The 71,037-nt window shown below is 33.7% G+C and overlaps 6 protein-coding genes and 1 long non-coding RNA gene across 17 annotated transcripts; 2 read left to right on the plus strand and 5 right to left on the minus strand.

Annotated features, from left to right (window-relative positions):
* The first annotated feature begins 6,433 nt into the window (after positions 1-6,433).
* LOC108476486 (uncharacterized protein OsI_027940) lies at positions 6,434-8,739 on the plus strand. Of its 2 annotated transcripts, none has more exons than XM_017778688.2 (6): positions 6,434-6,652; positions 6,979-7,165; positions 7,784-7,937; positions 8,026-8,063; positions 8,161-8,254; positions 8,358-8,739. In XM_017778688.2, exons 1-6 carry the CDS (start codon positions 6,648-6,650, stop codon positions 8,459-8,461), a joined length of 582 nt encoding a protein of 193 aa, XP_017634177.1. In that variant the 5' UTR covers positions 6,434-6,647; the 3' UTR covers positions 8,462-8,739. The 2 variants fall into 2 exon arrangements, with proteins under 2 accessions (XP_017634177.1, XP_017634176.1); XM_017778687.2 differs by having other exon boundaries at positions 6,497-6,652; positions 8,023-8,063.
* A 4,192-nt stretch (positions 8,740-12,931) lies between these two features.
* LOC128285300 (uncharacterized) lies at positions 12,932-16,346 on the minus strand. The gene is made up of 2 exons (XR_008275772.1): positions 14,964-16,346; positions 12,932-13,341 (listed from the first exon to the last, which is right to left on the minus strand). It is a non-coding gene; the product is annotated as an uncharacterized LOC128285300 (long non-coding RNA).
* An 11,936-nt stretch (positions 16,347-28,282) lies between these two features.
* Positions 28,283-31,341, plus strand: LOC108479756 (WD repeat-containing protein GTS1). The gene is made up of 8 exons (XM_017782530.2): positions 28,283-28,613; positions 28,722-28,929; positions 29,028-29,123; positions 29,263-29,337; positions 29,568-29,678; positions 30,253-30,344; positions 30,634-30,718; positions 30,845-31,341. Exons 1-8 carry the CDS (start codon positions 28,477-28,479, stop codon positions 31,211-31,213), a joined length of 1,173 nt encoding a protein of 390 aa, XP_017638019.1. The 5' UTR covers positions 28,283-28,476; the 3' UTR covers positions 31,214-31,341.
* A 115-nt stretch (positions 31,342-31,456) lies between these two features.
* Positions 31,457-34,059, minus strand: LOC108479757 (sm-like protein LSM4). Its single transcript, XM_017782531.2, has 8 exons — positions 33,907-34,059; positions 33,629-33,677; positions 33,404-33,445; positions 33,189-33,287; positions 32,972-33,049; positions 32,518-32,557; positions 31,933-32,094; positions 31,457-31,760 (listed from the first exon to the last, which is right to left on the minus strand). The coding sequence occupies exons 2-8, from the start codon at positions 33,629-33,631 to the stop codon at positions 31,738-31,740; spliced, it is 447 nt and encodes a 148-aa protein (XP_017638020.1). The 5' UTR covers positions 33,632-33,677; positions 33,907-34,059; the 3' UTR covers positions 31,457-31,737.
* Positions 34,060-35,552: 1,493 nt separating this feature from the next.
* LOC108479719 (DNA mismatch repair protein PMS1) lies at positions 35,553-42,384 on the minus strand. Of its 6 annotated transcripts, XM_017782466.2 has the most exons (11): positions 41,841-42,381; positions 41,438-41,761; positions 39,529-40,854; positions 38,814-39,091; positions 38,606-38,732; positions 38,143-38,211; positions 37,952-38,025; positions 37,112-37,177; positions 36,860-36,963; positions 36,249-36,430; positions 35,553-35,961 (listed from the first exon to the last, which is right to left on the minus strand). In XM_017782466.2, the coding sequence occupies exons 1-11, from the start codon at positions 42,072-42,074 to the stop codon at positions 35,836-35,838; spliced, it is 2,910 nt and encodes a 969-aa protein (XP_017637955.1). In that variant the 5' UTR covers positions 42,075-42,381; the 3' UTR covers positions 35,553-35,835. The 6 variants fall into 6 exon arrangements, 2 of the variants coding, with proteins under 2 accessions (XP_017637955.1, XP_017637954.1); XR_008275773.1 differs by having other exon boundaries at positions 36,249-36,396; positions 38,606-39,091; positions 41,841-42,384; XM_017782465.2 differs by having other exon boundaries at positions 38,606-39,091.
* A 1,353-nt stretch (positions 42,385-43,737) lies between these two features.
* LOC108478317 (thiamine pyrophosphokinase 1-like) lies at positions 43,738-46,490 on the minus strand. Of its 2 annotated transcripts, none has more exons than XM_017780765.2 (6): positions 46,244-46,490; positions 46,005-46,101; positions 45,307-45,379; positions 45,001-45,102; positions 44,467-44,716; positions 43,738-44,293 (listed from the first exon to the last, which is right to left on the minus strand). In XM_017780765.2, exons 1-6 carry the CDS (start codon positions 46,383-46,385, stop codon positions 44,175-44,177), a joined length of 783 nt encoding a protein of 260 aa, XP_017636254.1. In that variant the 5' UTR covers positions 46,386-46,490; the 3' UTR covers positions 43,738-44,174. The 2 variants fall into 2 exon arrangements, with proteins under 2 accessions (XP_017636254.1, XP_017636256.1); XM_017780767.2 differs by having other exon boundaries at positions 46,005-46,106; positions 46,244-46,373.
* Positions 46,491-47,824: 1,334 nt separating this feature from the next.
* Positions 47,825-58,090, minus strand: LOC108479246 (uncharacterized). 4 transcript variants are annotated; one of them, XM_017781723.2, is made up of 28 exons: positions 57,694-58,090; positions 57,344-57,551; positions 57,119-57,234; positions 56,441-56,557; positions 56,216-56,362; positions 55,409-56,037; positions 54,959-55,080; positions 54,761-54,852; positions 54,084-54,297; positions 53,892-53,958; positions 53,289-53,437; positions 53,131-53,195; positions 52,864-53,037; positions 52,699-52,770; positions 52,154-52,255; positions 51,937-52,026; positions 51,570-51,645; positions 51,181-51,277; positions 50,983-51,052; positions 50,671-50,850; positions 50,431-50,553; positions 50,269-50,352; positions 49,930-50,114; positions 49,709-49,847; positions 49,257-49,316; positions 49,058-49,162; positions 48,759-48,887; positions 47,825-48,507 (listed from the first exon to the last, which is right to left on the minus strand). In XM_017781723.2, the coding sequence occupies exons 1-27, from the start codon at positions 57,784-57,786 to the stop codon at positions 48,774-48,776; spliced, it is 3,690 nt and encodes a 1,229-aa protein (XP_017637212.1). In that variant the 5' UTR covers positions 57,787-58,090; the 3' UTR covers positions 47,825-48,507; positions 48,759-48,773. The 4 variants fall into 4 exon arrangements, with proteins under 4 accessions (XP_017637212.1, XP_017637211.1, XP_017637210.1 ...); XM_017781722.2 differs by having other exon boundaries at positions 47,825-48,543; XM_017781721.2 differs by having other exon boundaries at positions 47,825-48,887.
* Between the last annotated feature and the right edge of the window lie 12,947 nt (positions 58,091-71,037).

Raw genomic sequence — 71,037 nt, forward strand, 5'->3', positions numbered from 1 at the left:
AAATGGTGGTGGTCGATGGTGGTGGCACTACGACGGTGTGGCAGTAATGATAGCAGTGAAGGTCCAGCATTGGAGATGTGGTGGTGAGGTGGTGGTGCGATTGGCTAGGAATGGAAGAGATGTGGAAGAATTAAGGAAAAAGGCTTTGTTGATGAGGTGAAATGGAAGAAAAATGAAGAGGAAAACAATGAGAAAGGAGGAGCAAAAGAGGGGGTGGCAAAAATGGAGAGGAAAGAAAAAAAATGAACATAAAAAGGTGTAATTCACCTTGTCCAGGTTTAATGTATGTCACACAAGGTAAGGTTGAAGAAAATAAGCATGTTGAGGGGAAAAAGGAGCAAAAAAGGCATCGTGGGAGTGAAAAGGGGGGTTTAAGAGGAAAAGTTTCTTTCTTAATTAATTGTTTCTAATTCACCGGCTTTTATCTCTTTTGATTGAAAAGGAGCAATAAAAAAAATCGAGAGATTACAAAGTTAACTGGAATTTTCTATTCTTAATTTTTTAATCTTTTGCAACTATTTCAAAAATATTCAAATTTCGAAGTTAGAAGTAATCAAATGATCTCACCGAGTTACTATAATGAAAAACAAAAGAATTCTTTTTCATTATAGTAATATTTTCTGAAAATATCAATTATTATTTATTATTACATATTACAATAATTTCTATTTACAATAAGTTAGATACATCGATAAAAATACAAAGAATTCCCCCCAAAAAAGTATGATATAAATCATAGGATGTCCTAGAACTTAAAAGAAAAATGAATTATTTGAGTTTGTTTATTCGAACTTATTAACTAGTTCATTTTCATCGCGGAACTGATTGATTGTCTTCAACTACAATAAATGAACCTTTTCTTATAGGAAAGACTATCCGATATTTTCTTTATATTTACATATAATTAAAAGAAAAATGACTATTAATGTAATAAAATATTCTTTTTTTTTCAAAATTATGTATCCTTTAACAGATTAACTACGAGTCTCATTTGAATTTGGTTGAAAATGAAAATTGGGCATACCCTCTCTTCAAGCTTGACCAATTACCAACTTATGGAAAAAAAATCAAATTTAAGTTTGCATAGGCAGATAAAATGGGTTCTACACTTTTTATTTTGATGTAGTTTTCATGTAGAAATGGAGATGTATAAATTATAAATGTAAGACAACAAAAAACTAAGAGCACAGTAACTAGGAGTGGACAGTTATGGAAGCTTTTTTCCATGCAAAAGTTTCCAAAAAAATTTAAATAAAATATAAAGAGTGTAGAGACCTGAACCTAAAACCGTTGAGAAATTATTTAAGCTCTTAACCTCTAAGCCAACTTATTTCCTTATTCACAAACTACAACATTCATTTTAAAAACATGGTGTGACCTTTGCTAAGGTTTGAAGCAAAATTGCACCATATAAAAAATAATGTGAGGGAAGGGATTCGAACACAAATCATTAAGGACAACTCCACCACTACTCAATCACTATTCTTTATACTTTTTTATTATCAAATGAGTAAAAGATCATCTAAAAAAATTTGGGCATGACCACTCTCGGTTCATTAACCTAATTTCTAATAACTCAGTTTTTGGGATGTGACAATATTTGTTTGAGTAATCATTGTCTAAATTTTTCAATGTGAGTGTAGTCCGATTGAGACATGAAGTAAGCACTATTTTTCATGTTTAAGCCACTACCGTTTGCTTTTGATATGTATGAAATTATACAATATGATATGTGATGAAGGAGAAGTGGAGATATGTTTGTGTAGCCTTCAATAGGACAGGTATATTACAAACCGAATTGGCAGATTACGATAAAACATATTGTTCTGAATGAAACTGATATAAGGAGTTAATGGGAGAATGAATGCGAACAAGTTTGAAAGATATGTTTCTGATTCTGTATCCTGGGTACATGGTTGACATGAAGTTGGATTTGTATGAGTTATGTTAAGTTGGCGCACAGTATACGCCAAAGTAAGATGAGTTGGCGTACTGAGTCAGCCTTTGTTCTATATATGCCAGTAGGCGTACTCTGTGTAATACATGTGTGATCTTCATAAAGGTTCAATTAATGTTCTAAGTAATGTATTGTATGATTTCTCTTTGGAACTTACTAAATTCAAATGAACTTACTCTATTATTCCTTTTTCTTTTTCAAGATTTGCTTATAGAAGAAAGACTTTGTTCAGGACTACACCAAAGAACTGTTAAGATTGTGAGCTAACTGCTTTGTGTCTGTATTATGCATGTCTAATGGGGGCGGCGCTTAAGTGTATTTTGAAAATGATGTAGATAAAGAAATTATGCTTATTAAGACTCTACTAAACGAAAACTTTATGAAGTACTAAAATTTGGATTTAAACCAATACAATCTGTTGATAAAGTTACCATATTTGAGTTTATATACCATTTGACTTGTTTATTAATTTCAAAGTGATGATATTTCTTTCACCTTAGAAAAATAGCAGTAAAAATATGTTTTACATCTATAAATTGTAAGAATTATTCAAAGCTTCCGCCGAAATGTATTTTAAGTCAGTTTGTTTATAAGTAACGATACACCATCCTCTGATCCTGATATAAGGTTGGGCTTAGCGTGTTACATTAGATTTCAATTGTTGTGTTTATTGAATTGCATTATGTAAAAGATGTGGGTGTCTCATGCATCAATTACTTGATGAAAAAAATCAAATACTAGTTCATTATATGCATGACTTTTTAAGATGCGTGATTTGATTGGTATAAAATTATATATTATATATCTTGCAAGAAAAAAAGAAGAAGAAAGAAGATGGAATGAAAATGCACGTTTGAGAAAGGGTCTATTAATGGATCGAAAGTTACTTTCATTTTGAATGGTGAAGACATTGTTTAAAATTTAGTTGATACATGCTTCTATTCAATAAAAGTATTATGACCATTCGGGTGAGCCTTCTCAAATCGAAAAGTTGCGTCACTAGGTCCAACGAATACTTTTAAAAGGTTGGATGAATGGTTTCTTGAAACCAAAAGTGCAACTTAAAAAGTGATATCTTTTTAAAAAATCACTTAAGCACCTATCAATGCTTTATAAATAGAAAATAAGTTAGGAGAATCGAAATATAACTCGTTCCATCTAATTTGTGAGTGAAACTCTTATTCTTTCTTCTTCATGATATATATTTAACTTGAGATATGAAATTATTTGTTTATTCAAATCATGATATTATTCAAATATAACTAGTATTTGGATGATATTGATGAGACATTATTTTCATTGTTAAAATGAAAGTTTTGATCATAGTCGAAAATAATTGATAATATACATGGTGAAGGGTGAATAAATGTGTGATTTTATAGTCACTTGATTGGACAATTAATAATCCTCTAATGTGACTATATATGCTACACCCTTGTATATATATATATGGTGTGTTAAGAAAAAAAAATTATTATTTAGCTATGAATGAAAAAAAGAAATGTTTTAAATTCATGTACTAACTTTGAAAAGAAGTTATGACAAATAGCAAATATGTTGTCTAGTTCACCAAGGGATTCGAAGCCTCTTTACAACACCTTATCTGGTGAAAAAGACGTGATGTATGGTTTCATATATTTGGTGATTGTGAAATTAATTTCTTGGATATTAAGAAATAAATAAAGTAGCCAAAAATGAAATCGTCATGATAAAAAAAGATAAAGTGATCAATGTAATTTGACCATAATAGGAAGAATATCCTTGATAGCATTCTTTTGCGAAAGAATGAGTAATTGAACAAGGTAAGGATGTTGATCTTGCGAAATTTCAAGGAACAAATAAATATAAAGTTTCACCATATAGTATGGATAATTAACATAGCCATGTTGAAATTTTTGAAATTGAGGGATGAGGTACAAGCCTATAATATTTGAGTCACCCATGATGGAAACTCAACTCAACACTTAGTATAGTGTCAAGTTTTGAGTTCAATGAGGCAAATTATATCATTAATATGTGACCGTTAACATTATAAAATAATTTATCATCCCTAGGTAAAAAGTCTTAGGTACCCATCATGATAAGGGGAACGATGAATATTCTACTCTTAATAGATACATAACATAAATATGTTAGTGTTATAATTATGGGAACACTCTTGATGGGATCTACTTATGTGATTGGAACTATGATCACTTCTAGTAGCTCAAGGGCTTTGCTCTGACAACACTCATGAAAAGAGGTTACAAAACACATGGCTATAATTGTGTCCCTAGATGTTGTGCATTGACTGGTGCTGAAATTATTGTGTGAGATGTGTTCGATTAATCAAATGAAATAGCTGGTTCAAAACATAGTCTTTCATGCCATTTTGATTAACTTTAACTTGTTTTCACTAAATGAAGGTTTAATCGTAAGAAACCGTCATTTATGCTATTAATTTCCAAGATTATCAAAGTTTAGAATATTTTAAAAATAGAAGGAGATTGTTGGAACATTTTTAAAATATATGTAGTGTTCCAATACTTACAAATTAAAAGTTATAAGTTACCAAAAGTTATGTCACTTAATTAATAACAAATAGTCATAATTATTCAAGTAAATATCTATTGAATAATTATGTTTCTTCCTAAATTATGATTATCATTTGGGTAGTTATATCCTTATAAAGAGGCATAAGGCCTCTTATAAATAGGAGTGAAGTTTCATTTGCATGACAACCCAAAAACATGGAAAAAATTTTCTTTCTGATCTCCCATCATCTTTTATATTCCTAAATTATTTTATAAAAAATTACTGCAGAAATTAGTTATAAAAATTGATATCTTACTATGCTCTGCTCAGTACTTAGTGCTCAGTGGACTGTTTCTGTTAGTGTCAAATATAGATCCTTGAGATTCATTTGACAGTAACTTTTATGTACGCCTTTAAGTATTGTCCTATTTCCTGGTTTTTTGTTCGAGTTGTTATTCGTATTTCGTTCGTGTATTCGAGATTTTTCTAGCCGAAATTATTGTACTAACATAAGGTGACAGCCACATTACACTTGAAGATCTTTTGGATCCTATTCAAGGAAAACTGGGGTATAGCAGACTTAGAAAAAGAGTGCAACAGATCAACAGAAAGTCTACATCTGTTCAAGCACCATTGCCGAAGGTAGATAGAGAGAAATTGGAGAGGATAAACATAGCGTACATTGGTGTTTAATGTCTGAATGCAGATAGTATGTTTTCTGTGGATTTTGGGCTGATGTCATGTTTTTTTTTTCTAATGGAGAGTTTAAATGTCTTTCCAAGTTATTTGGTTCTGACAAGTGCAGACTAGATTGTTGAAATCAACTGAGAAGATAATGTTATATGAAGCAACGGGTCTGACAAGTGCAGACTAGATTGTTGAAATCAACTGAGACCATAATGTTATATGAAGCAACGGGATCATGTTACTCAAATGCGCAGCCTTCTTTTCCGCCATGTAATGAAGCAGAAGCGCATTAAAAAGATCCAAGTCCAAAACCTATCATCGCTTAAAGAATAAGGATAAACTGAAAGTGGAATCTGCAGAAATGCTGATGGATCCAAAGGCAGCCAAAGAGCAGGCTAGGAAGCAAGAGTTCAAACGGGCTGAGGTGATCAATCATTTTCCTTGATTGTCATAAATTCTATTCTCAAACAGTATTCTTTCATCTGTGGTTTACCAAAAATAATAAATAACAGATGTTGAATCTTGATTTTTCACTCTATTTCTTGATGATGCAGGAGCGAATGACTTTGAAGCACAAAAATAAGTCAAAGTGGGCAAGGCGTATTTTGGAACGAGGCTTGAATGCCCAGGATGAAGATTCTCGAGCGGCTATGGCTGAACAGCTACACCGACATGCTCTTTTGACAAGAAAAATTGACACTGTTAAGGACAGTAGTATTAGCAGTGATAGAAGTAGTGACGACAATGATGAGGGTTCAAACGAGGATAGGGCATCTGAGTTGCTAGGAAAAGCAAAAGACAAAACGATGAAAGTATTAGAAGACGATGAAGAATTGCCTAATTCTGGATTTTTACCTTATATGTTGTTCAGCGTTTAAACTCGTATATTCCTGTATATGGATATTAATAGAACTAAAATCCGATCCACAATTTTATGATGCGAATTTATATTTATATAAGTTAAATTAGTTTTTTGTTTTTTATTTGGTAACAACTAAATTAGTCTTGGAAGATTACGTTGGGAGCTTAATCAACGGTGGTCATAATTTTTAATATATAAAAAAAAAACCCTATTTCAAGGATAAATTTTCTCACTGAAATCTTGAACCCAAATCCAATAGGTCCAAAACGAGGTGGGGCGAGCTTAATTAAACCAGTGGACTAAGGAGCCCATTTATATAGTGCTGATTTGAATGTGAAGCGTCCGATCCATCAAAATCAAATCAAACGACACTGATGCAATAAAGGATAGTAATAGAACTTTCCACACAATACCATTAAAAATATCTAGACTTGAAAGTACGAGAACAGCCATGATTTTACCCACCATATTATGAACCCCCAAAGGGCAATTTTTGTCCACTTCGTTGTTAAGTGAACTCCTCCTCATTAAAATAAGCGTCGCCTATTCTTTTCTGCTTTCATTAGGGTTTTACATTTCTCTACTATCTTTCCTTCTCAAGAAACTCTCTACTACCCAGTATAAACCATGAGGTAAGCTTAACAATCTTTCTTGTTCTCTTTAACTTATTTCATGTTTCGAATCTTTCCCCTAAACTGATTTGATTGGTATCAAGTTTTTATCATTTGTGTTCCTTTTTTACTATATATTCTTTGGGTATTTTTGCGTTGTGCACTAATGGATGTTTTCTATCAGCATGGAACTTTCTTTGTATAGGATTTTTTTTTAAATTTATTAATAAGGTTATTTTATTGATTATTGGGGAGAAATGTTGTAGCGGGTTCTGATTAGGTTGTTTTCTTTTGGTATATTTTAGTTTGAATTTGTGCTTTCTTTAACTATGATTCTTTCTTGGTAGTCGTCATCCTGAGGTGAAATGGGCACAAAGAACCGATAAGGTTTTCATTACGGTGCTATTACCTGATTCAAAGAATGCAAAAGTTAACCTTGAGCCGGAAGGAGTGTTTAATTTCTCTGCTACTGCTGGAACTGACAATAACACATATGAGTTGAAGTTGGATCTTTTTGATAAGGTCAACGTGGAGGTAAGATTCTGGTCTAGTGTTCCATCTGTTTGGGGGTATTTGAGAATCTGTTGATGATGTTGGTCGGTTTATGATGGTATTATGCTGCTTTTTAAAGTAAATTCAACATATTTGATTGCTGCCTTTAGCTCCTTAGTGTATATGGCTCACTTCATTTTGATTGCATTAGCATAATTTCTGTTAGATCATGCTATATGTTTCAACTGTCTTTTTAACATCTTTGACACACATTCATGCTCTTGCATCATCTTTACTTTACGGGTGTGCTTGCTGGAACAGTAAAGCAGATGGATAAATTGAGAAGGGTGGAAAAGTGCAAGAAAATGAATTTTTGGTGTGTTTAGCAAGGGAACCATGAGAGGAAACATATAGTTATTTTACTATTCATATTCGACAATCAATGAATGAAACATTCTTTAAGCTTTTCTACAAAAACTAAATTGTGTTTCATCTTTTGTTTTCTCAATCGGCTTTACAGTGCTAAGTCTAAATTCTTGTTGGAGCTCGTTGTTAGTGTTGCATATTCATATGCCCTTGATGTGTTCATGTCTTTAGGATGAATATTCTTCAAATCACTTAATGTTTTGACATTGTGTTTTTTTTTTTTTTTGAAAAAAGGAAAGCAAAATTAATGTCGGAGTTAGGAGCATATTCTGCATCTTGGAGAAGGCTGAAAAAGTGTGGTGGAAAAAATTATTGCGCGGGGATGGCAAAGCCCCCCATTACGTTAAAGTGGACTGGGACAAATGGGTGGATGAAGATGAAGACAAGGGTATGTTTCTATATTCAGATTGAATTAATGCAAAAGCTGATGCATTCCAAACTGATAATCTATTGCTTTGCTTCTACATTTTAAGTAGGTCTTGGTGATCTCGACTTAGGAGGAATGGACTTCTCGGTATGGGATCAATATATAATGTTTTATGTACAATCTCTAATTTTAGCATTAGTTTATTAAGACTTCCTTCCTTACATGCAATTATGGTGTCGTCCAGAACTTTGGGGGAATGGGCGGCATGGGCGACATGATGGGCGGCATGGGTGACATGATGGGTGGCATGGATGAGTTTGAGGACAGTGATGATGAAGGTAAGAATGCTGCAATGTTTTAATGGTGATACTTTGCATTTGATTATCTCTTCTCCTTATGCTGGTTCATGGCAATATGTTGCTGATTTATGTCCAAATGTAGGGCAAGAAGTGACAAAGCCGGATGACAAGGCCGAAGGAGATGCAAAGCCTGAGGAGCATGGCATCGGATCTTCAGAGAAAAAGGAGGCTGAACCGAGCACATGAAATCATTTTAGCTGAAACCCGAAATGCTGTTAACTATAGTTATGGGTGATATTTTGCTCTTTCCCTGTCATGGATGGGGGAGAGGGGATCAAAGCCTGATGTGTTTTTAACTGCGTGAGATTAAAAAATTTGCGGAAAAGATGTGTTGTTGTGTCAGGTGGAGAAACAATGTTAGCTCTTTGACATGAATTAGGATGGATGGTGTACCTGTACCTTTAAATTTGTTTGATGGTGATCATTTAGAAATGAGATAATCTGGGATTTCATCCTTGTTGCAACTCAAGTTTTCTAATCAGTTTTTAAAAATCAGTTTGGATTTTTTAAAAATATTTTTGTAAATGATAAAACAATTATAGGTAGTGTTTTTTTATCAAACACGATGATCATCGCAGAGTAGATTGTTTAAGGGGAAATTTGGGCAGAGCTTGTGGGCTGGTAGATAAAAGGGCCAAAATGGTCATGTTCCAAGGGTTGTTTTAGGAAGACTTGAAATTGAAGTTAATGCAACCTTTTTATCTGCATTCGTGACTTTTAGGGAAGGCAGTGCTGAAGTAAATGCAAGGCCGACTATTTTTCTTTTCAATGCTACTTTATGCAGGTATTTGCAGCTCTTCTCTTAGGGTTTTAACTCCACTTCTTGTAGCTGATGCTATGTTTGATGATTTATTCGGGGCTCTAGCGTTGGATTGAATAAAGAAAAAAATTAATTAATTGAGTTGACGAGTTTTATTTTATTATTTTAATTTTGAATCAAATTAAATAGAGTAAATTTGTTTGAGTTAAATTATAAATTAAATATGTTAAATTAAAATTTTATTATAGATATTTTATTATCTTAAATTTAGATCATTAATTAACTTATTTAATTCTTAAAATTATTATTATAGATAAATGTAAAAATTTTATATATTTTAAGAAAATATAACTTTTGTAATTTTTATACACATTTTGAATTTTAAAAATTATTTTGGTTATTTTGTAATTTTGTTTAAAGAAACTAATTTGTTCATTTTCAAATTTGACAAGGACCAAAGCAGATTTACATCACTCAATTATTTGAATTATTTGTATTATTAAAATTGTAAAATTCAACTCGAACTTATTCGAGTTTGCTTGAATTACTTATTCGAGTTTGCTTGAATTACTTATTCAAGTTGGTTCGAATTACTCGAACTCGAAATTTGAATTTTTTTTCGATTTTTTTGAACTGAATCGAGTTTTGATCATCTTATGATTTAGGTTCAAGCTTCACTTTGTATAAATCATACGTAAATTATATGTAGATTTATCCTAATTTAAATTTTTGTGTAAGTTGTGTTTAGATTTATTTTTAACTAAAATAAAGTAAAACACTTAATATAAAATTGATTTTATATGTTTTTATTTATTGTTAATAAATAAATTTTTACCCTTTTATACAATGCCTAACTTTTCTTCTCAATCATTAAACATTTCTTCTTTTTTTTTAATCTTTAATTATTAGGTTTACTAATTTCTATATGTAACATGTGATTTACTGTATTCATTGTTTTTAATTCATTAAACAATATATATATTGGTACATTAGAGTGGTCAAGATCACTTTAATTAATAATAGCCTTAGGCTTAGCTACACCAATTATGTCCTCTTGAATAATCCTTGGTAAAATTCTTGGAGAGTGAACTAACTTAGTGACGTCAAAAGGCCCTTGAAAAGCCCAACTTGCCAAAAAATTAGTACACATATTAGCTTTACAATAAGTATGAACAAGACTACAATTCTAATTGCGGCAAAGCAGCGCTTTACAATTCTAGATCACTAAGGAGAGAGGATCATGTTGTTGCAAGGGGCTTAAAATTTTATGAACAGCACAAGCGAGTCTGATGCGATAACAAGATTTCTTATGCCATGTTCCTAAGCCAGATAATGCTCAGCTTTAGTGATGTGCCGACAGCCTAATTTTCCAGTAAAGCCAAATAGTCAAGAACCATCGTTATCTTGACATAAACCACCCATGGCTAGACCTCCAGGATTCGAAGTAACTGTAGCATCCACGTTCATTTTGACAGAGCTAGGAGGTGGCCGAGACCAAGCAATAAAATAATTAACTCGGTGATTAAGCAGTTGCAGATTGACCTTATGGCTATTAAAATTACAAATACTAGTAGCTATTAGGTGGGAAGCATTACCTGGCCATTGAAAATCTTCAACAAACACTACCTTGTTTCTCCACCACCATATCAGCCAACAAGTAAAAGCAAAGCATTGAGACCAAACAACCGAATGTTCCACTAGGAAGGAGTTGTTAAAACAATTCACACGTAGCCATTCATTCAAATTGCATGAGTTGAAACGCAATAATCTTCCACCACGAAAATGATATGACCATAATGCTTGAAGCACATGCAACATAGTTTCCTCATGACACCCCACATCTAGGACGAGTTGCATCACTGGTAATATGCCGACGAATACATGCTGCCTTAGTTAGCAGACGGTTATGGGTGACCAGCCACAAGAAGAAACGAATATGAGGAACATCCAACTTCCAAATTTTCATCCAAAAACCATTGATAGAGGCATTAGACATCAACAATTTATAGGCAGAGGAGACAAAAAAATTACCATCAGAAGAGGCATTCCAAAAGTTGCGATCGTTCTCACCGTCCAAAACATGCACCATTGATAATTACTCCCGGACTTCAACTGGCAAGGCATCTACCTGCTCTTTATAAGAACTAGGGTCCAGACCACGTCCTTAACATTTAAGTGATAGGATTCAGAGGAGACATCAACCGCAAAATTCTCCATAATAGAACCATTGCCCAACCATTTATCATACCAAAAGGAAGTAGCAACACCAACACCTATCAAACATGCGCAATCCTTACGAACAAGAGTTTTCGAAGACTGAATACTCCTCCAAGTATAGGATGAATTTGATTTAGGTTTAAAATTAAGGAAATTATCACCCTTCAATTATTTGGATTTCAACACTTGAGCCCAAAGAGCCGAGTCCTCATTCTCCAATTTCCATCCCAATTTAGTAAGAAAAGCTATATTCATGGAAGTTGAACGACGGATACTCAGACCACTTTTGCTGTTCTCTTGACACACAGTCTCCCACTTAACCAAAGGCACTTTTTTCTTCTCCGGAGAAGAACTCCAAAGGAAATTATGACTTAGACAATCCAATTATTTGGTCACTGAAGCAGGTAATTGTGAAGTCTGCATAGTATAGAGAGCTATAGAGCTAGTAACTGACTGCACCAAAATTGCCCTCCCTACCAAAGAAAGTTGATTAGCCTTCCAAGATGCCAAGGGCTTCTTCAGCTTATCCAAAAGATAAGCATAGGTATGCTTGGTGATATGACCAGAGTGTAACGGGACACCAAGATAATGCCCAAGATCAGTGCAATGAAATATCTTAGAGCAGCTAGCAATGCCCTTAACCACCTCAACAAGAACATTAGGAGAGGTAAAAAGGAGAGATTTAGAATAATTAAACTTTTGTCCTGAAAAAGAACAAAATCGATTAAGACATTCCATCATAAAATTGCACTGCTCGGCTGAAGCTTCAGCCATTAGGATCAAATCATCTGTGAAGAAAATATGTGAGACAGAGGGTCCCCTTACATAGAGAAAGCTGTGTCCAACCCCCATTATCAACTACTTGATCAATAATATCAGACAGTTTTTGCAAACAAAGAACAAATAAATATGAAGACAGCGGATCACCTTGTCTTAAACCCTAAGAAGGTTTAAAATACTACGTCTTTTCCCCAATCCATATAACATTCATCTCTGTTGAAGTGACATAAAACATAATCAACGAGATTAAAGAAGAAGGTAACCCCAAATCCATTAAATCCCAGCGCAGAAAGTCCCAATTGATCCTGTTATAAGCCTTTTCCAAATCAATCTTCAAAATCATACCTCCCCTTTAGCCTTTCTTTTTCATTAGAGAGTAGACAATCTCTTAGACCACAATAATGTTATTAATGGTCCCTCTACCCTGAATAAAACTACTTTGAGTAGTAGAAATTAGATCTTTCAACATAGGACGAATTTTATTCACCAAAATCCTTGAAAGCAGCTTGGCAGTTACATTGCATAGTGAAATAGGACGAAATTGAGAAACTTTCTCCGGATTCTCAACTTTAGGCGCCAACACCACCAAACCTCTACTCAAAGATTCATCAAAGGAACTTATCATGAAAGTATTCCTAACAAAAGTACATAAAGAATGTCGCACCACAAGCTGGTAAAATCCCGCTTGAAACCCATCAGGACCAGGGGATTTCCAAGGAACCATAGAATTAAGAGTTTCATGGATTTCATGATCGTGACGAATATGCAAAAGTTGAGCAAGTTGTCGATCACTTAAAGGAACAGTTGTCCTCGAGCAAAACTTTTGGAACAATGGCAGCAATACAAGCCAAAAGCAAAAAAAAAACAAGAAGAACTAAAAGCAAAACAAAGAGAGAAACTTTGAACAAGATGATAATCGGATGACTACTGCTTTTCATTGATTGAAAATTCAAAATATATGAGTTACAAACATTGTTTGACAGTTACCTAATAATTATAACTGCTCCCACTAAAACTAGACAAACACAATCTTTGAATTACAAGTAAAATCAAGCTGACATTTCAGCTATTACATCAAGAATCAATCAAAAAACTAATCCAACTAGCTTTTTGATCAAATTAAAAACAAACTAAACTAAGTTACATAGGAACAAAATGAACAAAATGGACTAAGTCAGCTGCTGCATCTGGTTCTGTTCTATTGCTGATCTGCTTGTTCAGCTGCTGTTGTCTGTGCTGCTGGTTACATGTTGCATTGCAGGCCAATGCTCAACAAAAACTAAGACAAGTTTAAATCAATAGGTTCCTCCTGATAAACAGATTGAAAATGGGAGATGAGCATCTGTTGTAACACTTGTGGGTCTAAAATCCACTCTCTATCATCTAATTTTAAAGCAAGAATTTTATTTCTATTCCTCCTAACCGATGCAGTAGTGTGAAAAATTTTTGTATTCCTATCACCAAATTACACCCACTGAGATCTTGATTTCTAGTACCAAAGAGATTCCTCCTGAACCAAAATAATGTTGTATTCAATCATAAGATCTTTTTCAAGTTTAAAAAGAAACAGGTTAGGCTGAATTTCCAAAGCCTTTTGAACACCATCTAAACGAGCAAGTGATGTCTTTTTCTTTTGAAAATATTACCAAAAATAGATTTGTTCCATTCATATTGAGAAACCTGAAGAGAAAGTAACAAATCAGGTAATCAAACATTATCTCACTAAGAAGCTTGAAGCATAGCAGAAAAATCAGCATGAGTCTGCTAGGCCATAACAAAACGAAACAGACATGCTTCTCTATTAATAACATTAGAACCACAAAGAGAGACAACAACAGGGCAGTGATCACTATGCGAACGAGGGAGATTTCTAACAATGACATCCTCAAAAGTTTGCCGCCACGCCACATAGCAAAAAGCCTTATCTAGTTTCTTACGAATCAGACCATGAACATACTAATCATTACTCCATGTGAATTTGCATCCACTAGCATCAAGTTGTATAAGTTGCTTGGTAATCATTACATCCCGAAATTGATCCATTCTCCTAAAAGACTCGGGTGTTCCACTTTGTTTCCCATCTAAAGACAAAATCTGATTAAAATCACCGATAAGGAGCCAAGGCAGAAAGTCAAAATCTGAAAAATCCTACAGATAATTCCAAAAAAAAATCTTAAATCGAAGGTGTTGGACTTACATGAACCGCTGTAAGAGCCCAGAACAACTTCTTTCCACCATCAATAATAAGGGAAATAAATTGTCTACTTCGGCAAACAACTTCCACACTACCAACAGATAACTTCCATAGAACCCATATACCCTTGAAAACCCCAACGCATCCACCTTTATGTGATTATCAAACCATAAATTTTGAATAACTTTATCAGCATTCCCTCTACTAATACGTGGTTCTGCAATAATCAAAATTTGAACTCTATGTAACTGAACTAGCTCCTTTATGTTGTGCCTAGCTTCTAAACTAGCAACACTTCAACAATTCCAAAACAAAATCATGAAAAATAACAACTCAAGCAAGAAGCCAAAGCTTGAAAAATCATTCTTGCATAAATGACACCAAGGGCGCTGCCTCACTACCGAAAGTTACATTGTTCGCACTAGACAATACTAAAAAAGACTCATTACAAACCAACCCCGTAGAAGATGTAGCCATATCCTTCAATACAACAAACGAGGCCAGTTTACCAACATCATTCAAAGGAGAAAGAACATAATTTAAATTGACTATAGGATTTGAGGGAGCCTTATCAGTGATATTAACATCAAAAGGTGGCCCAATTAAAAAGCCTAAATGTGCTGGGTCTAAAACAAGCTGTTTGGAAGAGCCCGCTATAAAATGAAAGCTATGATAAAGGCATGCTAAAGGAGTTAAATCAAGCACAACATTCTTAGACTTATCAATCAACTTCTCACCTTGTTTCTTCAGATGATCCTCCTATTTTCTAGGGTGAATTTTAATCCCCCCATCTTTCCTCAGTTTCTAGTCTTTTTTCATCCCAGCTTTAAAACCACTTTTATTATGCTTAACAAAATCCTTCAACGTAACTTTAAATTTAGTCTTATCATTATTACTAGAATCTTCAACCGCATGATTCAAGGCAAAGAATCTCCTTACGTCATGCCGAAAATCACTCCCAATCGAAGACTTTCCATTTGAAATTGGGTCCCTCACTGGTTTGCACGTTTTACCTTGCACTAGCATCCAAGGTCCAAAAGACGTTCCCATCAGCTGTAATGGCATTTTTGAAGGCATGTCCGACGCAACATGAGTCGAAGAAGAAAGAACCTTATCAGTGCCAGAAGCAGCAATAGTAGACATAGGACATGAGTCTTTCCTATGACCAAACTTACCACACTAAAAACAAATCAATTGTAGCCCATCATATTCAACACGTTGACAAACCTTGCCGAGACTAACAGATGAACACGATAGTTTGGTTAAATCCAAATCAATACAAACCCTTGCAAATCCTCCTCTTTGAACATCTTCCGTATTCCAATCAATGCAAATTACCCTCCCCACACAAGAAACAATCCTCCAAACTGCCATAACTGTGTAATATTTCAGAGGTAATTTTGAAAAATGAACCCAAGCAATAAGAAACTCAATCTTATCACAACTTGGCTGAAAATTCAGAAACCATTAACAAACAGTAAGGTAGTGTCCACTAATGATCTAATGACCTCATTCCAAGACATGATTATAATATGATTTCTGTTCAACTTGAATAAGAAATAGTCATTATCCAAATCAATGATCTTGTAATTCCCCTCCAAACGCCAGAGCTGCTGCACCTTGGAAGAGAGAGCTTTGATTCCCAGGATTTTCCCCAAGAGTTTTACAATCAACGCAGTGCGCCAAGGCTTGTGCATCTCCCGTTTTTCCTCCACCGAAAAGAACGCATGAGCACCAGAAACAACTGTTTCCTCCGAGTTCGAAACAACATCATTAAAACAAACATCACCATCAACATATTCAACATCCCAATTCTGCCAAGTCTGTTGTTGGGACGGATTAACCCAACCAAACGATCCCTATACGATGCATTTTGAGATTGGGGACTACTCCCACCGTCAACCATCCGTTCTTCACAAGCATCAACCAAATCCTCCTGACCATAAGAAATCGTACGAGTGCGCTTGAATTTCCTCAAAGTACGTGGGACATCTTCTGTCGACGTTGGAGCCAAGAGAGAGTCCTCCATGACGTTTCCAAGCGCCTCCTTTTCCTGACCGCTAACATTATTTAATTGGATGGTATAAATTTGATTAGAGATCCTTCTATTGATCTAAAGAGAATTTATTTTAATATATCTAACTGATTAATATTAATATACTTGAACTATTGAACAAAAAAATGTAATATCCTTAAATTTTAAAAAATAAATCACTAATAAAACAATTTAGATAAAAAGATAAAAGGGTAAAATGACAAAAAGACAAACGGTTACCCAACTATGCCTCCATTTTTGTTTTGGTCACTCAACTTTAAAATTTTTCAATTTAGGCACTAACGTTTGAATTTGTTCCTGTTTTGGTCACCAATTGTTAAATTGATAACGTAAAACCTTTTTCTAACTAGTATAATAACATATTTAGTCATCAATACTTACATATTCTATCAATTTGACTCTAACACAAAATAATTCTATAAATTTAACCCTTCTTATATAAAAATTTTATCAATTTGACCCTCAAACTTCCTAATCAATGCTTTTAGCTTTTAAAACAAAGGCTGTCCACATTTATAAATTTGTAAAATCCAAAAAGAAAAAAAAACTTCTTTTAATTAACGAGTCGTACTCCGAGTCAATTCCTGATACCAATGAGTTTATCTTGAAACTTTATTTCCTTTTATTTTTTTCAAACTTTATTTCCTTTTCTTTTTTTTTTCATTATTTTCTTCTAGATATTGTAACAACCCGATTTAGGGCTTAGTCAGAATAGTGATTTCAGGACCAAGAATCCGACATAGAAAATTTTCAAAAATTTTGACGTTTGAGCACTCAATTTAGCAAGAAGGACTAAATTGTAAAAAATGAAAAAGTTGAGTTCTACATGCTAGAGGTGTCTAATTGCTATGAAATTTTAAATTGAAGGTCCTTAGATGGTAATTAGTCCATTTTATTTTAAGTTGGAAAAAATAGATATGAGGTAAGAGAATTTTAGTGTTTTAAGAAAAGGGTATTTTGGTCATTTGGTAATTAAATAAATTAATAACCGAAAATCAAGCCAAAATTTAGTCCATCTTCTTCATGCTTGTGCCAAAAATTAGAAGGGAAGCCATAGCTAGGGTTTGGTCACTTTCAAGCTCGATTGTAAGTCCATTCTTGCCCCGTTTTTAATGCTCTTTACATTTTGGAAGTCGTTATCACTTGATCTATCTATTTCTACCATTAATTTGAGAGATGATTGAGGTCTAGGGTTTTACCCATGTAATGACCCAAAATTTAAGGGTATCGAAAAATCGTGTATCTGGTTTACTATTTTCGAAGATTGGGTTCGTAAATATTTATTAGAAATATTTACGAAGTTAGTTAAGTGATTAATTAGATTTTAGTTAAGTGAATTAGCTTGAATTAAAGTTAATTTAGTATAAGGACTAGATTGAATAAAGTGTGAAATTTGAATCATAGAATCAAGATAAGTTAAAGGATTAAATTAGCAATTAAACCATAGGTGTCAAATGTATGGTAAAAATTAAAAACAAGTGTAAAAAGTATTATACATACATTTGTAATATATGTATGTATTTACTTATTATTTAAGTAAACAATAATTATTACAAAAATATAATATAATAATAAAATAATGCATAAAATAAAAGAAAAGAAAGAAGGAAATAAAGCAAAGAAATAGAACAGGGAAAGAAACGAAACTGGGGAAAGAAAGAAGAAAAAAAAATAAAGAGAAATTTAGGGTTTTGAAGCTTGAAGCTTAATTTGGTAAGTCAATTTAGTCCATTTTCTTGTAATTTTAATGTTTTTGGAGTCCTAGAGACAAATATTACTTAATGTAAGTGGAAATTTTGAAAGGTAGATGATTTTTAGACATGGGTTATGTTGAACAAATTATTGAATTAGGGATTTAATTGAATAAATATCAAGTTAGAATTGATTAAAGGATTAAATTGTAAAAGAAACTATAAGTTTTATGCTTGAGGGACTAAATTGAAAGAAACTTGAGATTAGGGTTTTATCATGAATATTTAATGGTAAGGTGAATATGATAAGAAATTGAATAGAATTGAAGTAAGAATTGAGTGATAAAAGTAAATAAGTTAATTAGGATTAAATTGAAATTGAGGATTGAATTGAATAGAAATTTAATTATTTATTGTGAATTGATATTGTATTAATAGTATAAATTGTTTAATTTCAGTAGCTAACGTAGTACCGGAGACATCGAAAAAGAAAGGAAAAGAGAAGGTTGACGAGGAGTAATCCGAAAAATTTACAGTTTGTATTTCTATAAACCAAACTTAATAATTATTATTGTATTTATTATATATATATGGTAAGTTGTATAGAGGTAAGTATTGCTACTATTGTATTGAATTGAATTGAGTTGTGAGTATTTGAATTGAAATGTATATTGATTGTTATCTGAAAATTTTTAGTGAAAAGAATACCATATTAACAGTGTCGGGCTAGGTTGGATATAATTTGCATGCCATAGGAGTGGAAGTGTACATGGATACTTCGACCTTGAGTCGATGAGGCACTAATAGTGTCGTACTGTTACTTCAACTTCGTGTCGATGAGGCACTTTGTGTGTCGTACTATTTCTGTTACTTCGGTTTAATCCGATGAGGTACTATGTACCGTACTTCTACTGTTTACTTCGGCAAAGCCGATGAGGCACAATGTGTCATACTGTTGTGTTGGTTGGATCCATTTATCCACCAAGGTCCGAGTTATGTTAATAGGGGTAAACTACAATACTGAACAACTGAACGACCGTATTACTGTACTGGATAATTAATGATATTGATTGATGATGCATTGAATTGAGTGATCTTTGAGAATGGTTTGTGAATATCAATATTGTTATGAGATTTGAAATCTTTAGTTTAAATGTTTTTCAAGTGAATATTTACTTTAAGTGTTGGTTTATAGAAATACCACTGAATGTATACTCAGCGTACAGTTTGTTTCCGTGCGTAAGTTAGGTACGAAGAAAACTAACAACCCAGCATCCAAGACCACCTGAACTCAAATACTTCGTGGTGTACCTTATTTTGAGAAATGGCATGTACCTAGGTTATCTTTTGAAGTTATTATTAGCGAGAATGTTATTAGTGTAAAGATGAAAATGGTTATTCCATATATGCACAATTGATGTTTATAACATAGTGTTTTATATAGTTTATTTTGAATTGATTTTAGATGGTGTTAAGTATAATGTTTGGAAATTCTGTGTTAAACAGTTACTGAAATACATGAGTTAGATCGTTATACTGGTGGATTTAATGTGAATTAAATATATTTAACCATGTTTTGGATTGGTTGAAAGATTGGATTTTAAGTTACTTATTATTCAAAGCTTGTAGGGTTGGTAATCTTAAACTATAAGGTTCATTTTGAGTCCACACGGCCTGCCACACGGGCATGTGATAAGACCGTGTGAGACACACGGCTTATACACGGGCATGTGATTAGGCCGTATGTCTCATGCATCTTAAATAATGAAAACAGAATGCTCAAGCATGGCCACACAGGCAGAGACACGGACGTGCATCACAGCCGTGTGAAGCACATGGTTACAGCACACGGGCATGTGCTAGGTCTGCGAAAACTGCACTAGATTCGAACTGAAATTAACTCCACACTGGCTAAGCACACGGGTGTATGTCTTGGCCGTGTGAAACTAGTTTGTTCATAATTAATAAGTTAGAGAAGTACATGGGTAAAGGACACAGGCGTGTCCAAGCCGTGTGATTCACACGGGGTGACAACACGGGAATGTCTTAGGAACACACGGCCGTGTCCTCAAATCACACGGGCGTGTGGTACTGTTCATCAAAGGAACTTTTAGAAATTTTATAAGCTTTTAATTGGGTTTCGATTTGTTCTTAACATCTTCTTTGAGCCTTGAATCTCTATAAAAAGATCAAAAAGATAAATTACTTAACTGTATAATAATTAATTTTATATAATTTATGTTTTAAATTGTAATGATTGGTAATACTCTGTAATCCTATTTTGATGCCGAAAAAGGGTTAAGGGGTATTACATTTAGTGGTATCAGAGCTAGTCAAGTTTAGTCGATTCTAGGATCAAATTAGTACGGAAATGAGTCTAGAGGTACATGTCATTATTGAGTTAAATTTGAGTCAGGATTGGATGCTGATATATATATAAATACTAAATTATTATTATTTTTGTTTAATAGTTAAAGATGTCTAACAAAAATATTGAAGAAACTAATATTGAAGAAACTGGTCAAGAAATGTATAGTGAAGATGATGAACTGTATGATATGAATGAATCAGAATCTGCAACACCTAGTGTAAATTTGGTAGGTAATCAACTGTCAAACGTTGGAAGAAGAGATATTAGAGAAAGAGATAATATAGAAATACCCTGAGTGATAGCTGACGCTCTTCAAATAGCAGTAGGAACTATACCTACTATAAATTCTACCTCTATTACTCGACGAGCTCTGATTAAAGAGTTGCGAAAGTATGGTGCTACCGAATTTCTGGGATCAAAGGGAGTTGACCCGTCTATAGTTGAAAACTAGATAGAAACTACAAAGAGAATCCTGAAGCAACTTGAATGTACCCCACAGAAAAGCTTATTGTGTGTCGTTTCTTTATTACAATGAGAAGCGTACATATGGTGGGAATCAGTAACTCAACATGTATCGGAGGAACATATAAGTTGGGAATTCTTTCTAAGAGAATTTTAAAAGTAATATTTGGGAGAATTGTATATAGAAGACAGAAAATAGGAGTTCTTAATGTTGAAACAATGCGAGATGTCTGTAGCAAGTTATGAACGGGAATTTTTGAGATTGAGTAGATATGCAATTGAATTTGTACCGACTAAAGCTGATGATGCAAACGGTTTTTACGAGGATTGCGTGATGAATTACGACTACAATTGGTGTCTCTACTAATTACTGAATTTGCAGATTTAATTGAAAGAGCTAAAATGGTTGAATAAGTGTTAGGGTTAGATTTAAAACTTGAAATTTCTCGTTCACTTGGGAAGCGTCCCAGAACTACAAGCTTTAATCCACCACCTAAGAGTTCAAAGGAATTTCAAAGTAGTGGAAGATTTGGTTCTAGAATAGATAGAAGTGACAAAAATAGTAGTAGATAGACGACAGTTTCCACTAGTAGTGTCAGAGGGCCATCTAGAAATACTAAAATTCTGGAATGTCAACATTGTGGGAATAAACATCGAAGTGAATGTTGGAGAATAATTGAAGGTTGTTTTCGATGTAGATCCACTGATCATTTTGTAAAAGATTGTCCAAAGATTGATAAAGCAGCACCAACAGTATCGCAGAGATCTGAATCTGCTTCCAGAGGTCGAGGGTCAGGCAGAGGTGGTTCAGTTAGTAGAGGAGGTGCTAGAAAAACAAGTGAAGTTGCCACTCAACAATTGGAAGCTAGAGCCCCGGCCCGAGCATATGTTGTAAGAATTCATGAAAAAGGGGATGCACACGATGTGGTGACAGGTATATTTCTATTACATTCAGAACTCATTTATGTTTTAATAGACTCGGGATCGTCACATTCTTATGTTAATACAAAACTAGTTGAGACGGAAAAATTAAAACCTGAACTGTATAGAGTAAAAGTAAATGTGTCTAGTCCTCTGAGGCAAACAATGTTAGTGAATCGAATATGTCAAAGAAGTCCGTTAATGATTCAAGATAAAATTTTTCCTGTTGATTTATTGAATATGCTATTTGGCGACTTTGACATTATACTGGGCATGGATTGGCTATCAGAACATGGGGTAATTTTAGACTGCTACAAAAAGAAGTTCACTGTTCAGAATGAAAACGGTGATCAGATTGAAGTAAATGGTATTCGAACCAGTAGAACAGTTCGTATAATCTCGGCGATTAAAGCTAGTAAGCTTCTTTATCAAGGTTGTGCTGCTTTCTTAGCATATGTTATTAATTCGAATATGGTGGAGAGTAAATGTAGCAAAATCCTAACTGTATGTGAATTTCCTGATGTATTCCCTGAACAATTACCTAGATTACCACCTAATGGGGAGGTTGAATTTGCGATCGAAGTATACCCGGGTACAAATCTAGTATCAATACCTCCATATCGAATGTCACCTACTGAATTGAAGGAGTTGAAAGTACAACTGCAAGTTTATTGGATTGAGGTTTTATACAGCCTAGTACATCACCATGGGGAGCTCCAGTGTTATTTGTTAAGAAGAAAGATGGTTCGATGCGGTTATGTATTGATTATTGACAGTTGAACAAGGTGACCGTCAAGAATAAATACTCGTTACCTCATATTGATGATTTATTTGATCAGTTGAAATGAGCTTATGTGTTTTCAAAGATTAATTTAAGATCGGGCTACTATCAGTTAAATGTGAAGGAAAGTGATGTACCAAAGATAGCGTTTCGAACACGGTATGGCATTATGAATTCTTGGTAATGCCATTTGAATTAACAAATGCTCCAGCTGCTTTTATGGATCTTATGAATTGAATTTTTCAACCATACTTGGATCAATTTGTTGTAGTATTTATTGATGACATTTTGGTATATTCAAAGTCTGAATTTGATCATGATCAACATCTTCGAATTGTTTTGCAAACATTACGAGAGAAATAATTGTATGGGAAATTGAATAAATGCGAATTTTGGCTGTCAGAGGTGGTATTTCTTGGTCATGTGGTATTAGCAGATGGAATTAGAGTGGGCCCAAAGAAAATTGAAGCAATTGTTCAGTGGAAAACTCTAAAAAATGTGTTAGAGGTACGTAGTTTTCTTTGATTGGCTAGGTACTATCGGAGGTTTGTGAATAGATTTTCAAAAATAGCTTTATCGATGACAAAGTTATTGCAAAAGAATGTTCCCTTTGTTTGGAATGTTCAGTGTCAGAAAAGTTTTGAAACATTGAAGCAAGTGTTAACGGAGGCACCAGTTTTAGCTTTACCAAAATCGAGAAAAGATTTCATTGTGTATAGTGATGTTTCTTTAAATGGTCTCGGATGTGTACTAATGTAAAGTGGGAAAGTGATAGCTTATGCTTCTCGATAATTGAAACCGCATGAACGTAATTATTCGACTCACGATTTGGAATTACCAGCGTGATTTTTGCTCTGAAGATTTGGAAGCATTATTTGTACGGTGAAAAATGTTATATTTACACTGATCATAAAGGCTCAAGAATCTTCTGTCACAGAAAGAGTTGAATTTGAGACAGCGTCGGTGGATAGAACTTTTAAAAGATTATGATTGTGTTATTAGCTATCATCCGGGTAAAGCTAACGTGGTAGCTGACGTATTGAGTAGAAAAGCAGCAATTGAATTGCAAGCAATATTTGCACAGCTCAACATTAATGATAATGGAGGCTTACTGGCCGAACTAAGAATTAAGCCAATAATGTTCGAACAAATTAAGTCAGCTCAACTAGAAGATGACAAGCTAATGAAAAAGAAAGAAATGGTTCAGAGTGGTGTAGCAGAGAATTTCAGCATTTATGAACATGATTGTTTGAGATTTCGTAACCAGATTTGTGTCCCGAATGATTCAGAATTGAAGGATTTGATACTTCGAGAAGCACATGACAGTCCTTTTGTATTACATCTCGGAGGAACAAAAATGTACCAAGATTTACGGGAACTGTATTGGTGGCCTGGTGAAGAGGGATATAGTGGAATTTGTGGCTAAATGTTTGACATGTCAACGAGTCAAAGCAGAGCACTAGGTTCCAACTGATTTACTTCAGCCTATTAATATTTCTGAATGGAAATGGGACTGCATCACAATGGTCTTTGTAACAGGGTTACCATTGTCAGCAAGTAAGAAAAATGCTATTTGGGTGATTGTTGATCAACTTATTAAGTCAGCTCATTTTATAGCAGTCAGAACAGATTGGTCACTTCAAAAACTTGCAGAAACTTACGTCCGGGAAATTGTGAGACTGCATGGTATTCCTATATTGATAATCTCTGACTGGGATCCACGATTTACATCAAGATTTTGGAAACAGTTATATGAGTCTCTTGGTACTCGACTTCATTTTAGTACAACTTTTCATCTATAGACCGATGAACAGCCGAAAAGAGTTATCCAGATTTTAGAAGATATGCTCAGAGCTTGTATTATTGATTTTGAATCAAGTTGGGAACGTTATTTACCATTAGCTAAATTTGTATATAATAATAGTTTCCCATCAAGTATTCAAATGGCTTCATATGAAGCTCTTTATGGTTGAAGATGTCAGTCACCAGTGTGTTGGACGGAATTAAATGAAAAGAAAGTGATTGGACCAGAGTTGATTCAAGAAACAGAAAGCACTGTCAAGAAGATTCGAGAAAGACTGAAAGCAGCTTTTGACAGACAAAAATCGTATGCAGATCTGAAACGTAGAGACATTGAGTATTCAGTTGGGAACAAAGTATCTCCTTGGAAGAAAATTTTGAGATTTGGTCGGAAAGGTAAATTGAGTCCACGATATATCAGGCTATATGAGATTGTGGAAAGAATTGGACCGGTTGCCTATCGATTGCCTTTACCTTCAGAATTATAGAAGATTCACAATGTTTTTCGTGTTTCTATGCTCAGAAAATATCGATCAGATCCTTCTTATATTATTTCTATGGAGGATATTGAAATTCAACCTAATTTGTCATATGAAGAGGAACCGGTTAAAATACTAGCCCTAGAAATAAAAGAATTGCGTAAACTGGTTCCCTTAGTAAAAGTACTATGGAAAAGTCATAACATTGAAGAAGCAACGTGGGAACCAGAAGATATAATGAGGTCTCAATACCCCCGTCTCTTTTTAGGTAAATTTCGAGGACAAAATTTATTAAGGAGGGGAGAAATGTAATGACTCGAAACTTAGGGGTATCGAAAAATTGTGTATCTGGTTCACTATTTTCGAAGATTGGGTTTGTAAATATTTATTAGAAATATTTACGAAGTTAGTTAAGTGATTAATTAGATTTTAGTTACGTGAATTAGCTTGAATTAAAGTTAATTTAGTACAAGGACTAGATTAAATAACGTGTGAAAGTTGAATCATAGATCAAGATAAATTGAAGGATTAAATTAGCAACTAAACCATAGGTGCCAAATGTATGGTAAAAATTAAATACAAGTGTAAAAAGTATTATACATACATTTGTAATATATGTATGTATTTACTTATTATTTATGTAAATAATAATTATTACAAAAATATAATATAATAATAAAATAAAGCATAAAATAAAATAAAAGAAATAAGGAAATAAAGCAAAGAAATAGAACAGGGAAAGAAACAAAATTGGAGAAAGAAATAAAGGAAGAAAAAGTAAAGAGAACTTTAGGGTTTTGAAGCTTGAAGCTTAATTTGGTAAGTCAATTTAGTCCATTTTCTTGTAATTTTGGTGTTTATGGAGTCCTAGAGACAAATATTACTTGATGTAAGTGGAAATTTTGAAAGTTAGATGATTTTTAGACATAGGTTATGCTGAACAAATTGTTGAATTAGGGATTTAATTGAATAAATATCAAGTTAGAATTGATTAAAGGATTAAATTGTAAAAGAAGCTATAAGTTTTATGCTTGAGGGGCTAAATTGAAAGAAACTTGAGATTAGGGTTTTATCATGAATATTTAATGGTTAAGGTGAATATGACAAGAAATTGAATAGAAATGAAGTAAGAATTGCGTGATAAAAGTAAATGAGTTAATTAGGATTAAATTGAAATTGAGAATTGAATTGAATAGAAATTCAATTATTTATTGTGAATTGATATTGTATTAATAGTATAAATTGTTTAATTTTCGTAGCTAACGTAGTACCGGAGACATCGACAAAGAAAGGAAAAAAGAAGGTTGACGAGGAGTAATCTGATAAATTTACGGTTTGTATTTCTATAAACCAAACTTAATAATTATTATTGCATTTATTTTACATATATGGTAAGTTTTATAAAGGTAAGTATTGCTATTATTGTATTCAATCGAATTGAGTTGTGAGTATTTGAATTGAAATGTATATTAATTGTTATCTAAAAATTTTTAGTGAAAAGAATACATTATTAACAGTGTCGGGCTAGGTTGGATATAACTGGCGTGCCATAGGATTGGAAGTGTATAGGGATACTTCGACCTTGAGTCGATGAGGCACTAATAATGTCGTACTTTTACTTCGACTTTGTGTCGATGAGGCACTTTGTGTGTCGTATTGATAAAATAAGCAAGTATTGAGGACTAAATGTGTTATTATACTGGCTAGAAAAAAAAGGCTTTTCGTGACCAATTTATCAAAGTGATCAAAATAGGAACGAATTCAAACATTAGTGCTTAAATTGAAAATTTTTAAAGTTAGATTACCAAAATAGAAACATGAACATAATTGGGTGACCATTTGTATAGTTTACCCAAAAAATAAAATAAAATAATATAATTAATAATCATGTACAGAAATTAAAATTTAGATCATGAATGTAGATAATAAAATCGAGTTTGGATTTTTATTAATTTTATTTTATTAAATTATTATTTATTTTGCAATTTAAATGTTATATTAATAATTTTTATCGATATTTATTTTATAATTTACTTATCATATAATAATTAATAACATACTAAGAAATTATTTTATATTTATTTAGTAATATAATTAGCAATAACATATTTTCTCCTTAGTTCAAAATTTTTTCTAAATTTTGTTTTTTTAAACTCATATTTTGACATATACTAACTTTTAATGTCGATGTGTTACATGTGATTTTATACATTTAATATTTAAATAATCAAACAAATATTGTGTTTTTATTTGCAATAATTAACCTAAAATTATCGAGTATAATTAAAATGTATTAACTTATCAATTCAAATATTATGATAGAAAATTTTAAATCCAATTACAATATTTTAAACATATTCAACAAAGTAATATTCTTCAAAATAATAATTAATTAACATAATTAACTTTAATATTAATTAAGTGATAATTAATATGCATAGATGATAGATATTATAGATGTGTATATTAAAAGTATAAATATGTTATCAATAAGTGGTTGGGTGCAATGGTAAAATAGATTGCATTCCCAATGGGAGAATATAGGTTTGAACATTGGAGGCAACATTATTGGTAGTGACAATCACAAATCCTAAATATGAATCAGAAAACAAATATGCATGATATAAAAAAATTAATAAATATAGTATATTTTTATAATAAGGCTCTTAGGTAAGAATGTTTTATTTTTATTTTTATTTTCTTGTGTGTTGAATTTGAATTTTTATTTTGGAGTAATTGTGAATTTCATCTCTACTTTACAAAAAATTTAAAATTTAATTTTTCTATTTTAATTTATTAGAATTTGATCATTATACTTTACAAAAATTGAGAAGCTAATCTAATTGAGTTACATTGTTAAACCTTTTGTTTAACCATTAAACTTAAAGTTGCCAGTTCAGTAATTTATATACAAGGAACTAAATTGAACTAACTTTACCAAATTCTAACAAATTAGTTTTTTGTAAAGTGAAGGGGTGAAAAACAAAATTAGATGTTTTTATCGTTGCTAGAAAAAAACAGATGAGGTGGCAAAAACTGATTGGTCACTAGAAACAAGTTGAGCCAACCTAATGGTTTTTATTGGTAAAATGATCTCCCTAGTCCTTCTCAATCTTGAAATCGAGCAAATTGATCTTTCTCAAATCTATCAATTTTGAAAAGAGCAGCTAAGACAATTAATCATGAGTTAAAGTCTTCTATCAATTATACAAAATTTTAATTGGTATAATAACAAATTTAGCTCTAAAATTTTACACATTCTATCAATTTGATCCTAATTTAACAAATTTATCTCACTAACATTTGTGTAAATATATAAATTTAGAGGTTGAGTTTGTTGAATTTTTTTAGAATTAAGTCCAAAATGACAAAATATATAAACATTGAAGGTTAAATTTGTTATTATACCAATTAAAATTATGTAAAATTGATTGAAGGCACTAACACGGTGAGTAATTGTCCTTGCTCACTTTTGAAATTAATATGGATATTGCTCCAATTTTTGTGAGAGGGACTAATTTGACCAATTTCAAAATTGAGAGGAACTGGAGAGATCTTTTACCGTTTATAATCGACCGTCTCTAAAACCCTGAAATCCTTCATGCCTATAGGCGCCCCCTCCTTGCTTTTGCCTCTTTTTCAATAGCTAAAGCTCAAAGCAACCACAAAGATCTTAAAAATTCACAGACATGGAGGTAGAAATAGAAGCTTCAAAGATGGAAGTAGAAGAACAACAACCTATTCCCAGTTCAACCAAGAAATTTGGTCTAAAAGATTACATACAAACCAATTACGGCGACGATTATGTATTCCAAATCGTCCCCAGGTACGTTTCCTTTCTTTGAAATCGATTCTAATCGTTGAAAATTGGGTTATTATTTTTTTTAAAGTTCCCGTGGTGTTAATGTTGATGGTAATTGGGTTTTTGAAAAAGGGATGATTGGACTTCCATGGCGGTATCTTTATCGACTAATGCAGTGAAACTTTACTCGCCAATGACGGGTCAATATTTTGGAGATTGCAAGGGACATTCCTCAACTATTAATCATATATCTTTCTCTGGCGGTTCCAATCAGCATGTTTTGCACTCTTGTTCCTCTGATGGAACTATCAGGGCGTGGGATACCAGAACTTTTCAACAGGTTAATTCATAGACCAGTGTTTTTCCCGTATGATTTTGAAATTGAACCTCTTTTTTTTATTGTTTTTTGTGGATTTTGTTTGATGGGTTTTGATTTAGGTATCGTGTGTAACTGCTGGTTCTTCTCAAGAGGTTTTTAGCTTCTCATTTGGAGGGTCTGATGATAATCTTTTGGCTGCTGGATGTCAATCCCAGGTTTACTATGTCTATACTGGCTTTCATCACATTATATGTTCTTAAGTTATTGTTTTTTGCCCCACTTAGATCAAACATCTGTTAGTTTTGGTATAGTTTTTCATGAATGTTTGTTATTGCTTGTTTATCAACAAGACAGATACTTCTCTGGGATTGGAGGAACAAGAAGCAAGTTGCATGCTTGGAGGAATCTCATGTGGATGATGTTACTCAGGTTTGTCTTTGGCCACTGTTCGATCTTTATCTTTTTTGAGGTCTATGGGCTTCTTCTATTTTATTTACATAATTACATCCCCATTTTTGTGGCCATGCTTGGCTTACAGAAACTTAGAATGTAGATTAAACAAATTTGTGCTTTTGCGATAGGCTAGTAATGGTTAGGATTTTATCAGTTGAATCATGTAGCTTATTCTCACCAATGTTGTTTCTCCTTATTGTTGAAAGGTACATTTTGTCCCTGACCATCAAAACAAACTAGCTTCTGCTTCTGCTGATGGATTGATTTGCATATTTGATACCAATGGAGATATCAATGATGATGATCATCTTGAATCTGTAAGTGCTGACTTGTTTTTCTGTTATTTTGTTTAGTGACCGGTATATCCACTAGATATCCCTCCCTCATTCTTTTAGATATGTGAAGGATGGTTCCTTCTTAGGTTCTTGTTCCTACCATGAAAACTTTTAGCAGTTAAGTTTGATATCAATTTAGTTGGGTGTATTTTTATCAGTATATAATTGAAACTTTTTGCTGGTAAAGTTGTTTATAACTTCAAAGTCCTCATGTATTTTAGCACAGACTGGGTGAACTCTTATTGCATATAGCTGATTAAACTGTTAAGTAATCTGTTAACTCATCCTGATGATTAATTGTAATACTACTTCCTATAAGTACTTCCTATGTGAGTTCCTAGTTTATACTTGTTCCTTTTCAAACTAATGTCTTTTCAGTCTATACACTCTAAACATACAAGTTATTTGAGCAGCAAAAGAGTTTTATCCTTATGCTCATGGTCCATAATTTACTACTTTTTTTGCTCATCTTAGTGGTTTAGAGAATGCACTGTTTCTTTTTGACAATTCCCGCCAGTAGTGACTATATGATTTTATTTTTGTCCCAAAAATTCAGGTTATCAATGTGGGAACTTCAATTGCAAAAGTTGGGGTTTTTGGGGACTCTTATGAAAAGCTCTGGTGTTTAACAAACATTGAGACTTTAAGGTATCTTTATCCCTGAACCATAAATTATTATGCTTTGTTTTCTGAATTTGCAAAATAGTGGATGGAATCTACTCTGTTCTCTCAACTCTCTTTTTTTAGTGCCGGTGAATCAGTACCAACATTTACCTAGAAATATACTTGGAACAGAAATTACATTTAAGCTCGACGACTCTGCGCCAAAATGTCTTCTTTTTCTTTTTCCTGCTAATTTGCTACTAGATGCATTCAATGACCCCCCCCCCCCCCTTTTAATTAGTTCTTAAGACAATTATTTTACAACCCCTCGCAGTGTATGGGATTGGAAGGAAGGAACCAATGAAGCAAACTTTGAGGAAGCTCGTTCATTGGCATCAGAGAGTTGGACATTGGATCATGTAAGTCGAAAAATAAGCTTTTTCTAGGGGTAAAGCAAGCTATGAAATTGGATAAAACATGGACCAATTTGTATTGAAGATCATTTTACCAAAGAAGTCCCATTGGGGATTTTTTCTTTTTCGCAGGTTGATTATTTTGTTGATTGTCACTGTTCCGGAGGAGACAATTTATGGGTGATCGGTGGGACTAATGCTGGCTCTATAGGTTATTTTCCGGTAAAGCATAAAGGAACAGCAGTGATAGGACCTCCAGAAGCTGTTCTTGGGGGTGGCCATATGGGTGTTGTTAGGAGCATATTGCCTATGCCTAGCATGCAAAGTGGAACTGCTCAAAGTCAAGGCCTTTTTGGATGGACCGGTGGTGAGGATGGTCGGTTATGCTGTTGGAAAGGTGATGATTCACAAGTCATCAGTCGGTCCTGGATCTCAAGTACAAGTACATTGGCCAAGAAGGTACCTCGAAATCGAAAAAACAGTAGGCGTTGTCCCTACTAAGTATACATTGCACTGCTCTCATGGTTTGTCTTTGTAACTTTTTCTTGTCCCTCAAAAAGTTTTCCCAGTTCATGTGCTGTAATGTAAGAAAGCACTTGGAAATTAAATTGTTCTACTATTTAAAGCAATTGTTTTCTTTCTTTTTCTTTTCAGCCTTCGGGAACTCTTATTACTCCCACCATCTATTCCCCACGAGTATATATATGTATATCGCTAACAAATTTGGAGCTCTTTAGCTTGACATTTCATGATAAGTAAATAAATTCATTCCAACAAAGTGGGTAATCATTTAACAGGGAACTGTCTGACAATACAGAACCTTAATAAGATAAAGGGCCAAGAAGACAATGTGGCAAACCACAAAACAATATCTTAATCTTAATTTTGCAATGCTACATGATATCTGGTACTTCGGACAAACCACTCCGACAGAAAAAACAAAAAGGATAGAAACCAACTTCGGTCAATTGGAGGCAACCAGCTTCTAAAAATAGCAACGTTGCCCAATATAAAGAAGCATGACATCAACCTCGACCTCGGCCACCACCTATTACCAGAAGTAAAAGAAGACCATTAGTCTGAATATGTCAAAATGTAAAACCAGCCATGACAGATTATTAAATTATCTTCTAAACTACAAAAGGATTTCACAGTGTTTTCAATGCCAACATATGAATACACGCTTCTGCAGCTGCTTGTTTGACTTTTAGAAAATTTACCTCTGCTTCCACTGGTCTTTCCACCTGAGCCACCCCTGCCTCGTCCTCCTGCACCCTTAGCACCATCTTCAAATCCACGCCCAGCTCCTTTTGGTTGCCTTCCACCAGGACCATCTTCTCTACCTCTACCTCTGCCACGACCTAAAACAGGAGGCTTCCTATCTGAAAAGGTAACCGCAGTCAAAAGGCCCAGTTAAATACTCCAGTTTTCAAATGCAGAAATCTCTAATAGTATCCAGTATCAACAAGGGCAAAGTTTTGTAAAGTTGGTACTGTATTCTGTGTGCAATTTTCTGGATGCACAGAATAGAATACAACAGAAACAAAAGAAAAAAGGGTGTTCGGGGGGACAGAAAAAGGTGGGAACATAAAAGACTACATGTATACGAAAATTACATCACTTCCAGCAAACAATTATCCAAAAACAATTTAATCTGCAACATACACCTTCAGAGAATGTGCCATACATGCTTGAAATGCAACTCATCAGAGGAACAAACTACTTGTACTCATATTTTTACTTAAATTGATTACCACAGTACTGATCAACCACTTTTAATAACTAGCAACAGAATTAAACCATACCTGCACGACTCTTTGTTTCTTCCTGAACTTTATCAATTACCTGAAATTCAATGGCAAAGTTATTCAGATTAGCAAATTGGTGAAATAAGCTACTAAAATGGTTAGGAGAATGGCACAAGAAATTATAATAAAGACCAAGCAGCAATATTTAAGTGGAGCTTAAAATTCGAGAGGGTGCAGCACAAACGGCATGTAAGATAAGAAGATCTAAAGTTTGTTTTCCATTAGAGATGGCAGATGTTCTTATAAAAACAAATCATTACACAGCTAGCTCCACATTCCTAGAACAAAAAACACCCCTTTTAAAACCACAGTTATCAATCACTAAAAATCCACTTCATGCTTTCACAAAGACAACGATGAATCAAGCATTTATAAAACTTAAACAGTGAATAAAACTAAAAATGCGATACTCTTGACGTAAACTAAACAACATATATAGAATAAAAGCTACCTCATCAGGAACTCGAAGATACTTAATTGTATTTCCACGGATATAGCATTCGGGCATTCGCCAAAACCTGTCTCCATCCTACAATATGTTTTCAATCAAACCCCCACCAAATATTTTTCTTTTTTTAAGAAAATAAAGAAAAAAAATATATTCTTACATTTATTCCTGAAAGGAAATAAAATAAAATGAGAAACACTGAATGAATTGATATTTGTACCTTTGAAGTGCAGATAACTTCACGAAGATGAATGTTCATCCAAGTGTCGCAATTGACTAAATGTCCATTATAAGTCTCCCCATTTTTCAGTTCCACCAGCTGTTAGCCAACAGAAAGACCAAAAAAAAAAAAAAAAAAGACATCTCAAAAATCAATAAATGAAGCAAACTTTTATCAGCAGTCCATAACGGGAGTGCAAGGGAAAGTATGATTACCATAGGATGGCCCTGTGCAGTTTTTAGTAGAGAAAGAGGAAGCTGGCAGAAGTTTGTGTAAAACGGGTTAGCCGAGGAAATAACAGTTAACAGAAAATAAAATGAATCCAAAAGCCCTTTGACAGCCCAAGAGAAATTGCCATAATTTTTTTTTTCGATTTCCCCATTTTTCATACGATTTATAAGGAAATCAGAATGACAAGTTAACAGCGTAGAGTAATTTACCATCTTGTTCCTCCTTTTCGAATGCAGTAGAAGCTCAACCAAAAAATAACTGCGAGAAAAAAAAAGTCAAGACCGATATCAGAAAGAGTAAGATAAAGGAAATGATTTTAAAAAAACAAAACAAGGAATTGAATCTTATTATGATAGAACAATTACGATTTGAAATCTAACCCTAGCTTAGTCAAAATTTATAACTAATAATTACCTTAAAGCTTCGCTTTGGTAAGAAGAAAATAAAACCCTAAATAATAAAAACAAAGAAAGGGAATTGAAAATACCAACGAGAGAGAAGAAGGAACAAGGTTTACGCTTCAGTTTGAATTTCGATCTCACTGTGTTGTTTTTTCCCCGATCTCACGCACTGTTTTAAAAATAGAGTTTGCTTTGGGGGGATCGGGCGGGTTCTTATTGCCTGTAGTCCTCTACACGTTTATAAAATATAGTTGAAAATATTATAACAATAAAAGTAGTTACTTTATTTTAATTATTTATATTTAAAATATTACATTTTAATCATCGTTATATTATAAAGTAGTTAATTTATCATTAAAATTTACTATCTCCTAGTAAAAGTCCTACGTGACAATTTAAATAAATTTTAGATGTCAATTTAAGTGTTCAGTTGTTGAGATAAAAATAATTTTAATTAAATAAATTTAATTTGAATTGTCAAATGAGTATACCATAAAATAAATTTTTATAAATTTTGTGTTCATTTTATTATTTATATTAAAATTTATAAGTATTTCTCCAAACAATATTATTTTGAAGATTTGAATTTAAATTTTTTATCTCAATAATATAAATAATTTAAACAAATTTAAAAGTAATATATTTTTTAATAATAACCAAACTAGTACACGTTTTGTACATTGAAAAGAGAAACCGATTTTTGCATTTTTAACCATGAATCTCAATTCCCTGTCGATCAGTTGGAAAGAAAAAAAAAAACATTATGACTTAAAAAAATCATGAAGACATGTTGGAAAATCAAACCAAAATTGATTTGGAACCAAAAAAGCTGACGAAATGTTGTAACCAAAATAGATTCAAATAGATTGATTTTAGGTGTTCATAGCATAGCATGATAATTGGTATGGTCTGTACCGGTTAAAACATTCTGCTTCATTAGTAAATTAGAACCATAAATTTTAGATTCTGTTTTAATGAAAATTTTGATTGATGCCAAAAAAATAATAATATATTTTAAAATTAATAATTAAAATTTAAAAACAAAATCAGAATTTGTATTGAAACGAAATCTAAAATCTATTATTCCGATTTATTACTGAAATCAAACATTCTGATTGCTATAAATAGTACTGACTACCACGTTATAAATACCTAACAGCCAATCTATTTAAACCGATTTTAGTTTCAACATTCCGTTAGCTTTTTCGTTCCAAATCAATTTTAGTTTGATTTTTTACATGTCTCTTCTTGAATTTTTTTAAGAAAATCATAATGTTTTTTTTTTAATTATTTTTTATTTCTTTCCAAATATTTGACAGGAACTCAAGGAATTGGGATTCATGGTTAAAAATGCAAAAATCGATTTCTTTGAACTGATTTCTCTCTCTAACTTACAAAACTTGTACTAGTTTGGCTATTATTAAAAAGGTTGCATTACTTTGAATTTTTTTTTTAAGATATTTATATTATTGGTTATTATTAACCGATCTCACGTCTGCTAATAAAGAAACCTTTCTTCTTCACTAGATTTAAATGGTATATTAAAATGTATGGTAAAAATATAATTTTTTAAAAATAGTAAATTTGATTAAAATGTTAATTTATTGTGTTGCAAAGCAATTTTAAAAATCAAAATAAAAATCGGTATTTTCTAAAATACAACATAATTATATTTTCCATATTACTTTAAAACAACATTTTTTAAATTATCTATGAAAAAATGGGGAGCAAATTTCACCATAATTATTCTAATCTCATTCATAGAATTTAGACTGAAAGACAATTTCTATATCCAGCCATTTTCTTGGCCGCCTTCGTTCTTCTTAGACGCCTGTAACAAGATAACATTACAAGGAAGAACCCAACAGAACAGATCCGGCAGCCATTCCTAATACGGCAGTATCATTGTACATTTCCAGTGCTTGTTATCATCACTAGCTGGAATATATACAGAATAAGTTCAACTCAAGCCAAAAACAAGGGGCAGAACCACATGGATGGACTGGAAGGTGGGATCAACAGCTAGTGTCATTTTCATCCGGTTCTTTGCTTAGGGTTGTCAGGTCTACCAAATGTCGCATCGTAGGCCGTCCATGTGGGCAATTCCACGGAGACTTCAAGTCTGCCAAATGCTCTACTATCTGGGAATATCATGGCAAACTTTGAGATGCATACCCTTGATCGAAAATCATTTAAAAAAGAAAAAATAGAACATGTCCATATCAAGTAGCTTTACATAAGAACTTGTGTGTAATAATAAATTGAAAGCATGATTTGAGTGGCTAGGAATGGGCGAATGCATCCGTACTCCATGTGGAGACACACAAATCCAACTAATATATTCAGAACCTATATGTACATGCTAGTAAGTAGAATCCCTGTTTATAAAATATAGAATGCTCGCAATGATAAAAGGAATTCAGATTACCTTCTGCATTTCATTTCGTCCAAGTGGATCTCCTACCATGACAGACGATCTGCAAGCACGTGATGCTAACATTGCACGAACTCTAGTTGGGCAAACAGAATCAGATGTGTCCATTTTATAACTACCGATTATCGAACATTCTCCTTGACTATCAGAAAGAGTAGAGATCAAATCTTTAACATCTGTTTACAGAGATATCATTCAATATGCTGTGCACATAATCCTTCAAGACATCATTATATTTCACGAAATGAAAATACTGTCAATAAAAATTAATAAGGCACATATTCTCTAGACAGGCAAAATTCAGAGTGTGTTTATTTTGCAGATGCAGTGTTTTTACGTGTGAGTCTAAAAATTGCCTCCCTTGTCGTATTTATTTGCACATATGGGCATGGCAAACATTTATAATGTTGTTCCCACCATTTTGATATCCATGTTTCTTGCTTAAATTGTCATTTTCACTACATTTTACGTAATGTGCATAATCAAGTACATTGGTTGCGAGTTGATAAAAAATTCCTAGTGTCATATGCGTTCTTTAACCAGAATACCATAAAGGGGTAAAATGAATTTAATGAAGAACAACGTTAAATTAAACACATAACTACCTTCAACTCCAAAAGTAATGTTTTTACTGAAGGGAACAGCTCTGAGATTAAAATGGTGCCCTGGTGGAGCATGTGGATCCTCTTCCAAAATAAACCCATTTTTCCTGAATATACAAAGATAAAAATTTATAAAGCCACATTACAAGATTTAATTCAGAGGTCATGAAAAATTGAAATTTCAAAGGATTCTGGGAGGAAAAAAGAACATATAGTTAATGAGTGAAAGGAACCGCATCTAACAGAAAATTGAACCTGATTATGTCCATATGCATTGAAGCAACTACTTCTTCTTCAGGAGATAGCTCCAATCTCAGAGGCCTGCACATGGTAAGAAGTCAAGTTCAGAATTCGCTGTGGAAATTAAATGATCTCCTTAAGAAGAAAGCAGAAAACAAAACAGCTGCAAGTCTTGGACTACCAATCCAAAACAATATATGTATTTATTTTTTTCTGAGGGGTTTAATTTATGACACTCCGTACTTTTGCATTCCATGCTTTCCTAATCCAATTAAATACTTTTGAATTCAACACCTAAGTACAGCTGCTGCTTCAGAGCAATCACCAGAATAATATATGTATCCAGTTCCCACCCCTTAAATGAAAAGCAAGGAAGCTAGAAATACTTCTAGCTTGTGATGATTTCAAGCATGTTTACTGTGTAAAAATTCGGCCAGAAGCTCCAGAAGGGACAGCTCAATGGCTGTTCAGAAGCCACATGATGTATCCATTCAGTTCAATAGCTCAATAAAATTCACCTAATTGACAGGCACAATTACAGGATAAGTAGACAGCAATAGAGCGAAAATTTTACTATAATTTATAACCAACTTTTAGATCATTTTCTTCTTTGTGATCACAACCATTAGAATCTACTTTATTTACTATAGCAAAAAGATAAAAAAGACTTCTAGCATCAGGATCCCATATGTCGCTTACTGCAATTTTTCAATTATTAATTTCTGCACTTCTAGGATCTATTTACTTATCTTCAATCGTCATTATCTAAAATACTTTGCATCTGATTTCAGCTTTTATAATTGAGAAAACATTATTTGAAAATAAGTAATTCAATAAACATTATAAACTCCTCACCGAAGCAAAGGCTGCTGGTTCAAGATGGTTGATTGAGCCAGATGCTCAAAATTGTATTTCTCATCAGCAGCATGCTGAAAATACACAGATCTTATTTTATTTTATTTTACAAAAAGGATAAGCAGAAAACTAATTCCGTATGAAAGTGGCAAAACCAAGCAGGCATGAAAAAGAAATAGCTAAGATGTTACCTGATCCACAATAAATAAATCTTCATCTAACTTCCCAATGATGAATCCAAGATTAAATTGCCCGACCACCTGAGAAACAGAAGCAACCATTTGCCATAACTAATTAAATATGATAGTATTTCATGCATGCATATATTCAACTATCACGTTTACAGTTTCAGACTTGCACTGAAACATTAGAAAACTAACCTGCTTCATTACCAATGTTATTAACAGATACATTTAGTTGAGTTCATGCTAGTCATAATTGAAACCTAACTCATCTAAACCAATCCTGATCAAAGACTATAAAGTGCTCTTATACATATTAAATCCAATCAACTAGAAGAAACTTGTATGAATTTAGAATTTGAGAAATTCATGCATGTCCACAAAAAGCATAAGCTAGGCAGTTCAGTGTCTCCCACAAGACTCCAGGTCCAACAAAGCAGAAAGAAATAAAAGGCTTTTGTAGCATAAAGACCTTCATTCGGCTAAAGTCTTCTTTTTTGAAAAGTTTCTCCAACTCTCTAGTAGCAGCATCTAAAGCTTGTACTTTTTGCTCCACATCCTGTGGTTGAGAAAGCTCAAGTGTTGCAGCAGTATAACACCTATTGACAATATCGAAAATCAAATTGCCGAAAAAGAACTGGATAACTATTCTGCTACTTGGATTGAATATTTTCATGGACCTTGTTTTCTTCATGCTGAGGAATCTGTAACCGGTGTATAGTACTCTTGACATCCTCTGCCGCCTCTTTGTCAATAAGTCCTCAAATCTAAACTCCAAGGTAGAACATATCTTTTTATCAGATAGAGGTACGGAAGCATCTACAATTAAAGCAGAGGATAGAGACTCTGATGTTGGAACTGTAGATGCTTTTTCAGGTACATCCTCGGGATTTTTGTGGAATAAATCACTGTGTTCTGTTCCAGCAGAAGGCACTGCTTTTTCATGATTCTCAGATTCCTGTGAAAGAACTAGTTGAAATCAGAAGAGTGATCATTGATAACAATTAGACTTCCAGGCTGATATTCAAGATTATGAAGGATGTACACCACAAAAAGGATTTCTACCTAGGTTTTGGAGAAATGGTAGATGCATTGTACACAACTATGGTACATAACTTTTATAACCTTTACCAAATACTCCTGTTCATCTGAGCCCTGAGGTATCTGATACTGATATATGTTTGACTCAGTTAAGATAGGCAAAGAGAAGAGTCAGATAGCATAGTTTAGAACTTTGTTTTGAAAGGAAAAAACCATATGCAGGTTTTTCCTAAATATTGGTCGGACTTACTTTTATTATCATAAGGAATTTATCCAGCTTAGTTTTTCTTGTCTTGTTTTGTTACTGGTATAGCAGGACTGACCGAGTTAAGAATATATACTAGGACCATGTACCTCTCCAGGTTTTCCACCACTAGTGTTGCCACTAGGAGAACTAGGATTTTCAATTTCATCCAAGATGCTATGCGCTCTGAGAAACTTTCTAGGCTCGTTCTCATTCAACTTGGAGGAATCATCAACTTGATCTCTTAAGCCCAAAGCACGCAGATTCAAATTGCTGTTTTTCGATTGGTAATGAAGACTTTGATTTCTTAAGACAGGCACTTCAGATAACACGGTACTAATGCTTTCATGCTTCCTCTTATTTACAGTTACAAATTTGTTCAGTGATGATTGAACGTAGCCTGAATGACTACTACAATCTCTACTTACAGAATTTCCTTTCCCAATTGAAGTTGAAGGGGATGAAGAGCTCTTGCTAGCTGTACTGTTCATATGAGTTGTCAAACCCCCATCGTTAGGCTCCAAAAAACCATCAATCTTATTCATTCTGTGTACTTGTAAGGTGAAGTCCTTCTTCAATGAATCCTCATGATGTCTAAGGGTTAATCCTCCTGATAAATCCTTTTTAGCTGTATCATCCATATGATATGTCAATTGCCCTGCATTAGCCTCAATAACACCATCGACCTTGTTTGTCCCTTGTACTCCTAAAGTCGGTATGTTCTCAAGATCACTAGATACTGACCCTTCTGATAACTGCAAACTTTGAGCGTTGATATTGACAGTTCTAAAGGACGTTTTATCCTCTGGAGAATGTTCCCTCATGGAAACTTTCAAATTGACTCCAGCTGAAGGTGACTGCTCTGAAAGGATATTAGATTTTTCAGGTGAAGAGCAAAGCTCAAAGGAATCTGCTTCCTTAGTGTCGTCAACTCCATTAACAATATAACTGGCATTACTTGAGGAATATATCTGCTGCAAACCCTCCCTCAAAGATTGCAAAATCATGCTTTCATCAGAAAAAAATACTTTTCTTTTATCAGGAGTGACATTGACATCACATGCTCTAGTTGGAATGATAAAATTCATTATGGCTACAGGATACTGCTTAGAGTTTGCACCTTTATATATTTCATTCACAAGCTTGCTCACTTTAGGCATATCCACTGGCCTACCATTTACAAAAAAGTATTGTCTGTCTCCCATACTGCGGCCACTACCCTGTCCAGACTTAGAAAGAAACCCTTCAATTTTGCAGTCGTCTGATATACATATAGACATAGGCTCTAAGCAGTTAAACATGTTCATGCCAAAAACTTGTATGATGCTATCTTTGAGGGAACCACTTCCTTGCGTTTTAATAACCACAGACTTTAAATTCTTTCCGCTTGTGTTGCTGCAGACTAACCTGGCTCCTTTTGCCGTAAGTGCATATGCCTGTAATGAAAAACATAAGAATAATATCCTTTTAATCCACAAAATTCCAAATTAGTGAAAGGATGAGTGCCGAGTAACACAATGTAGACGTACCACATAGCTATGATTGAGCAATGAGTATCTCTAACTCCTAACACAAAAAGGAGAAGAAAAAGCCAAATAGTAGTCTGTCATTGTAAGAGAACGGAGAGATTACACTCTTTATTGACTGATAAATTATATAGTATCATTATGCATCTATGCACTGTAAGGATGAAACCATCAGTCATGTACAAGATACTTCAGGGTTAAGCAAACAATATCCAATCAAAAACTCATTGAGCATTACGTAGACTCCAGTCATACTCTATAGGCATTTTTTCAGTGCCTTCCTGATAATGAATCACAAATCTTACTTCGGAAAGGTTCTCATATGCATGTTGCTTCTAAATTAAGGACAAAGCCTTATAAACACGTTATGTCAACCCTAGGCACAACAAATATAGACCAATCTAATGTTGTTCTCATCCAAATAAAAAGTTTAACAACATAACAAGTAATAAACTACAATTTTAAAGCTTCTGATACCCATGGATGCACTCACATTCAACAAGGAAATAAGTTTGCCATACTCCTTGCGTATGTTGCGATGAAATTCCTTGCTTCGCACTGGTAGATTCGAAAACAACTTCTTGACAGTGACAGTTGTACCAATTTGCCGTGCAGTTTTCTTCTCAGCTATCAACAGACCAGAATGATCAAAAGTTAAATGCGTTGCAACGGGTTCATTTTTCGTTCTCGTTTCAATAGTCAGATTCCCCAAAGCGCAAAGCGAACTCAATGCCTCCCCTCTAAATCCAAACGTAGTCAGAGATTCAAGGTCTGGAAAATCCGCAAGCTTCGACGTATGGTGTTTAAGAGCCACGACCTACAAAATAATAAAAATATAAAAAATAAAAACAAAAATAAAAGGTAAAAATTTTTTGCGGCTAATGGTGGAATTTTACCTTGAAATTAGCAGGTGAAATACCACACCCATTATCGATGACCTGAAACCATTCTTCCCCGTACTCTTTGAGAGCGATTTCAATACTGGTGGCGCCAGCGTCGAGGCTGTTCTCAACGAGTTCCTTAACGGCGGAGGAGAGGTCTAATATGACTTGACCGGAGCAGATTCTGTGAACGACGCCTTTGTTAATGGGCTTAATTACAGGGGACTTAGATTGAGGCGATCCTTCCATTGGAAAAAGAGTAAATATTTCAAAGAACCGAAGATCCAAGAGTAATTTGAATGACAAAAACCCTAGAGAATGGAGAATTTCTCTAAATGCGAAGCCAAAAGGTGAGAGCTAGTGTTTTAGCACGGAGGAGAGAGAGAGAGAGAGGTACTAAACCCTATCTGGTTAGATTTTGCCGCCAAAAGACAGAAGCGAAGCAAGGAGGTGTATACTTGGCTGGCGCCAATCAAAGTTTGACTCCATATGTAGTTCATCTTATTGTGTTCCTTTTTGGTTCTGACACTTGCTGATATTGGCATCTTTTGATTTATGTAATTTTAAAATTATTAACTAATTTGATTAAGTTATTATATTTATAAAAATAAAATAAAATTAAAATGTTACGTTAATCACTTGATCGAAATGGATCAAAATTGATTGGAATAAAACTTAAACCATTCGATACTTAATTTAAGGCTGAATGGATACTTAACCATGGTCTATATAGAAAGTAAAATCCACACCTTTTTATATATTATTTTTATTATATATGTAATCGATTTTATTAAACCCAAAAACAAAGTTACATTTAGAACAAAAGTTAAAGAAGACCAATTTATAGTTCATTTGAAAAATAAGAGAATTGAATAAAATATATGCTTAAAAATAGGTTTGGATAAAAATAAAATTCGTTTAGAAAATAGGTCGGATTTTAAGTAAGACCTTTTACTCGAGTTTGATCAGACTCTAATATGCAAAATAAAAACTATTGTTTTTATTTTTAATAATTTGTTACTATTTCACTATTATATTGCAACTATTCTATTGTTATTATTTAGATATTGTATAAATGTTATTGTTAATTTGTTACTATTTTAGAGTTATTTACTTGTTAAGTTGTAACTAGGGATGGGTAAAATTGATTTAATTCAAAAATTCGATAAAATTTTAAATTTTGAATTAAATGGTTCGAGTTATTTGAGTTAATCAAATTATTTGGATAAACTCAAATAAAAAATTAAGTTTTTTGGTTTAACTCGAATTTGAATTACGCAGTTCGAGTTATCCGAAAATCTGAATAAGAAAATGCAAAACTATGTAATTTTGATAAATATTTACTCGTTAAGTTAAAGGACAAAACTATTATATTTGTTTATGTAGTTAAATAATCATGTACTTCGTCTACTAGTTAAATAATTCGTCCATGCAAATACAACATTGAGTATAAATAATAGTATTTGTTAACTCGACTCGACTTGACTCATACTTTTTTAACTCAATTCGATTCAAAAAAAATTCAAATTAAATCCAGTTACTAAAATGGAATTCATCAACTTGACTAACTCAAAATTTTTCGACTCGACCGAATACACACACCTAGTTGCACCTATGTTTGTATTATTTAAGTATATATATTATATTTAATTTATTTTTAATTTATTAAAAAACATTTATTTTAATATTTTTAATTTTTTTATTATTATATATTATATATTTTTAAAAAAAATTATATAAAAAAATTAATACGACCAAGACAGGCCGGACCAAACCTAAATTTTAGCATTTTATCTGAGTCAAACTTGGGCCAAATTTTAAACTCATTTTTCAGGCCAAACCAGACTCAAACCTAACAAACAGATCTAAAATTTTGTTTAAACCCAACCCGTGCATACTTTTTTGTGTTTGCTTTTTAATTCTATAAAATTCCTTAAGAAATTCCCATAACCTCCAATACAATCTCCAAATTATTACAACAAAAATAACAATCAAATTAAAACTCAATCAACTTAATTGTATATTAACAAAATTTGTCGACTTACTGCATCCCATGGATCTAAAAGAAAAGAGACGTAACTAAATTGGAAAAGAAAACAGATAATAAATATTGAAATAATATATGGTAATAAAGTGGTTCTAACTTTCAGACGACAACAATTGCTACATTGCATGGCTTTGCACTTCTGCAGGCAGCAATGCAATAGTTTTTCATTTTTCATCTTTTCAAGATCACCCCATCAACATCGGCTTTTTCGACCGGCCCTTTTTACACGAAAGCTATATCCGCAGCCAATTCATAAGAAAGCAAACTATGAAATATATGTATATAATAAATAACAGCCACTACTATAACTTCTTAATGGAAATGGTCCAAAGAAGGTCACAATCAGATTGCACCGTCACTTTCTCTTCCTTAACTATATTCGATGTGCTTACTAGACCACCAAATTCCATCGCTGTGTTATCTGCACCACCCATTTGTTAAAATCATATAGGATATATAATTAGTTTCCTTCCATTACATATACCTCCATTGCTGGAGAGCTTCAAAGACATAAGCATGAAACTATGTTCATTTGAGCTCAACTACCAAGTATAAGAAAGCAAGCACCAGAACAAATGTAATGATATTGCTTACTCAGGTCCCACTGAAGCCCGGTCGTTGTACTGCTTTTTGATGGCGTCCCAATAGGGATGAGTCCACAGTGCGGGCCCTCAACGGAAGTTTGGATATGTATCTCGTGACAGTAAGTCCTTGGAAGGAGATGAATGAGACTATCGTTGGATAAAAGGACTATTCGCATGGACGAGAAACGGCATATGACATTTAGGTTCCCCATCTCATGATCAAATCGTCCACCAAGTGCTCCAACAACAAGAACGCAAAGCTGCCATTAAACCAGGAAAAAGAAAAGGATTATCTAAGCACACTCTACAAGATGCAATGCATAGTATCTTTCCATGTTATCTAGACTCTTCATTTTCTTCCAAAATACAGTATGGTATACATTCAGACATTAGTTTAGAGTATGTTCTTCCAATATAAACATAGTCACATTGGACACGAACTCTGACACCCACATCAGGAATTCACTCTGAATCCAAGTAATAAATATAGGCATCTATGGCAGATTCCTCTAGATAAATTCTAGAACGCTTAAGTTTAACTTACATTAGACTTATCCAAACCCGAAGCAGAGTCACGAATGTATGTTACACATTTATGTAGATCAGTGGTATCTTGATCATGAGATTTATCAACAATTTCAGTTCCCTACAAAAAAGCAGCAAGTAAAAACATCTCAACACTAAAATGTTATGCACCAGAGGGACCTAACACCTTAAATTGAAGGAGAATGAACATAATGCTCATCAAAACAGAGCAGCAAATGAAACAAACATAAGAAAGAAGACATAAATCTTTACAAGTTTGAATTTACCACAAAATTAATGTAGAAATAGAAAATTTCCAACTTACAAGGCTGGCATAAAACTCAAGAACTTCTCTTCGTATCGAATCCATATCTCCTTTAATTACATCCGGCTTGTATCTGCCATGAATCAAAGCGCCAATGATATCATATTACTTAAAAAGTAACAACAAAGGAAGCCTTTTCTAGATCACTTATAACAATAACATTGTTCAGGGACAGCCGAATTATTTGGAATAAATCTTCGAAGTATCATCCACAAGAACCAGCAAACCCTTCAGCAGGTCTGGTATCATCGAGAAAGTTTGCCTCCAATACTGCTAAAAGAGAAGTATATAACAAACAAAATAGTTGGCTTGTATATGCCATAAGACATGGATTCAAATCACACCAACCAAAAACAATGCTAAACCTGTTGAAAGGTCCGCCGGCTATGATGGATAACACTTTGAAGTGAGCCATCCCTCAACAATCATAAATTTAAAAAACTACCCAAAAAAAGAAGCTATGTTCTAACAGCTCTTGTGTTCGTTCAAGAAAATTGTTGATCGAATTCAGTGGTTTTAATAACTAATGTAAGAATTTAAATCACATGAAACTCAGATAAAAGTAAATAAATTGATTCCGACTAAGCTTTATCGAACAACTTACATAAAAGGAATAAAACTAACACAAACCAAAGCTGTATATAACAGAAACGGATAAGAAATTTTTCTTTAAAAAAAAAAAAAAGAAGAAAAGAAACCTGCGTCGAACATCAGAGGCATCTTCCTGAGGGAAGAACAGAGGCATTTCATCATACAAGCGATTGGCGCCACCGTCAGCACAGAGGTGAAGCTGAGCTGTTCTAAACCAAAAAAAAAAAAAAGAAGAAGAAAAAAACATTTAAAATTTGAAGAGACGCATAATAATGAGTTTTAAAAATCTTTCTTCAAAAAAATAAATCACTGAATCAATGAAAGGAGAAGAGGATGAAGTAAGGACCGTGGTTCCAGAGAAGAGGAGTGAATCTGGGAAGGTTTTGGTTAAGAACGAGCAGGGCGTACGTTAGAGAAGGGCGTCGTTGTAGGGGAATCGTGGGGAGAAGAAAACAGGACGAATGGTGCATAAGGTCCATAGCTATCATTCGCTTCTTCACCAAGCGCAGAGAAGAGGGGGAAGGGACGGTAAAATGTTTGCCTTTGCCAATATTATAGATTGTAGCCTCAACATTTTTGTACGGAGCGGTGCATCATTGACTATTGAGTATACTATTTGTTTAATTTATTCTTTTTTAAATTGTACTACAAGTCCTTATCTTATTCATAAATTGTGAATTTTAGTCTACATATTTTGATTTGATTAATTTAGTCATTTTACTTTTTGAATTAGTCAATTTTAATCCCTATACTTTTGACATTTTAAAATTTCCGCCAAATAGTTGCAATTTGTATGTGATATGAAGACAAAGGAGCAACAGGTATTTTGATACATCTTTCTTAATTGAGGATGCTATCTTGGTGCAGATTAAAAAGATTGTGCAGGCTTACTTGAAAAGAAGACCAATCAATAGAACTGATCCTGTTAATGCTTCACTTTGTGCTTCTTGAGGTATCATTAGTTAATTTGTTTGAATAGCTTAAAGTTATTGTACAGTGTCTTTTGTTCTTTTGTAGTAGTTTAACTGCATTCTTAAATTAATGAATTTCATCATTCATCTAAAAAAAAAAAACAGTTGCAATTAAGTTTGTTTAGCTAAATATTGTTATTAGTCTTGCATTATGCATAAAGTTATATGTTTAATTTATGTTCTATAATTTAATCATTCTTAGCCCTTTTACTTTTTAGAATTATAAAATTTCAATATTTATACAAACAATATCTATTAAACCCATAAACAAATCTATTTTTATGAATACTTTATGAAAATAGCAAGCTTATTTGATATAACACATGATAATATGTTTGTCCTATAAGATTTTCAAAATAACTTTTGATTATTTCAAAATTCAAAAAGTACATAAACTTGAAATATCAAGTATAAAGACTGAATCCATAACTTCCTTACAATACAAGGACTGATGGAAGAACTTAACCAATTATTATTGATTTAAAACGTGGCCGCTGGTGATCCTCACAAATTGTACCTTTCACTTTGTCTTCATCGCAAACGGTACGGTCAACCCAAACCAAAAAGGGCACTTTTAGACTTGCTCGGTTTTCACGCCAAGTGATGACTCTTTTCCTCTTCTTTTTTTAACCAAAAAGTATGGGTTTTAAATATATCCAACAACATTCTATGCTACGTTAATAATTTAATATATGCTACACAAAACATCTTAACGTTGCTTGTGTAACACTTGTATATCAAATGATAGTCCTTTTGAATATGTGCTTCAAAATAAAACTTCGCAATTATTTTAAATTGGTATTAACTACCAACAATGTCCCAATGTTTAGCTCAATCAAACAATGACAACCAGAAAAAACATATTAAGATGTTTAATTGATTGAAAAGATATATAAATATATATACAAAAGTTGACAGATATATTACATAGCATATCATCTTTGAATAAATAGCAATGAGAAGAAGGAAAGATAATGCATATCACTTAGCCACCGACCTCCCATATAATCAATATTCTTTACAATATTCCAATCAAAAAGCAGTCGGGGTTTTTTCTTTGCATATATATATATATATATCAAAAGCCATTTACTTTTTTTTCCATGTACAAGGAATACGTACTCGATGGCGACCACATCATAAAGAAGTTACTTTGATCAACTTTGACACTCTTGTGTACGTACAATACGAGGACATCATGATAACGCCATAGGGATAATGAAATAAGCCAAAATAGGCAAAAAAAGAAATGAGGGTAGAATTTTATCATTTCAACTGCTACTCTTTTTACTACGTTATTCCCACAGGCGCTTTGGGGGGTTAACCTGCTGACTCGATCGACCATGTGACCGGATAAGCAATAATCAACCATTACTATTTAACTACCGAGTGCCAACTTCACTTTATTTTCATATTTGTCTATTGCTGTTACAAGTTAGCCATCAAAAGCTACATAATAGCCAAGGAACGGTCTTTCCAATCTCGCTTTCTTCCCTGAATATGCCTTTTGGCCTGAGACCTAAGGCTTAATGGACCGAGTATAAGGGAGGAAGGCACTTCTTTTTCCCTTTTCCACTGCCATAAGGTATCACATAAATAGAAGAAATGCCACATCTGTGTGCTCTTCTGAGGCATAATGCTGAGGGGAATGGAAAATGCTTTAAATAGACTTAACCTGCTAGTTAAATATTGTAAAATTTCTACCAAGAATAATAATAATAATTCAAGCAAATAAAAATCCGGAAAAACACCTATATACAACTATTATAATACAAGGAAAGAAGCCAGAACCTGCAGGCAGGTATCTCAAATTGGCCACCTTACCTTTTTCTTTTTTATGGTGAGAACGAAGAATGAAAGGAAAAAGGAATGGCAATAAAACAAAAATACCTCCCCTTCCTTCCTCTACATGAAGTAGCTTAAGGGTTTTTTCTTCCTTGATCCACCTTCTCCATATAATTCATTCCATTGAAGCAGCTCATTCATATTTGTAGACTCTGATGACACACTTGCACAAACCTGTATTACCATTTCCAACCAATCAAATATAACACAAACTATAACAAATATAATGTATTAAATGTTAATATATGCTTTAAAAAGCTGACACACATTGAACTTCTTTGACCATAGATAAAATCCAAAACTAGAACTTCTAAAAATATAATACTTAAGAATGAAGAGAGTACCTGCTCATGTGCATATTTAAAATCATCCATCTTCAGAGAACGAATGTCAGCACTGCTATACAACGAAGGTGCAGGTCTATCCTCAGCCACTGCCGAAGCTCTCTCCTAAAATTGCATGAAACATCAGTACACTATTGTATATAACTTTCATGTAGCTGAGAAACGATCATAGAACATGTTGGCCAAAATGTTAACTGACCTTCTTTTCCTTATCCAAAATTTCTCGTATGGGACAATGTGCAGCAGTCACACAGAGGTTCTGCAAACATAAAGTTTTATTAGGGAAATAAACATAGGTAAAAGATCATGCCACCTACACCTTAAAAGGTTTCAATTTGGTTTCGAATAAAAGGTAGAAGATAACTTAGTTTACAAGAAAAGATAAGCCTAGCTATCAACCTGGATGAGTTAAAATTTTATTTTTAGAGGGAAAAAGAAGTTCAAAATTAACTTATGCCGGAGTTGCCACTCTAATACAGATGAAAACTCATTAAGAATAAATATTTTGCTTAAATGATAAAATGACCAAGCTTGTTCAATTTAGTATTAGCATATGTTCGCCGATGACTAACTTTCCTTCTTTGGTTAGCAAACACCTCTTTACATATTCAAGCAAGACAGTAAATCTAGTAAAAAGATGGAAATATCAACCTTCAGGTCACTTCCAGAATATCCTTCAGTCATATTTGCAATAGCTTCCAAATCAACATTGGATGACAATTCCTCTTTTGCCAATATAACTCTTAGAATTTTTTCTCTATTTGGAGCATCTGGCAAATTAACCATCAATCTGCACAATATTCAACAGGGATGTCAATGGTGCTTATTATAAAGTCAGAGAACAACTCAAAGAAACAATACAAGAAACATACCTTCGAGGAAGCCTCCGAATGACTGCCTCATCAAGGTCAAATGGCCGGTTTGTAGCCGCAAGAACCAACACTCGTTCTCTATCCTTCGTACGGAGACCATCCCAATTCACCATAAATTCATTCTTCATTTTACGCATAGCCTCATGTTCACCTGGATTCTCCCGTCTCCCTAACATGCTATCAACCTAAAATAACCACCCAAGTCAATACAAAATGTAAGGAACAGGAAGAACACCAAAACAATAAAGGCCACGACAGTGAGAAATATCAACAACCAATCTTCTGCTAACACAGAATACACGAACACAAAATGAACGATGATAGGAGAAAATAGCAAACCTCATCAACAAAAATAACACTAGGTGCAATTTTACTGGCGAGAGAAAAAACAGCTTTAACATATTTCTCTCCTTCACCAAACCACTGCAAGACATACAAATATGTCATATAATCTATCTTGTAACAGAAAAGGAATGTTCCACAGTTTCTAACTTAAAATACCTTAGAAGTAATGCTGGACATTGATATGTTAATAAAGTTTGCACCAGCTTCAGTTGCAACAGCTTTGGCAAGCATTGTTTTTCCAGTACCAGGAGGCCCAAACAGCAGTATTCCTTTACAAGGCTGCAAAAGCAATAACATTGGAAATGATAAAACAAAGGGATTTAGTTTGAAAAATGCACAACTCCAAGTGACATGATAAAGCAAAACACATCGGCAAATATGTAGAAATAACTCAACCTTTGTCAACTGTCCCTTGCAAAACAAATCAGGCCTTTGAAGAGGAAGCATCACCAATTCCTTCAAGGTATCCTTGACATTCTCAAGGGCTCCAATATCATCAAAGCTAACCCCAATATCACTTGGTGGAATAACATCACCAAGGAGTTTCTTCTCAAACTCATTCTCAGTGACCACATCCTGAAAATGAGAAAAAGTTTTATGTTAAGTTTTATGTAATTCAATAGCATGCTAAATCCCTAACAATATAGATAACTGCATCGGACACAGTTACTACAAAATAAAACCCAAGATGAAGAAAGGCAATTGCACCTTAAGTGATTTCTTCATGCTTTTGCTTTCGCTTTGAATTCCTTGCAAAATGCTCAATCCATATTTGATGCTGCAAGAGAAAATTCACAGAAAAATATATCACGTGAGAAAATAGAGAAACATTTTGTTCATCTAATTCTAGATTCTGTTTTAAGATTTTGGAGATTTAGATTGCAGTAAGTGAAGATAATATAAAACCTTTCAGCTGAAATTATAAGTTTAGCATCTTTGACCAAAGCTTCTGAAGAATGCATGAAGTGGTGACTCAATGCCCAGCCTACCACTTTCTCCACACCTACAATAATAGGAAAGGTACAAAATTAGTAACATCAAGGGAAAAAAATTAGTAAATATTTTACTTCTACCTCTTCCCAAAATTACATATAATGCTGCTTTTTGAATTTTATATAGAAAAGGTTTACTTATTTGACATCTTTAAAATAAATAATCAATTAAATTTTCAAAGAGAGTACAAAGCCTTGAAGACCTTTCATATACATACAATGGAATAAGTGTTAAACAGTTGAAAAACAGGAAAATACACTTGGAAGGAATGCATATAAAATACGGAGCTCAAAGATACTAACTCTCATTCGCAAGACTTTGATCTTTAATGGAAAGTGATTCAAGGTCGGGGCAGTCCAAGCCACTTCGATTGAGAACCTGATAGCATAGAATTGTTAAGAGATATCTCCAAAAAGAGACTAGTACTTGTACATCAAGCTTTCAAAGATATGAACTGTTCTGTAATTTCTAAATAATAGAGGGTGAGAGGTATAATTTTATTATAAACTTATTCAGTCTTATCAATAAGGTTAATTATCCTACACAAGGACAGGAAATTAAGCCACTTTCAAGCAATTTACTTTTGGACAGAAGCTCATAACACCATGCAGAAACAGGAAGCACACAACTGGTAAGAAAAAAACAAAGCAAGATTAAAGCAATACTCACAGAGCGAAGGCTAACAATGTTTGACTGTGCTTTAAGAGTTTCACTGTCCCGCTCCAATTGCTGCTTCCAATCCAAAAGTAAAGCCTCATCCTGACATGATTCAGGAGCATTAAGTATTTCAAAATTAAAACCTCATCCTGACATGATTCAGGAGCATTAAGTATTTCAATATTCGTCACAAGGAGGATAACTGAAGCAGGATCTGACATATACACACCTGAGGCAACTGGATCGTCACTTTATTAGGGAAAAGGCGAGTTACTTGTTTCATGGTTTTAGGTGTTTCTTTGCTTCTGTCATGAAGTCTGCCAAAATTATCCTGCATAGGGATGAGACATCAGGTGTGTTACTGGAAGGAGAATGCTAGAAAATATGAGAATACAAGATACAATGGACTAAGAATGTTAGTTCAACACATATAAGGACGATCTATAGGAACAGAAAAACTTGAGTAATGAAATGGAAATGCTACCCATTGTAATACCATTGCTTTGAATTCAATAGAATAACATATCTAAAAGGTTTTTAGATGGTAATCACAGCAACTCCAGAAAAATTCAGAGCATGTAATAACAAGTATAAACATTGAAACATAACCATATGACCCCACAAGCTCCTACTAAAAGTTAAAACAAGTAGAGAGTTAAATATCACAAAGTCAAGTCAGGTATATATATAAGGTTAGACAGTAGTACAAAAACTCAGGACAGTAACATACTCCATCTTTCAAGGTAAAAGATATTAGGCAAAAGATTGACATACTGGAAATGCAAGATCAAGCAAAGCAGTCTGGTTCGCTCCAAACTTAGTGAACAAAAGACTGCCAGGGTGAGACTGCAGAAACACAATTGGCAACACCAAAGAGTTAAAAATAATTCATATAGCACAAAAATAAGAAGCAGAGCTAAACAAAATATAGTAACTTACTTTTTCCTTACGATTGTCCATCTGAGCATGAGAACCAATTACAACAACATTTGCTGGCAAATTCTCAAGCTTACTCTTCAAGGAAGTATATACATCTGTATTTCCAGCCATAGACTTCTCTATGTCTTTCACAAACAATATCAAGGGATTGCTTTTGCTTTCATTGAATGCGACCTATAAAAATGAGACGATTTTCGAGAGAATAAATGTTTAAAAATGTGAGCATGATGAAATAATAGCTCCCATGTATTAACCAATGACACAAACCTCAAAAATTTCATTAACCGGCTTGTCAACATCATCACCTCCCGGTTCCAAGCGCAGTGAGCTAGCTGTAGAGTGAAAACTTATAATTGATAAGATTGGACAAAAAGTCACCAAATAAAAGACATTTAAATTAATGGAAGATGGCTTAAAAGCATCACCAGTACAGAAGAAACCATGATCTTCTTCACAAAGACCACCAAGGTCATTGCCTTCAGGAATAGACCTGTCAAACCTGACCCCAATTTTTGAGGAACCATTTTCTTCGAAAGCAAGGACTACTTTTCCCCGTACACCAATTGTCGGTTCCCTACATAGACCACAAAAAATACATGTACATAATGCTAACACAAAGTTACCCATAAAATATCTGGGCCACAGGCCTTGGTGAGCTGTACTCCAGGAAATCTGGTGCACCAGCATCAAGCCCAATACTGGGCCAGCCCAGCCCCTCCATTTTGATACCTCTAGAATACGTTAATAAAATGTCCCTCGAAAAATCACACATGCTAACCATCATACCAGCAAACTTCTCAGAAAAATCAAATATAAACGTCTCAAATGACAATAAAATCAAGGTATGGAGTCTAATTGGATTATCAATCCATGACAGCAATTATAGCATGTAGATGGCATATGCTTGCAAGGACAGCACCAAAATGAGATAAAACTTCAAATTTAAAATTTAAAGCATAGAGACTTGCTAATAAAACAAGCAATGGCTAATCTAAACTGTAGAATATACATAATACAAAAGAAAATACCTTAAAGCAGGTTGTAGAGAGGAAAGTGTAGAAGGTGATGTGGTACCTACGAACTTAACCCTATCACCTGGAATTTTAACATTAATTAATTCAGTAAGAAGTTGATAATATTTTATCATCAAATTAACCGTTCGGAAAGATATGGCATTAGTGAATAGAAAAAGCCAATATTATCTCAAAGAAATGTCATACCTTTCTTAAATGTATAGTTTTTAGATATAGCGGTAGATACTTCCTGCTTTGGCAAAACATGGAGTGAAGAAGCACCTGTTATATCAGCTTCTACGCTAGAAGTTACTCTCTTCTGCTGCGACACAGCAGCTTGTACAGCTCTTTTGGCATATATAGATGCCCTTTCAGCCCTTGAAGTTTCTTTCAAACTAACAGCTTCCTTTGATGTTGATCCCTGGATATATTTTTAAGATAAGAACAAAAGATGCCACAAAATAATACAAGACATTTAGAAACTCTAAAAGTAGACAACACAGAAATTTGAGCAACCACAAGAAAGAGACTAAGGCTGGAAATAGAATCTATATTAATAAACCATTAAACACAGTTTCATAAGGGAACTTCCAGCCAGAATTTGGCACATTTGCTTACAAATTGAAAATATCTCAAGTCATTTACATATTTGGTGAGGCAGAATCATAATCTACGACATTAACAAGAAGTATAGAGTCCAAGAACTCCCCCCAGATCCCATACAAGATTTGGAAAAACTGTCTACTACACCACTTCCAAAGGAATGATATTAAGATAAAATGAACTAGCAAGCATGCAAACTATAATTTTAGAGCAATCTTGCGTTCATGACATGCAATTGCAAAGAATCAAAAGTCAAAACAAGTTGGCGAAAAGATGCATACACCAGGCAACAGAAGAGAATCAACAACAAGCAATCTAGCACCAAAATGCTTTGCAAGTGCCTTTGCCAAAGTCTCCTGATATATTTCAGAACCTACACATAACAAAGGAGTTAACTCATCTCATCAGGGATTTGAAAGAGCAAATAAAAAGAATTAAACATTTTTACAAGACAGATTTACAGAAAACAACAGTCATACCTGCAGGACCAGATAATAATATTCGAGGACTCATGGTGGGAAGATCTGAAGCATACTTTGCAAATTTATTACACTTCAAATGCACATAGGTTGAGGCTATCAACACATTCTTTGTCGTATTACTGTCACAACAGAAATTTTAAAGTAAATTTAATAAAAACTTCCCAATAACCCAAATCCAGTATGTAAGCAGTGAACCAGAATCTAGTTACGAAAAAAACAGAAAGCACAAATATGATACTGTGCAAAAGGAATAGCATGTGGTTGACAATTTACTGCATAATTAACCAATGGACTCACAAAATATGCAAAAGAGAAGAGACGCAAAAGAAATAAACGCCATAATCCTTATCAGGTTCCCAACATATAGGCATTAGGAATGATCAAATTATATTTCCAAGACAATACAAAAGAGTAAATCCGATTAAGAGCAAAAAGCACACGATTTACCTTAAAAAATATGGGAAATTTTCAAATGAGATGTCTATATTATCCGGACTGAGAATGCCTTCCTGTAAAGCATCTTTAAATGCTTGCCGCTTAGCAGATATTGAAGTTGTAGGAGGATCAAATTCCTTAAGCATCTTTCTAATTTCCCTTTGCTCGTCAAGAATTTTGGCTATGCTGCCTGTAAAATCGAAGTCAGTAGACGGTGTACCGGCAAGGATACGCAATAATGGTCTTAAGGGGTAACCTGCCCCAGGGATTTTCATATTGCCAGCATCCATACTATCATCCAATCCAAGCCTGTCAAGATTCGGGTTTTCATTGGTAGCATCAGGAGCAACAGTTTTCTGCCTTGCAGAAGCAGTTGCTGAATCACTATTACCAGCATTGTCCTTCATGTCAACTTCTGGAACACAGTCATCCAACATGTTGCAACCAGAAGGTAGATTGGACATCTCTGGATTCTTTTTTGTTGACAAGGAGGTCAATATTGTTGCTGCACCATTAACAGCTGATGAATCCCTCGACCGTGCTTCAATAATCCCTTTTATAGGAGCAGTCTGAGCTTCTAAAGTGCTAACAGAAGGTATGCCTGGAGCATCTAAGTTATCGCTGGTGAGCTGCTGAAATATCTAAGTTCCCATCAAGGAATTAAAATAGTTCTAAGATGGAAAAAAATATCATAAGAATGTCAAAGTTTAATAAAAGAAAAAAAAAGGAAGATGACACTGCATAGATTCTCATTTGACAGGGAGATGAATATCAATCTTCCTAAAAGAATGCGTTAGAAATCTTAAATAAAAAGGATACATATGCATGATCTCCTGTGGTAGTGAAAATCAATTCATCACCTGCATTCAGAATTAAACTAGCATTTTTACGGTAAGTCCTTCCATTAACCTGGACAGCACCTTTTCCTCCTGTAACTTCTAGTAATGCAATAGAAGTGCCATTGCTCTGCATTGGAAAACAAAATCAGCACTCTCATGAACTTGCAATAAAAGTTAAGAACATAAGGTTTGAAAAGGTACATACCTCTATGTGCTTCACTTTGCACAAAATGTTGCTAATATTGGAATCTTTAAGACATAAGTTACACTGACGGCTTTGGCCAGCAGTGAATGGCGTGCCACACATGACCAGATGAGGATTCTGGGGATGAACCAAATAAACATTAATAAGAATCTGAAGCACAATAGCTTAGCATGAAAACAACCATAAAGGATACAAATCTATATACAGAGGCCAATTAACTTGCCACTTAATGGTACATTCTAGGACATATACGTTGTTAGGTAAAGTTCTCAAGACATACAGAATTGACTTCTAGAAATTCCCATGGGCAAGTTTGGCGTTTACCAAATAGACCAATAAGCTCATTTAGATCTTTTCTAATGGAAAACTTCCAGTGTGTTCAAGTTCAAGTCTCCTAACTAAACTAGCAATCGAAATTGACCAATTCAATTATGAACTCCAACACTCCACTACATGATTAGAACCAAACATAGTGTATGATTGCTATACACCCAATTCAGGTGATAAGATTTCATTGACATCCAAAATTCCCACGCCAAAGACCTTTTTTTTCTTTCCACATGATAGCTAAAAGACCAAGAATCCATGTACGAATTGTAATCCAAATCGTTAAACACAGATCAAGAATCAAATGACAATCCATAACTAGGAAAAGTAATAAAATTTCATAGAACAAACCTGAGAGTGCTGGGAAAGAAGCTTTCCCCAAGGGACTTTAGAACCTGATTTCGCTGGCTTCTTCTTAACCCGACCGCTAAGCCCCTCGGCTTTCTCCGCATCAACAGCAGCTTCACCTATTTAACCAAAAACACCCCCACATCAAAACCCCATAAAAAACCAAAACCGACCCCAAATTGATTAAAACCCCTAAAAACCAAATAAGAAATTAAACAAAGATCGCACCTAAGGTCCCCGGAGACACTAAACTAACGTTCTCTACGTCAGCATCGGCAGACTTATCTGTGGGGACAGACCCATCATCGGCCTTAAACACATCAGATACCCGCAGATCAGAGGACCGAAGCTCCGTTACAGGTGAGTCCGACCCGGATTCCTTAACCGACCCAGAACCCGTCGCTCCGTTGGCGGGAGACGACGCTAGCTCAGACGCCTAAACAAAAAAAAAAAAAACAGTCCCAGATTCAAATCTACATAAAAAGATAAGATTTTCCCACGTATGCAGATTAAAAATCCTAAAGAAGGGAAAACAAACATTAGATTATTAGAAGGGCCAGGAAAAAGAAAGGAGAGACCTTGGATCGTTTACTAGAAATATGATTAGATGTAACGGGGGAAGAAGAAAGGGGGCGTTTGGAAGAGGAAGAACTCCGTCGCGTTTCAACCATCTTCTTTGTTGAAGATGAAGGAAAAGGAAAAAAAGGGTTTTTACCCTCTCTGGGTTTTCTCGGATTCGGAAAAGAACGGCCTTTGGGGGTCTTTGGGGAAGAAAATAAGGAAGCGAAAAGGAAGTGAATGATTGCGGGAAGATCAGTTATCAAAGGTTCCTGTAGAGGTGCAGCTAATATTTATTTATATAATATTCAAACAATTATTTTTTTATAAATGTTTAAAGAAAATTGGAATTTTAAGATTTTATTTTTATTTTATTATTTTTGGGAGGTTATGATTCATAGGAAGTGGTGAAATGGGTGGTTTGGTTTTGCAGGTTCGGTAATATATATATATATATATATATAAAAAGGCACATGTTTGTTTTGAGGGTTTTTTTCTTCTTTTAAGTACATTTATTGTTGTTTGGTTGGATTATTAATTAATAATTTTTTAATATAATTTATTAATTGTTAAATTAATATTCAGTGTGTGAAAGAGGGTTTTCTCAGATTTTGTCAACCCTGTTAGGATTTTCAGCCGAAAATAATAATAATATTATGTAGCCTATAAAAATAATTAATATGCACAAATTCAATCAACTAGGTTTAGGGTTTTTTTCTCATTGGAAGAGTGGAATGTTTAATCAAAATAATTCACTTTGGTACAGCTAAAGCCAAAACAACCTAAAAAAACATTACACTACAAGAGTACAGGCCTAATGAACCTAATACTACCCCTCAAGGTTTTTTCCTTTTGGAATAACATCACTAAACACATCATCAAAACCCTTAAACATCCTACATATTTTCAGAATCGAGTTAATAATTAAATCGATTAAATTATTAAATTATTAATTTAATTAATCTAATCAGATCTAATAATTGGTCACAACGAGTGGTAAAATAAAAATTCAGAGATGGTATAATTGTAAAAAGCAATTTTTATTGAACACTTGTTTTTAGTTTCAATCCTAACTTAATTGTTACATAATTACTTACAAAAATAGAATGTAAAATTGTCAAAATTACACTTAATATTTTTTTATTTTTTCAAAGTTGCCCTTAAACTTTTTTCTCCTCCAAGTCACTCACATTGTTCCATTTATTGTCAAATAAACTCAATTTTAATGGAAAAATTTGATGTGGCTATTAATCAACTAACGATTGATAGTTTTCTTAATATGAAATGACACCTCATTGCTAATAAGGCCTGACACATCATTGATTATGCAACATGTTATTCTAATTAATACAGATTATCGTTGCAAAACCTCCCATTTAGGTCCTCGAACAGAGCCAACCCATGCCTGAACTGACTTGCGACCCTAACTTCACTAAGATGATGCCAAATCTCTACTAGATTGTGGATTCCATAGCTCATCATAATTGGTGGTTTCATCACCAAAAAAAACTCACTCTCAAACTTGTATTTTGTTGTAAAAAATGAGAGGTAAAAGTGTTTTTATTAAATTTTGTCAGTAAAAATATAATAAAATTTATATATTAAGAGTTAGTTTGCATTTTGTCTTTTCACTAAAAATAAATAAATTAATTCATATATTTAAATTAATGAGCAAACTAGTCTCTTCGATTAAAATTTTTAGCAATTTTACTATTAAAATTTATTGAGCAATATAATTCAAATTTTGATAAAATTTAAAAGCAAATTAGTTCATCTACTGATCTACTCAAAAAACAAATAAATTAATCCATATACATTATATTAAAGAATAATATAATATACTATTTTTAAACCAAAGCTTAAATAATTATATATATTTAAATATTATACCGCTCGAGATCCACCTAACCCAATACATGAAAACCTTCATTCATAACTATGGAAACAAATATTATTATTTATTTGTACTTGATTAAAATTCTTACATGTTTTCGAAAGTTCATAACGATGATGAGATAATGCTGTGTAAATTCTCATACAATAGGCTTTGATTTCAAATATGCTTCCTGTTAATCTAAAGTTGTATTTATTCTAAATAATCTCGAGCCCCAAAGTTAATTTTTGTTTATTATAATTAAGATTGATAATATAATCAACCCTAATTGTTTAGTATTAATAAGACGTCATTAACATTTAAATATATTATATTATCAACCTGGAACATTGTGGATAAGGAGAATTAATCATTTAAGCTTATGCCTTTTTCATTTTTGGTTCAACGGTTGAAACGGTGAACATGGTAGAGTCATCACATGGATTATTAAATAAATGTAATAATTAGGCAGGTTTTATTAGTTTTGGCTTGATTAGGTTTTAATCATTGCTATGGATATATGGATCTAATGTATACAGAAGAAATTAATAAAAAAAAAACTTAATCTTCAAATAAATAAATAAAAATAGAAATATGAGAGTAAAAGAGAACATATGAATTTTATTGATTAATCAAGAATTTATTCAAAGTTTATATTTAAAGTCTATTTGTTTTATTGAAAATGATTTTAAGTAAAATGATTTTTAGAAAATGACTTACCTTTGGGGAAAAGTTAATATTTTCTTGTGTTTGGATGAATCATGCAAAATATTTTCATTATTTGACAAATTTCTTAAAAATATTTCATAAAAGCTATTTTCAATGAAACAAATAACATTTGAGATTTTTTATCTTTTATTGTTTAATTGAGTTTATTTTATATTTATAAATTTATATTTTACATTGTTTTTGCATATATTAAAAATATTTTGTTAAATTTAGGTTCATTACAACATCATTTTTAAGTTATATGACTACTAAGTGAGTATTTTATCTAAAATGTGACATAAACAAAATTGACAAAAAATTTAACAATGTCAACAATTGGACTTAATTTTCAAATCTGAAAAGTAGAGTAACTAAATTCTTGAAAATAAAAGTACAGAGGCTAGATTATAAATTTGTGAAGAGTACATAGACTTCTAACACATTTTAACCTTTATAGTACAAAACATTTATTATTAATATATTTATAATATGTGAAGAATATTATTTAAAATTATTATTTTAAAATTTATTATTAAAATAAAATTGAGATATTAAATAATTTATTAAAATAGTAATTTATATTAATAATTTATTATATAACTAACTATAAATAATTAAATATTTATTTTAATAATATTGAAAAATACAATATTTTATATTAATATTTTAATATTTTTAAAATAAAAATAAAATTATTATCAATATAATAATATTAAGTTTGATTTAAGTTAACTTTTATAAAAATAAAATTACCTATAGAGAATCTTTTTCCGATAAAACGTAAGTCATTTTACAGGAAAATGACTTATTTGCAAAAACATTTTCATAAAACTTTTATATATGTAAACAAACGGACCCTTATAGATATAGTATACATGATATAAAACTTTATGTCTAATGACTATTAGAGTACTAAAGTACATCAAACTTTTCTTTTTTCTTTATATTTATCTTAATGGATATTTAGTTAATGATAGAATATTCATAACACCTTATTAAGATAAAAACCTTGTGAGGAAAAAAATACTAGTGAAGGAAAAAGAGTATACATATCTATAATATGCATAACATGCTGCATCATTAAAAATTTTAAAAGAAAAATAGTACAACGCATATTTACTCCCGCTCGTGACAACATCACATAATATCTCATGTTTTCCATATTCCAATCTTGAATACTAACTTTTTAAATAATCATTGAAACAAATTTGATATTCTTCTAGAAGTCACGAGTGGGGAAGAATTTTTGAGAAATATATTTTCATATCTTTATGTATTTCAACAATAATTATAACAAACTTTGATCATGATCCTTCTATACATGCGCATGTTATATCATTTTATAATTTCCCTTCAACTAATATTCACCGAGTTGAATTTACCATATATGTTCAAATCAATTTAATTCATATATTGAATAATTTCCTAAGAATTTCTGTATGCTTTTAGCATTCTAAATCCTGCAATGATTTTAATATAAACTTTACTATATAGTGATTCATATAAATGTTGCAACAACAATCATTAACAGCATGTCAAATCTTTCACAAACTGTCATACTAATAAGATATCTAAAGGTTATTACATTCACCACAAAAAAATACCTTTTCATAATAATTTCTAGAACTTTAGCAAAAAACTTCATTTTTCTTATTTTGTTTTCAAAAACTATTCATTTGTACCCCTACTGACTTTATACCTTTAGACATTTGGCCTACTAGTCCATAAATTTTACGAATTTAATTCTATTTGAATCGCATCTTTTTATTTTGGTCAATCTATTTCATGTCTATAATTCTCAACAAATTTCTTCAAGATCCTCATTTTCTTTCATTATTTCAATTGTAGCACCCCAAACCCGGCCCAAAAGTTATGGCCGGGTCCGGCATGCCACATCAAAAATGTTAAAAAAAATCCATTTTAAGTCCAGAAAATCGTACTTAATGTTCAAAAGATTAATTCATTAAGGGTTAAAGTGAATGGAAGCATGCACCGGGTAAGAAACCGTAAAAGAGGTGGTGAGTCCATCGGATTGCTAAATACCAAGCTCCTTCGGATCCAATCCTGACATGCATACGCCATTGCCACACCTTAACGTCATGGATATTTCTAGGAAACCAATTTGATTAAGTTATTTTAGGAAAAGTGATTAATTTTGGAAAATACTTTCATTGCGGAAGCTTTGCTTGTTGTCGTGTTATTTTGAAATCAACTGTTGTTTTTGAAAAGCGCGCTAAAGCTATCCGGTTTCAACAGTTAAAATAAGTAATACCTAACTTAGTAATACATATTAAAACCATCAAAATAAATAAGCGGCCTTATTACATTTAAAAGCCTAAAACCTCAAACGTAATTAAAAGGATGTCCAGTTCACGGAAGAAAATCAAACTTTGAGCGGGTGGCCACTCAAATTCCTCACAACTCCAAGCCCACTATGGTTGGGGATTTCTGCGTGGATGAAAATAAAAGGGTGAGTTTGGGGAAACTCGGTGTGTAAGGAAAACCCTTCAAAGCCCAAGTCACTCAAGCCTATTGGGCCTAAGCCCATTCAGTAATGATGGTCTTGGGCGAGCCCTTTTCAAATTACAATAAAGCGGGCCTTAGCCCTTATTCAGATAACAGATGGCCCATAGGCCCATTTCAAAATACATGCAACATCAATAACATATGCAAGCCCATTTGGGTAACAGTGGTCTTGGGCGAGCCCTTTTGATTACAATAAAGCGGGCCTTAGCCCTTATTCAGATAACGATATGGCCCATAGGCCCATTTCAAAATACATGCAACATCAATAACATATGCAAGCCCATTTGGGAGACTACTCAACCCACCAACCACTACACTCCACCCTACCACCATACACTCCATGTGGGAATAGCTCAACCCACCCATTTAACACTCCACGATTCTTGACCTTAACTGCTCAGTTAACAATAAATTGAGGCAAAGCCTCCGATCGTGGACAAGCCACTTTCAGTACTTCCTCCGTCAATATCCAAGTCCCATGCATCGATAATAACAACATGGCATGCGATAAATAACAACAATCAAACATGCATTTAGGTAAATTTAACCCTAGGGGTATTTGGTAATTTATCTCCTGGGGTAAAGCTGTAAAATTTCCACTTTTAAAGGTATTTCATAATTTATCCATTTTAGGGTTTTCATGCATATTCTTACTTTTCACGTACTAACGAATCACGTCTGAGGGTTCTTACGAATTGGGCCGTTGGCCCATCATTCCAAATTTGGCCCATTAAGCCCAAAAATATAGAGGGCATAGAAATCATGCACTTTGCGGTCCAAACATTGCACTTACCAAAAACATTAATCGATTTACCTCACGAGCATTCGACACTCGCAAATCTACAAAATACGGTTTTCGGCATTTCGCTTTTCGACTTTTGCCGATCTAGACTAAGAAAGAGGGTGTTAGTTACACACTGCTTTGCGACGATATGTTGACGAGATCCACACACGAACGCCTACAATTGGATTACTAACACATTAATCTAACTGTTCAAATCGAACTACGATTAACCCCTTACAATATTCGCCAACCACACCTACAGATCATAGTAAGCTTATAAGAAATCAATAAGCAACTCATTAACAAATTTTTGTCAATGTTTACCACATAATCATAATTTCACTGCAAGCTGTCTTCACGAGCAACAGTCACTAAATCATTTATAACTGGAGCTACGAAACTCCAAATCAAGTGCCGTTAATTTTTCCTGAAAATAGACTCATATATCTTCTAATCATAAAATTTTCAGAATTTTTGGTTTAGCCAATCAATACCAGATTTTTCTCAAAGTTTCCCATGTTTCACTGTTTGACTAATTTGACCACACTTCATTACGAATCAAATTTCTCATTGTACAGAATTCAAAATATGTTCTCGTTTATTCCATTTGAAACTAGACTCATTAAGCTTTAATTACATAATTTATGCAGCTTCTAACTCATCTCTCACAATTTATGGTGATTTTCCAAAGTCACATTACTGCTGCTGTCCCAAGCAGATTTATTACCAAATCACTCTTTCACACATACCTTGCATGCATGTTATTTAAACATGTATATCACCAATCAATCATCACATATCTATGATTTTACTTAAGTATAATCTCCATTTCATCATTTTAAAGCACAACATGTTAGCTGATTTTTCCTTTAACATCTAAGGCACATGCATGCTCATTTGTTTGGCTCAACTTCACCTATCTTCCATTTTTCATCAAAAGAACATGAAACAACAACCATTTCCTTCATTTTAATTCATGACTAAATGCTCACAACACAACTAAAAATCAAAATATACTTCAAGAGTTAAGGTAGAATCAAGAAGAACTCATGAACCTCAAAATAGAAGCAAGGTACCAAGAACTTACCTTCAATTTTTCCTCCTCCTAATGACCAAATACTCAAGAGCTTTCTCCTCTCCTTTCTCTTCTCTAACTTTCAGCTATGATGAACAAAGATGGACAAAGCTTTGTTCTTTTCACCACTTTTTCTTTTAATAAAACTTCATATTTCATCCATTTAATTCTTTAATACAAAAGACATGAAATTCTTATCATGAAACATTTACCTAACCCATTATCATGAAACATTTACCTAACACATTATCATGGAACATTTACCTAACCTATTATCATGGAACATTTACCTAACCTATTATCATGAAACATTTACCTAACCTATTATTAATTTGTATCAATTTGTACCATAAATTATGGATATCAAGTGTACATTTTGTCTACAACAACATGATGGTGGCCACTTCATGTAAAATGGGAGGTTTGTCATGCAAATCCTCCTATTTTGCACTTCTATTTATTTGGCCACTTCAATTTAGCCTATAGCATTTTCAAACATTTTCACATAGGTCCTATTTCATAATTTCACTCACAAATGACAAAATTAAAGCATGAAATTTTGCCAACATTCACAGAATTCCCGAAAATTGGGGCGTTACAACTCTACCCTCCTTAAAGAAATTTCGTCCTCGAAATTTACCTAATCAAACAGATGAGGGTATTCTTTGTTGCATCATCTCTTCGGCTCCCAAACTCGAAGTTTCCCTTCCTTAACTTGTTGAAAACGAGCGACCAAAGACTCATCGTTCAACTATTTTTCCTTAATCTGATCCACCAGGTTGGCCTCACTTGCAACTCATAATGACTTCCATCATCATCTGACTCGAGACGAGCAAACATTGCTCTCGGATCGAATCTGATTTCGACTTAGAGCATCGGCTACCACATTAGCCTTGCTTGGGTGATACTCGATCGAACAGTCATAATCCTTAAGTAACTCAATCCATCTCATTTGCCTAAGGTTCAGCTCCTTCTGAGTCAACAAATACTTAAGACTCTTATGGTTAGTGTATATAATACACCTTTCTCCGTACAAGTAATGTCTCCAAATCTTAAGTGCAAATATCACTGCTGCCAACTCTAAATCATGAGTCAAATAGTTTCCTCATGAGGCTTAAGCTATCGTGATGCATATGCAACCACCTTTCCCTCTTGCATTAACACGTAGCCCAAACCCACGTGTAATGCGTCACTGTACACAATAAAATCCTTCCCAGACTCCGGCTGAATTAACACAAGTGCTTCAGTCAGAACTTTCTTCAACTTCTCAAAAGCTTCCTCTGTTTCTTAGTCCATACAAACGGTACTCCTTTCCTTATGTGTTTTTTCGAGGTGCCATCACGAAAAACCTTCCACAAACCTTCAGAGTATCCACCAGGTCTAGAAACTCCGTATTTCGACACTTGACCTAGGCGACTTCCACTCCAAAATCGCTTCAATTTTCGAGGTCCACCTTAATCCCTCAGCAGAGACCACATGTCCTAAGAAGGTTACCTCCTCAACCAAAATTCACACTTCTTGAACTTAAAGAGTTCCTTCTCCTTAATACTTACAAGACTATACGGAGATGCTCATCATGTTTCGTTTCAGTTTCAAAATATACCAGGATATCGTCAATAAAGACGACTACGAACTGATCTAAAAATGGTTGGAACACACGATTCATCAAACCATAAATGCTACAGGAACGTTCGTCAGTCCAAATGGCATAACCAAAAACTCGTAATGACCATACCGAGTCCTGAATGCTGTCTTATTGATATCTGCCTCCTTGATCCTTAACTGATGATATCCAGATCGAAGGTCGATCTTGGAAAATACAGAAGCTCCTCTAAGCTGGTCGAATAGATCGTCAATCCTTGGCAGTGGATACTTATTCTTAATCGTCAGTTTGTTCAACTGGCGATAATCAATGCACATCTGCATCGTACCATCCTTCTTTGTCACGAATAGCACTGGTGCTCCCCATGGAGACAAGCTTGGCCTTATAAAGCCCCTATCCAACAACTCTTGAATTTGAGCATTTAACTCTACTAACTCCTTCAGTGCCATCCTATACGGTGAGATAGATACAGGCGCCATTCCAGGCAACAAATCTATTCCAAACTCAACTTCTCGGTTCGGAGGCAATCCTGGAAGCTCCTCCAGAAAAACATATTGGAACTCCTTTACGGTCCTAACCTTATCCACTATCAGTCCCTCCTCTTCCGACTGACTTACAAATGCCAAATAGACCTCACAACCTTTCCGAATCCACTTTTCGGCTCTTAATGCCGACACCACATTGGACAAATAATCTCTTCCCTCACCTATCACCATAACCTCCTCATCCTTTGTGGTCCTTAACACCATTCGTTTAGCAGCACAATCCAGAGTCGCTTTATGCTTAACAAGCTAGTCCATTCCCAAAATGAGATCAAACTCTCCGAATGGTAACTCCATCAGATCTCCAGGGAAAATCTTACCTTGAGATTCTAAGGGTACATTCTTATACAGTTTGTCTACCCTAACCGAGTGACTCAAGGGACTTAGTACAGATACCCCACTCACAATCTCCTCAGAGTAGTCCAAGTCATCCATAATCCGTTCTGTGGCCTCCAACCAATATTCCGCCACATTCGGGGCTATACCAGACACGCCCTTAAAGATCTCCGTTCCGTTAGTCCCGAAGTCATTCAGAAATAGATCCCTGAATTTCGTTACCCGAACTTGCTTCGGTAACTCTTTCCAGAACACGAAGCATTACCTGTGATAGGGCATCATCCTCGGCGGCTCTATCATACGGCCCATTCTCATCCGTCGGTGGTGGTCGTGCTACTCCAGTGAGTATGTGTTCAGAAGATGAAGATCCAGCTTGAGTACTACCTCGGCCTCAACCACGGCCTCTTCCCCGAGTAGCTCTCGTACTCATATCGATGTATCTTGATTACGAATTTTTATGCATCAATTCAATATTCCAGTGTTTATTACAGATGTTTTATGAATCAGATAGTAATTCAAAGTTTGTTTTCGCAGAATCGAAGTCTAGCTACGATTTGATCTCTTATCGATTTTCCTATGGTTTCGGTATCACCTATCTAGAGTATCCTAGTAGGATTTGATCTGATGCAGATAATTGAAAAAATATTCAGAAGAGTTTAGAGTAATACTTACAGGCTTGAGCCGGAGATTCGGAATGCCACCTTCTAAAGATCTAAATTTTGAAAACCGCATTTTTCGCAATCTTTATAAAATTTTTGTTTTCGAAGATCTAAATTTTGTAAACCCATTCCACAGCCGAGTTGCTGTAATGGGCTCTGATACCACTAAATGTAGCACCCCAAACCCGGCCCAAAAGTTATGGCCGGATCCGGCATGCCACATCAAAAATGTTAAAAAAAATCCATTTTAAGTCCAGAAAATCGTACTTAATGTTCAAAAGATTAATTCATTAAGGGTTAAAGTGAATGGAAGTGTGCACCGGGTAAGAAACCGTAAAGAGGTGGTGAGTCCATCGGATTGCTTAAGTACCAAGCTCCTTCGGATCCAATCCTGACATGCATCTGCCATTGCCACACCTTAACGTCATGGATATTTCTAGAAACCGATTTGATTAAGTTATTTTTAGGAAAAGTGATTAATTTTGGAAAATACTTTCATTGCGGAAGCTTTGCTTGTTGTCGTGTTATTTTGAAATCAACTGTTGTTTTTGAAACGCATACTAAAGCTATCCAGTTTCAACAGTTAAAATAAGTAATACCTAACTTAGTAATACATATTAAAACCATCAAAAATAAATAAGCGGCCTTATTACATTTAAAAGCCTAAAACCTCAAACGTAATTAAAAGGATGTCCAGTTCACGGAAGAAAATCAAACTTTCGAGCGGGTGGCCACTCCGAATTCCTCACAACTCCAAGCCCACTATGGTTGGGGATTTCTGCGTGGATGAAAATAAAAGGGTGAGTTTGGGGAAACTCGGTGTGTAAGGAAAACCCTTCAAAGCCCAAGTCACTCAAGCCTATTGGGCCTAAGCCCATTCAGTATGATGGTCTTGGGCGAGCCCTTTTCAAATTACAATAAAGCGGGCCTTAGCCCTTATTCAGATAATGATGGCCCATAGGCCCATTTCAAAATACATGCAACATCAATAACATATGCAAGCCCATTTGGGTAACAGTGGTCTTGGGCGAGCCCTTTTCAGATTATAATAAAGCGGGCCTTAGCCCCTTATTCAGATAACAGTATGGCCCATAGGCCCATTTCAAAATACATGCAACATCAATAACATATGCAAGCCCATTTGGGGAGACTACTCAACCCACCAACCACTACACTCCACCCTACCAGCCATACACTCCATGTGGGAATAGCTCAACCCACCCAAATCAACACTCCACGATTCTTGACCTTGCTCAGCTCAGTTAACAATAAATTGAGGCAAAGCCTCCAGTACGTGGACAAGCCACTTTCAGTACTTCCTCCGTCAATATCCAAGTCCCATGCATCAGATAATAACAACATGGCATGCAGTAAATAACAACAGTCAAACATGCATTTAGGTAAATTTAACCCTAGGGGTATTTCGGTAATTTATCTCCTAGGGGTAAAACTGTAAAATTTCCACTTTTAAAGGTATTTCAGTAATTTATCCATTTTAGGGTTTTCATGCATATTCTTACTTTTCACGTACTAACAGAATCACGTACCGAGGGTTCTTACCGAATTGGGCCCGTTGGCCCATCATTCCAAATTTGGCCCATTAAGCCCAAAAATATAGAGGGCATAGAAATCATGCACTTTGCAGTCCAAACATTGCAGCTTACCAAAAACATTAATCGATTTACCTCACGAGCATTCGCACACTCGCAAATCTACAAAATACCGGTTTTCGGCATTTCGGCTTTTCGACTTTTGCCGATCTAGACTAAGAAAGAGGTGTTAGTTACACACATTTGCGACGATATGTTGACGAGATCCACACACGAACTGCCTACAATTGGATTACTAACACATTAATCTAACTGTTCAAATACGAACTACGTATTAACCCCTTACAATATTCGGCCAACCACACCTACAGATCATAGTAAGCTTATAAGAAATCAATAAGCAACTCATTAACAAATTTTTGTCAATGTTTACCACATAATCATAATTTCACTGCAAGCTGTCTTCCTGAGCAACAGTCACTAAATCATTTATAACTGGAGCTACGAAACTCCAAATCAAGTGCCGTTAATTTTTCCTGAAAATAGACTCATATATCTTCTAATCATAAAATTTTCAGAATTTTTGGTTTAGCCAATCAATACCAGATTTTTCTCAAAGTTTCCCATGTTTCACTGTTTGACTAATCTGACCACACTTCATTACGAATCAAATTTCTCATTGTACAGAATTCAAAATATGTTCTCGTTTATTCCATTTGAAACTAGACTCATTAAGCTTTAATTACATAATTTATGCAGCTTCTAACTCATCTCTCACAATTTATGGTGATTTTCCAAAGTCACATTACTGCTGCTGTCCCAAGCAGATTTATTACCAAATCACTCTTTCACACATACCTTTCATGCATGTTATTTAAACATGTATATCACCAATCAATCATCACATATCTATGATTTTACTTAAGTATAATCTCCATTTCATCATTTTAAAGCACAACATGTTAGCTGATTTTTCCTTTAACATCTAAGGCACATGCATGCTCATTTGTTTGGCTCAACTTCACCTATCTTCCATTTTTCATCAAAAGAACATGAAACAACAACCATTTCCTTCATTTTAATTCATGACTAAATGCTCACAACACAACTAAAATCAAAATATACTTCAAGAGTTAAGGTAGAATCAAGAAGAACTCATGAACCTCAAAATAGAAGCAAGGTACCAAGAACTTACCTTCAATTTTCCTCCTCCTAATGACCAAATACTCAAGAGCTTTCTCCTCTCCTTTCTCTTCTCTAACTTTCAGCTATGATGAACAAAGATGGACAAAGCTTTGTTCTTTTCACCACTTTTCTTTTAATAAAACTTCATATTTCATCCATTTAATTCTTTAATACAAAAGACATGAAATTCTTATCATGAAACATTTACCTAACCCATTATCATGAAACATTTACCTAACACATTATCATGGAACATTTACCTAACCTATTATCATGGAACATTTACCTAACCTATTATCATGAAACATTTACCTAACCTATTATTAATTTGTATCAATTTGTACCATAAATTATGGATATCAAGTGTACATTTTGTCTACAACAACATGATGGCTGGCCACTTCATGTAAAATGGGAGGTTTGTCATGCAAATCCTCCTATTTTGCACTTCTATTTATTTGGCCACTTCAATTTAGCCTATAGCATTTTCAAACATTTTCACATAGGTCCTATTTCATAATTT

Source organism: Gossypium arboreum, chromosome 12, assembly GCF_025698485.1.
Source record: "Gossypium arboreum isolate Shixiya-1 chromosome 12, ASM2569848v2, whole genome shotgun sequence".
Taxonomy (NCBI): Eukaryota; Viridiplantae; Streptophyta; class Magnoliopsida; order Malvales; family Malvaceae; genus Gossypium; species Gossypium arboreum.

Excerpts from the sequence above, each read along its gene's own strand:
- LOC108476486 (XM_017778687.2), top strand. Across the intron at positions 7,166-7,783 it reads TTGATAAGGTCAACGTGGAG|GAAAGCAAAATTAATGTCGG; the intron begins GTAAGATTCTGG and ends TTTTGAAAAAAG. Across the intron at positions 8,255-8,357 it reads TGAGGACAGTGATGATGAAG|GGCAAGAAGTGACAAAGCCG; the intron begins GTAAGAATGCTG and ends GTCCAAATGTAG.
- LOC108479756 (XM_017782530.2), top strand. The coding sequence starts at position 28,477 with ATGGAGGTAGAAATAGAAGCTTCAAAGATGGAAGTAGAAGAACAACAA. Across the intron at positions 30,345-30,633 it reads ACAAACATTGAGACTTTAAG|TGTATGGGATTGGAAGGAAG; the intron begins GTATCTTTATCC and ends AACCCCTCGCAG. Across the intron at positions 30,719-30,844 it reads AGAGTTGGACATTGGATCAT|GTTGATTATTTTGTTGATTG; the intron begins GTAAGTCGAAAA and ends TCTTTTTCGCAG.
- LOC108479757 (XM_017782531.2), bottom strand. Across the intron at positions 33,050-33,188 it reads AAGTTATCTGCACTTCAAAG|GATGGAGACAGGTTTTGGCG; the intron begins GTACAAATATCA and ends AACATATTGTAG. Across the intron at positions 32,558-32,971 it reads ATCTTCGAGTTCCTGATGAG|GTAATTGATAAAGTTCAGGA; the intron begins GTAGCTTTTATT and ends ATTGAATTTCAG.
- LOC108479719 (XM_017782465.2), bottom strand. The coding sequence starts at position 42,074 with ATGGAAGGATCGCCTCAATCTAAGTCCCCTGTAATTAAGCCCATTAAC. Across the intron at positions 39,092-39,528 it reads GTGGTGGAAAACCTGGAGAG|GAATCTGAGAATCATGAAAA; the intron begins GTACATGGTCCT and ends GTTCTTTCACAG. Across the intron at positions 35,962-36,248 it reads GACGAAATGAAATGCAGAAG|ATAGTAGAGCATTTGGCAGA; the intron begins GTAATCTGAATT and ends TGATATTCCCAG.
- LOC108478317 (XM_017780765.2), bottom strand. The coding sequence starts at position 46,385 with ATGATAGCTATGGACCTTATGCACCATTCGTCCTGTTTTCTTCTCCCC. Across the intron at positions 46,102-46,243 it reads TCCTCTTCTCTGGAACCACG|CTCAGCTTCACCTCTGTGCT; the intron begins GTCCTTACTTCA and ends GGTTTAGAACAG. Across the intron at positions 44,294-44,466 it reads CGGGCTTCAGTGGGACCTGA|ATAACACAGCGATGGAATTT; the intron begins GTAAGCAATATC and ends TGGGTGGTGCAG.
- LOC108479246 (XM_017781723.2), bottom strand. The coding sequence starts at position 57,786 with ATGGTTGAAACGCGACGGAGTTCTTCCTCTTCCAAACGCCCCCTTTCT. Across the intron at positions 51,646-51,936 it reads ACATTGTTAGCCTTCGCTCT|GTTCTCAATCGAAGTGGCTT; the intron begins GTGAGTATTGCT and ends CTATGCTATCAG. Across the intron at positions 50,851-50,982 it reads GCATGAAGAAATCACTTAAG|GATGTGGTCACTGAGAATGA; the intron begins GTGCAATTGCCT and ends TCTCATTTTCAG.